The sequence below is a fragment of the Humulus lupulus genome, chromosome 4, assembly GCF_963169125.1.
Source record: "Humulus lupulus chromosome 4, drHumLupu1.1, whole genome shotgun sequence".
In the NCBI taxonomy this organism is placed as follows: Eukaryota; Viridiplantae; Streptophyta; class Magnoliopsida; order Rosales; family Cannabaceae; genus Humulus; species Humulus lupulus.
Window position 1 is genome coordinate 55,724,330 of NC_084796.1, and position 72,089 is coordinate 55,796,418.

Below are 72,089 nucleotides of genomic sequence, written 5' to 3' on the forward strand. Positions count from 1 at the left end.
TGCTTCCTTAATCCTCTCAAGGAGCGTTGACTGGAGAGTAATGTTGGCTAACCTACCAACCACTAACTCTATACCTGCTCTGGTCATCTCTCCTGCTAGTCTGTCAGATATCTGTCTCGAACTATACAGCTATCCTGGGCCCCTCCGGCTCAATGCATCAGCCACTACATTAGCCTTCCCAGGATGGTACAGGATATCACAATCGTAATCCTTTACCAGCTCTAGCCACCGTCTCTGGCGCATATTCAAGTCCTTCTGGGTAAATAAATACTTTAGACTTTTGTGATCAGTGTATATCTCCCATCTCTCTCCATACAGATAGTGTCTCCAAACCTTAAGTGTGAATACCACTGCAACTAACTCCAGGTCATGCGTGGGATATCTCTGCTCGTACTCCTTTAATTGCCTTAATGCATACGCTATCACTTTCCCAGCCTGCATCAACACGCATCCCAGACCCTGTCTAGAAGCATCACAGTAGACCACAAACTTCTCGTCATCTGTTGGCAGGCTCAGCACTGGTGCAGTAATCAACCGCCGCTTCAACTCTTTAAAGTTGTTCTCACATCGGTCTGTCCACACATACTTGGTCTTCTTCCTTGTCAATTCTGTCAATGGAGTAGCAATTCTGGAGAACCCCTCTACAAACCGCCGGTAGTAACCTGCTAGTCCAAGGAAACTTCTAACTTCAGGAACACTGCTGGGTCTAGGCCAATCTCTTACTGCCTCCGTCTTGCTTGGGTCGACCAGTAACCCATCCTTACTGATAATATGGCCTAGAAATGAAACTTGCGATAACCAGAACTCGCATTTGCTAAACTTAGCATATAACGTATGCTCTCTTAACCGCTGCAACACCAGGCGTAGATGATGCTCATGCTCTGTCTCTGACTGGGAGTATACTAGGATATCATCAATAAATACAATCACAAACTTATCCAGATAGTCCTTGAAAATTATGTTCATCAAATCCATAAATGCCGCTGGGGCATTGGTTAATCCAAAGGACATAACCAGAAATTCATAATGCCCATACCGTGTCCGAAAAGCAGTCTTTGGTACGTCCTCTTCTTTGATCCTCAACTGATAGTAGCCTGATCGGAGATCAATCTTCGAAAACACTGTACTCCCTTGAAACTGATCAAATAAATCGTCGATCCTAGGCAATGGATACTTGTTCTTGATGGTCAACTTGTTCAATTCCCTATAATCGATGCACATCCTGAGCGATCCATCCTTTTTCTTAACAAATAGTACTAGAGCACCCCATGGCGAGAAGCTCGATCTGAAAAACCCCAAATCCAGTAGTTCCTGCAACTGAATCTTCAATTCCTTTAATTCTGCCGGATCCATTCTGTAGGGTGCCTTGGACACTGGCTCTGCTCCCGGAACCAACTCTATGACGAACTCAATCTCCCGCTGTGGCGGCAATCCCGGCAGATCTGTTGGAAACAAGTCTGGAAACTCACAGACCACTTTGGTTTCATTCGGTCCCACTGCCGTCACCTTGGAGGAATCTATAATACTTGCTAGGAATCCTATGCAACCCTCCTGCATCAGGTCTCTAGCCTTTAGTGCTCAGATCGTAGGCACCCGCGGTCCATTCACCGTTCCCACAAACACAAAGGGTGCCTCGCCTTCTGGTTCAAAGGTCACCATTCGTCGCTTACAGTCAATTGTTGCTCCATACCGCGTTAACCAATCCATTCCTAGTATTATATCAAAATCATCCATATCTAGTTCAACCAGGTCAACAAACAATTCTCTACCGTCTATTACTACTGGTAATGCTCTAACCCACCTCCTAGAGACTACCAGTTCTTCTGTTGGAAATAAAGTCTAAAAACCCCTAGCATACAAAATACTAGGTCTACAAAGCTGATCAATCACCCTAGTAGACACAAATGAGTGCGTAGCACCAGAATCAATCAATGCAGTAAACAAGGATCCAGCTCTAAGAATCTGACCTGTGACCACTGAGGGACTGGCCTCTGCCTCAGTCTGGGTCAAAGTGAAAACCCTAGCAGGAGCGAGGCTGTCTCCCTGCCTTGGCTCCTCTTTCTTGGCCTGCGGGCAATCTTTCTTCAAGTGGCTGGTGCTCCCACACACAAAACATGCCCTGGTCCGGCACTCGCCCTGATGTCGTCGCCTGCATCAAGGACACATCAGAAAGTTCCTCCAGCTGTCATTTCCGCCCTGGCGGCCACCCATCGAACCGCGAACCCTCCTATCAGAACCATAAGGAGCAAATGAATCTGGTGCTCTCCTCTTCTGCTCACTGGGGTCGCTTCCCCGACTAGGCCCAGAAGAAGAAGGCACTGCCCTCCTGGTATCGCGCCTAGCAGCGCTATCCTTTCAGATCTGATCCTCAGCCCTCTCAGCAGTGAGGGCCTTGTCTACCACTTGCGCATATGTAGTCTCTGGAGCCAGTGTAATACTCACATCATGGGCGATCATTACGTTCAATCCCCGTATAAACCTGTCCCTTCTGGCCGCATCAGTCGGCACTAGCTCTGGCGCAAACTTCGCCAATCTGTAAAATACCAGGGTGTACTCGGTGACGGATAACCTGTTCTGCGTCAGATTGAAAAACTCATCAGCTTTCACGGCTTGAATTGCCACGCTGTAGTACTTCTCATTAAAAATGCTCTTGAACTCTTCCCAAGTCATAGCTGCAGTATCCCTTCGCTGCCTTACCACATCCCACCATATTCTTGCATCATTTCTAAGCATATAACTGGCACAATCAACCCTATCCTTTCCTTCAACCCTCATGAAGTCCAAGATTACAGAAATCGTACTCATCCATTGCTCAGCCTGCAGTGGGTCCGCTCCGCCCTCAAAGGTAGGAGGTTGCTGTTTTCTGAATCTTTCATACAGAGGTTCCAACCTGTTCTCAGTCACAGGTTTAACCGGAGCTGGTACCACACTCGGCTGTAGTGGTAACCCAGTGGCTGGTGGAGGAGCTGGTTGCCTCAACATACTAAGCTCTTCCTCTGTTCTCTTCAACCTAGCCTCCATTTCGGCTAAAATCTGCTGCCAGTTCTGAGGAGCAGGTGGAGGGTCTTGACCCTGGTTGTCATCTTCGGCCCGAATGCCACGGAGTCTCGATGATTGACGAGGCATTACCACTAAATGCCTGCAATCAGTGACACCGCTCATCAGGCATGATAACAAGGTCCAAATTTCCACCTCTCAATCTCCACAACAACCAAAATCAACAATCCAACATGACATATAGATATCATACAGCACACAACGCGCCTTGCCCTGGCATCATGCATATGTTATTTCACTCATCATGCTCAAAACAACCTAAGCAGGCACACAAAGCATTAACACATATTCAAATATATATTAATCGACCATACCAATCAACCCTGAGACAAGCTTTTCAATGGCAGCGTGCGTACATGTTCGGTCAATCTCCAGAACCAATAAACCTTGTCTCGCTCTGATACCAAGTTGTAACGCCCTACTACCTTAGAGCCGTTACATAGTGAGTTTAAAATAGAAATCGTGCTTTTGGATTGACTCTACGTGGTTTCTAAAACCAAAAGTGTGAATAAACCAGAATTTAAGGCTGTACTCTTTGAAAATGTTTAGTTTCATTGAAAGCATTAAGTATCAACATCTGGGATCCCAAAAATAAGGTTTACAAAATATTTACAACTCAAAAATAGATTTACACCAGGTTAACTATCAAAAGAATGAGTTAATACAGCCATATACAAAATGCCCCCAACCAAAGCAGTCGGGCAGGCCGAACATGTACGCGCCGCCCCCACGCTCTCCATACTCATGGCCGGTTGACTGACTCCTTGCTTTTACCTGCCACACAGAGCACCCGTGAGCCGAAGCCCAGCAAGAAAACCCAAATAGTACATAACATATGCATAGTATATAGCTGGCATAATCCACTGATAAATAGGAAAACCATCAGACTAAACAAGCACGGCCATGCCGCCCCAGAGGCCTTACCAAAGCCTGGGGTCTCGGTCCTCACCGTCAGGATAACTCATGTATCCCTTGGGTCCCACCCTGGCTATAAGCACCCCATGTGCTGAGTGTTACTTCCGGCCCCAAGGCCGTACCCGGCCTTTGCCGCTCTCGGCCCTAGCCGTTCATTTCATTATAATTGCACGCATAATACATTTCGAAATAATCATTCAAACATATAATAATTCATTCAAGGTCATACATTTTCAAGTAAAACAATCTAGGGCCATGCCCTGCAATAACACTGTGGGCCCATGCCTTAATCCCGGGTGTTACGGTTTCCTTACCTTTAAATTCGATGGCCTTGATCAACCTGACTCCTTGAGCACGTTCCTACTCAAGCCCTAGCGCTTACCTAAGAAAAATCCATAAGTCAAAGTCATTACCAAACCTCAAGTCCAAAACCTAGCCTCGGGACCAAACCCGAGCCCCCGGGAAGTCCTAGATCCCCAAAACAAAGTGGCGGAATCGAGCCCCGAACCCTAGGTCAAAATCCCTTCACAAAAGCCCAAAAATCCCCTCTATGAACAGTGCAGCGCTACAGCGCTCAAAAGAGGGTGCTGTAGTGCTACAAGCAGAACCACCCCATCAGAAAAAGGGGCTAGCACTACAGCGCCCCCTAACTAGCGCGAGTTGCAGACCAGCCAAACCCAAAAATCGCCTCTTGCGATTTTATTCTACCATTTCAACCCCAAACTTGCCCAAACCTTTTCCAAGCCCAAAAACAAACTTATCAACACTTCACACTCATCCCAAGCATCCCAAGAACTCATACCCTAAGCTCAAGCAACCCAAAACTCAAAATCTAACACAATGAACCCAAAAACCAGAAATTCACTCAAACAACAAAGATAAGGTCTTAGAAATCATACCGTGGGTGGAATTTCGACCTTGAGTTGAACCCTAGACCTCCTTAGCTTGCTCCTTTACAACCTTGACCTGATTTCCCCAAAAATCCTATCCATTTAGCTCAAAAACACAGTTCAAACCATTCAAGCCCTAAAACAGAAATCCCCAAGAACTTACCTCAAATTTCTGATGTGATCTTGCTAACCCCTTGCCAATCCTCAAGTCTAGCTTAGGATCCTTGATGCTCAGCCTACCCCAGCTCTCCACTGAGCTTGACTCCAAGAAAAATGAAGGAAAAAGGTTGGGAGAGCCACAAACCGAATCTTGGAACAAAAAAACCCTTCAGCTTTTCTCTCCTTTCCTTTCTCTTCCTTCTTTCTTTCTTTTCAGCCTATAACCCTTTTTCTACAAAATCCACTAAGTATAAAGCCCCCCTTTAATTCATCTCTTACAAGCCTAAAGACCAAAATGCCCTCCCTTAATAATTCTAAACCTTTATGTCCATAAAGGGGCATTTTAGTCATATTAACCAAATTCCCACTAATTCCTCAAGTGTTCCTAATAATTCCCGCTCGCTACCCAATACCTGATTAATCATCAAATATACATTCCTCATCAAGATTAGCCTCAATATATTTCCCAAATTCTCATTTAAACTCCCCAGGCTCAACCCAAGCCGGGTATAGATTCTCGCTTTGACTTTTCCGCTAACCCGCTCACTCTAGGATCGTCTCGAGTCACAGATCACAGATATCAACACAGTCATGCCCAACATGGCCAAATTACAAATATGCTCAATCAGGTCTACATGCATACTAATTCACATAGTCATGCATCACAAATAATCAAATAGTCATATAACGTGCATTAAATCATAATCATGCGTTAAACTCATTAAAGTCACACACAGAATCCCATTATGCCCTCCAGGCACACTACTCAAGGCCCTTAAGCCTTACTAGCGAATTTGGGTCGTTACACCATGAGCCTATAAATAAATGGCTCATGGCATCATTTGGGGAGCTGATTTTTTTGGGGCTAAGAAAACTCTCTTGTTTTGAGATTTTGGGGACTGTTACTTGGGGCATTCTTGGGGCATTTTCTGAGAGGTTGGAGAGATAAAGTTTGTATTCTCTAGAGAGAAACTCTATATTTTTCTACTTGTATTCTTGTAATTTGCACTGAAGAAACTCAGTTGACTCAGGTTCATCTGATCTTGAGTGCAGATCTATAATCACAACTCTAAGTGGATTAGGCTATTACCAACATATTGGGGCTGAACCACTATAAAAATCATATGTGTCGTTTATTTCTCTTGAAGGTTTTTGTCGTTTGGACATCTACATGTCGTTGGCCAAAAACGCGATCAATTTTGGTGGATAAAAGCACTATAATTCTCTCTCAGAATTCTAAAGTTCAAAAGTCCAAAAAGTAAAAAGTCCCCTCTCTTGAGCCCTTTGAATCATATTTATAGGCTCAAGGAGTTATACATGTGTCGATGGTCCTTAATTACATTTAATATATGTGTATCTAAATAATAATGGACATCACAATTATTACATAAATGCGAGATTACATATCTATAGGAAATATCTGAAATACTGTGACCAGACTGGTCGCTCATGAAATTTGTCATTTGCTGAGTGAACTCTCTTAAGGTCGATGGTCGAACAGAGCGTACTCAACTAAACGGTCACGTGTACCCCACATGCTTGTTAATTCTGCCACGTCATCAGGCAAATCTTTTTTGGGTAAACATTTGCCCCCCCCAAGTTTATTTTATTGCTACCATTGTATAATAAACTTAACCGACCAACTCTTCGTCTGACCTGTCATGTCTGTCAGCGCCTTTTCAAAAAAGTAAATAATTATGATTGCTGCAGTTTCCCAAAAGCATTTTGACGGCTACTACACTTCCTCATGCATCGAAAACATACCCCCATCATTACCTCTTTTACTGTGCCTCGATCAGTATAAATAAATCCCTTGCCTCATTTTTTTTACTTTTTACCAAACCTTCCTCTCTCAATAACTCTAAAGAAAAACCCTCAAGAGAAGCCCAGAAAATTTCGGTGATTCGAGGCGTGTCCGACCAACTTTGAGCATCAACACTCGTGACCTCTCTGCAATCTGCCATTCAAGTAAGTTTCTTGATTTCCTTTTCTCTGTTATACCGTGTAAAATAAATTTCACGAAGTTTCTGGTATTCAGATATGAGTTTTTGAATGTTCTTGAGAAAAAATTCCGGGGTGATCGGGTTCGTAGTCAGAAACATGATAGGATAGGATTTTCAAGTGGTAAAAACATTAAGTGAGGCTTAGAAATCGATGTGGGAATTTAGAATACTATTTTAGGGCCCAAAATCGAAGTAAAAATTCGATTTTTATGCTTTCAGAAAAATCTGGGTTTTTCACGCCTGTTTTTCAAAGAAGCAGTCTCCCCAGACTCCTGAAGAGGAAGATGCAATGAGAAAAGTTCCTTACGCATCTGCAGTTGGAAGTCTGATGTATGCCATGTTGTGTACTAGACCAGATATCTGATATGCAGTGGGAGTAGTGAGCAGGTATCAGTCAAACCCAGGATCGGAACATTGGATAGCAGTTAAGCATATCCTGAAGAATTTGAGACGGACTAGGGATTATATGTTAGTCTACAAGGGTGGTGTTCTGAACCCTGTAGGCTACACCGATTCAGATTTTCAGACTGATGTCGATGATAGAAAGTCTACTTTTGGAATGGTGTTTACTCTTGGGGGTGGAGCTGTGATTTGGAGAAGCGTAAAGTAGTCTGCAATCTCAGATTCCACCATGGAGGCTGAGTACATAGCTGCGTCAGAAGCAGCTAAGGAAATAGTCTGACTAAAGAAGTTCTATTCGGATCTTGGTGTTATTCAAGAAATGGATAAACTGCTTGTGTTGTTTTGTGACAATACAGGAGCGATAGCCAACTCAAAAGAACCTCGAAGTCACAAGAGGAGTAAGCATATAGAAAGGAAGTATCACATTATTCGAGAATATGTGGTCAGGGGAGATGTGAAGGTTATGAAGATTGCTACTGAAGACAATCTTGAGGATCCGTTTACAAAGACACTACCAGAAGCTACATTTGATAAGCATATCGAGGAAATGAGATTAGTAGAATTAAGGCATTAGTTTCAATTAGTGCAATTGGGAGTTTGTTGGGGTTTTATGCCCTAATTAAAACCCAAATTCTTTGTAATCTCATTTTATTATCAATAAAAGAATAGAAATCATTTTTTGACTTGGTCAATCACTTTGCTCACATGTTTTATTTTCATGATTATTTGTTTAATATAAACTTCTATTAAATCCCGAGCATATAGCTAATCTTATTTATAGTGACGTAATCACAGTGGAATATAAATATGATTATATGTTCAAAATAAGTTAGTCCTAAGATTAGTCAGTGCCCAAGATTTACACTGACTTGCCAATCTACGATATGATCTACTTACACATTACAGTGTTATGTTCTTTCTAGAACATTAGCAAAGTAGATAAGATCGGATGTATTTGTTACATCGGACTGGACCGATATTGACAGTTGATAAGATAAGTAAACATACCGTTATTATCTATTCTAGTCATATCATATAGTTGACCATAGGTCAATTCAATCTCAATTCTGAGTGGTTAGTATTCTAACTGATTGTATTATTTGAGTTCTTTGACTTGTTCGTTACCAGCTTACCCTATGGACTAGCCCATACTTACATCTTGGGAACTCGGTAGTATAATTGAGTGGGAGTGTTAATCATAGATATGAACATCTATAGCTTCTGATGAAGAAGTAAAACGATGGTTTCCTTTTAGTTTGGTTCAAGGTGTTAAATGATAGAGATCTCATTTCAGTAATTAAATTAGTTTACTGAAATATCATTTACAAGGAACTAAGTGTTTTGAGGATAAAATACAATGAGGGGTAAAACGGTATTTTAGTCCTATCTCATTGTAGACCGTCTATAGAGGATTGAGTGACAATTGCGGTTGTAACAATGGATAATTAATAGCGTATCTATATTTGTTATAGAGCGTTTTATGAATTCAAGAGTGCAATTCCAAGTCTATAGTGGAGTCACGAGGAATTAATAAGTTAGTAAATTTATTTGTTAGATTTATGATAACTTATTGGAGCTTGATTTCATAGGCCCATGGTCCCCATTGTACCTTGGATAAAATCATCTAGATAGTCTCAATTAATTGATTTAGTCATCAATTAGAATTATCAAAGTTGACCAGGTCAAGTTTGGATAGTTTCACAGAGTTGTGTAATTTTGAGAAGAAAAGAGAAATTATGGCAGATTTATTAATTAAGATAAATTGGTATCTAAATTAATAAATAAGTTTAAATCAAGGTTCAAATTATAAATAATTAATTTGATAAAGGAATTAAATAATTATTTAATTAATTAAATCAATAGAAAATAATACATGCCTTGATTTTAAGTCCAATGGGCTTATAATCAAATGGGAAATTTCACGGGCCTATAGCCCATGATAATTTCGACCTAGGGCTTCAAAATAGCTATTATTTTATTGATTTTTTAATTAAATTAAATGTCCTAATTGAGTCTATAAAAGGAGTGCTTAGAGAGAAGTCAAAACAGAAGTTTGACAAGTCACAAGTAAGATTTTCTTATAGTTTTAGATTCTCTCTAAACACAAGTCCTTTTCTAAGCCATTTTGTTATTTTCTCTTCTTCTCTCTATATCTATCTCGTGTGTTGAGAATTGCCCACACTAGTCTAGGTGGTTCTAAGGATACATTGGAAGATTGTGAAGAAAATAGAAGATCGGTTCAGTTTCTTTATAATACTCTGCGACAGAAAGGATACAAGAGTTAGAGAAACTGAAGGAAGGACTCTTAATTCCGCTGCGTATACTGTAAGTATTCTATTCTTTGTTTCTATTTGAATTCAATTTTAGAAACATGTTTTAGACTATCTCGTATTAATTTGTTAAATATTAGATATACATGAAAATAAATAAAGATCTTGTATAAGCTAATCCAACAACTGGCCTCAGAGTCTTTGGTAATCTTTATTTTCATGCATGAACATGTTTAAAATTGGATTATTTGATATGTTTGAATAATTGGATGGTTTTCATGTTTTTATGACCATATTGATTTTATGTGAATTTTAGCAATTTTTAGGTTATTTTGTTGTGTTTTCTATGCTATTAATTTTTATATATGCTTTATTTTGTGAAAAACATGTTAAAAATTAATTAGAAAATGGTTTTAGTTTGAAAAATTGCTCAAAAAAAATTTTTGAAAAAAATTTGGCCTGGCTGCCCATGCGCGCGCACGCCCACGCGCACCCGCGTGCACGCCCGCGCTCACCCGTGCGCACGCCAGCGCGTGCCCCACCTGTGCCCTACGTGCGCACCGCGCGCTCGCGCCTGCGCGCGTCCCTCCGTGCGCGCGCGCGACACCAGCCAAAGCACACGGGTGAACAGTACCCGGATACGGGTACTGTTCATCCAGAATATTTTTTTTATTTTTTATTTTTGAAAAATAAATAAAATTAAAATTGTGGAAATTTATTATTTATAATCAAAACCTATAATATCCTTTTTGTTTTATCATTTAAATTTTTTAAAATAAGATATTTTAGTTAGTTGAGATTTAAATAATTAGATATTTTCTACAAATATTCAAATTCAAATTTAAAATTAGACTAACAACTTAATTTTAAATATTTTAATATTTTAAAATATTAGAATTATTATATCAGATATTTAAGATATTTTCATTTAAATTTTTATTAAATCTTTATTTGAAAATATAAATATCTTTTTATTCTATAGTTTTTAATATTTAAATTATTCGAAATTTGAATATTGTTAGTTAGATATTTTTATGGATATTTGAATTTGTTTAACTATTTGAGATATTTTAGGGTTGTTATAATTATTTGTATTTTATTATTTTTAAATAGTTAAAATATTAGATAATAGTTGTAACAACACAAGATATTTTGGAAAATAGTTAAGGTATTGATTTTAAAATTGGTTAAATTTTGAAAAATATCTTTTCTTTTTCAGCCAATTAATAAAATATTTTTTTTAATAAATGGGATTTATATTAACTTTGGTTAATTGTTGATAAATCCTATTTAAATTAAATTAATATTTTTTTTTCAAATTAACCTAAAACCAAGTTGATTGTTGATAAATGAAATTTAAATTAGCTATTGTTAATTGTTGATAAATTTCATTTAAATTAACTTATTTTTTGTAAAAAATTAATTAATTTGAATTTTTTTGATAAATTCTAGATAATTAATTGTGGTATTTTTGCAAATGAAATAAATTGTGGTATTTTTGCATAAATTCATAGAATTGCTCATATAGTAACATGATTAGGCTCATCCAATTATAACATGTCTGTTTGCACTATATGTGGTATTTTTGCAATTGGGCTTAGATGCATATAGTGACCCATATGTTTGTTAGATATATGGTATTTTGCCAAATAAAATATTCATAAAATGATAGGTTTTATTTGGGCTCATTAGAAAATGTAAAGTTTAAATTCCTCTCTTGTGGGTGATTCCACTTGTGAAGGCCCATTTGCTTTGCATGACTATAGTGGGCCTAATCAATTAATAACAATTAATAAAATGAAGGTTTAAATTCCTGTCTTTTGGACCTTGTATGGAAGATAGGGGGCCTTTGTAGTGAGAACGACATACTGAACCCAGCCCTCCTCCATACAAGCCCAATTGTTAAGGCTCATTTACCTGAGTTGGACTTAATTGTATAGGTTCATTATGTTAGTTAAACCTAAATATTGATTAGCAACAAATTAATTCTAAATTAATTGAATTTGTTTCAATGTGACACTTTAGAATTAATACAAAATTATAGGACTTTGGTTTTAAAAAAATTTAATCTGTTTAATTTTTTTGGAAAACCATAGTCATTAATTTTCTAAAAATAAATAATAAAAATACTAATTTTGATTTTATAATGAGCTTATTTTAATAATTTGATTCGATCTCTACCGTTGATTTAACATAGTCAATAGCTTAATGGGGCCTCGAGGCGCTTTGATTCGTCCCCCTACGGAAGGTGTTCATTAGTTATTTTGACAAGGTTAGATCTTGAAAGATAGATAACTATAGGTCAAATTCTACTAGACTCACCCCTACGGTGACTACTAGGACTGAATCTATGATTATTGAAACCGTGGGTCTAGCTCATAAAATAAGAGATTTTGTTTTCTTATTTTGATCGAATAGTAGGTTGTTAATAATGGTGTCCATTATTAAATGAGTTTAAAACTCTATTTAACTAGTGGTATTTTTAACTCTCGCCAACCGGGACAAGGATATCATAGATTAGTTAAAAACCTAAAGAAATAAAGATATGATTGTTTTTGGTATTTTTTTCTCATATCTTACATATTTTTGGTATATGTTGTGCTATTTCTTGAAATTTGTGTGAATAGAAGTTTTATTGAGCAAATGTGATTGATTTCTATTTTATTGATACTTTGTAGTTTTAAGCTAAGTAGTGTCTATGTCTACTCCCAACTTTCGATGGAGAAACTCACTGGAGAAAACTTCCTTAATTGGAAGCAAAATATCAACATAGAGTTGATTGGTGACAACTTTGAATTCGTCATGATTGAGGAATCCCCAGAACGAGCACCGTGTCCGCACGTTAGTGATGGCACCGTCAATGCTCGTGATTGTACCGTAAATCTTTGGATAGCACCGTCTCTGCACGTTCGTGATTGCACCGTAAATTCTCGGATTGCACCGTGTCTGCATGTTCGTGCTCAACTCAACTATGGTCTGACACAGTTCATGAACGAGCTTCAGATTATTGAACCTGACATGGGTGGACCTAGTAAAGGAGGTGAAAATAAAACTACTAATGTTGCTGCTCATCTAGCTAACCAAGCTTCGTCTTCGAAAGCTGGAAACAAGAGGAAATGTGGACAAATAAACAACCGCCTAAGGGGAAGAACAAGAAAAACAAGAAAGGTAAAGATAAGTGCTTTCACTGCAAAGAGAAGGGGCATTGAAAACGAGATTGCCCTAAGTTTCTAGCAGCGAAAACACAAAGGTAATGATTATAGTTCATTTATCTTGGAAACATGTGTTTTAGAGAATGATAAATCCGTTTGGATTATTGATTCTGGAACTACTAACCATGTTTGTAACTCTTTACAGCTTCTTGAATCGTGGGAGGAAGTGAACAAAGGCGGCTTAAAGCTTAGAGGTTGAAACGGAGCGTTCGTTGCGGTCCAAGCTAGAGGAAGAGCTCGTCTGAAGTTTAGAAATATTTTTTTAATTTTAAAAGATGTATTTTTTATTCCGGATTTTAGTAGAAATTTAATTTCAATTTCCATGTTGCAATTAGAACGATTTGTTATGACTTTCACAAGTTTTAATATATCTATTTCTTTCAATGGATCACAATTGTGTATTGCATGTTTGGAAAACGGGCTTTATATTCTGCGATCTAACGAACCCCTCGCTCTTAACAATGATTTATTCAAAGTAGCTAAACCTAGGACCAATAAACGTCAAAAGACTGATAACAATAATATAGCGTATTTATGGCACTTGAGACTAGGTCACATTGGCTATGATAGGATTCAAAGACTTACAAATGATAGACTTTTGAGCGAACTCACCTTAGGTGAATTACCTGTCTATGAATCTTGTCTAGAAGGAAAACTGACCAAGCGTCCATTCTCTGCAAAGGGTGATAGGGCCAAAGAACCACTTGGTCTTGTGCATTCAGATGTTTGTGGACCTTTGAATATACAAGCCAGGGGTGGTTTTGAGTATTTCGTCACTTTCATTGACGATTACTCTAGATATTCATGTTTTTACCTAATGCATAGGAAATCAGAAACATTTTCAAAGTTTCAGGAATTCCTAGCAATGGCTCAGAACCAATTAGGTAAAAGGTTAAAGATCTTGCGATCTAATAGGGGTGGAGAATATTTGGATATGCAGTTCCAAGATCATTTAACTGAACTTGGGATTTTATCACAACTTACTGCCCCAGGTACTCCGCAACAAAATGGTGTAGCGGAACGCCGAAACAAAACTTTATTGGAAATGGTTAGATGCATGCTTAGTTACTCAACTCTACCAACTTCGTTCTGGGGACATACAATTGAAACCGCAAATGACATTCTCAATGTCGTGCCGTCAAAATCAATCCCCAAAGTCAATATTTGGATATGCAGTTCCAAGATCATTTAACTGAACTTAGGATTTTATCACAACTTACTGCCCCAGGTACTCCGCAACAAAATGGTGTAGCGGAACGCCGAAACAAAACTTTATTGGAAATGGTTAGATGCATGCTTAGTTACTCAACTCTACCAACTTCGTTCTGGGGACATGCAATTGAAACCACAAATGACATTCTCAATGTCGTGCCGTCAAAATCAATCCCCAAAACACCTTTAGAACGCTGGAATGGTCGTGAACCTAGTTTACGCCATTATAGAATCTGGGGGTGTCCCGCTCACGTCCTGAGGAAAAAGGAGGGAAAGCTAGAACCGCGAACTTAAGTTTGCATGTTTGTTGGCTATCCTAAAGGTACTCGGGGTGGACTTTTCTACAGTCACTCTAAAAAGAAAGTGTTTACTTCTACAAATGCAACTTTTCTGGAAAATGACTATGTCCAGAACTTTAAACCTCGCAGCAAAGTAGTTTTAGAGGAGATGGTTAAAGAATTGACTCCAACCAATGTTCCATCGTCATCAACGCGTGTTGATGATGAAATTCCCACTCTTCATGTACAACCGACGCAAGTCGATTTAAATGAAGAAAGTACCACTGTTCCTGAGCAAACAATCACGAAGCCTCGTCGTAGTGGGAGGGTTTCTAGAAACCCAGTTCGCTATGGTTTGGATGGTGAAACCAATATGGTTGTTGGTGACACTAGTGATGATGATCCATTGTCTTTCATACAGGCAATGGCTAGCCCTGAAAAAGAACTATGGCTCGAAGCCATGAAACAGGAAATGGAGTCTATGTACTCAAATTCCGTCTGGGATCTTGTGGAGGCACCTAGTGACTTTAGGGCCATTGGGTGCAAGTGGATCTACAAGAAGAAACGAGGTGTTGATGGAAATATCGAGACTTATAAAGCTCGATTAGTGGCAAAGGGTTATACCCAAAGAGAAGGCGTGGACTATGAGGAAACTTTTAGTCCAGTAGCCATGCTCAAATCCATTCGCATCCTCCTATCCATAGCAGCCGCTCTCGACTATGAGATTTGGCAAATGGACGTCAAGACAGCTTTTCTTAATGGAAAGCTTGACGAGGTCATTTATATGGATCAGCCAGAAGGATTTAAAGTATCTGGACAAGAAGGAAAAGTTTGTAAGTTAAATAGGTCCATCTATGGACTTAAGCAAGCTTCTCGTTCCTGGAATCTTAGGTTTGATGAAATAATCAAAACCTATGGCTTTGAACAAAATATTGATGAGCCTTGTGTTTACCAACTGAAGGCAAATCAAATAGTGGTATTCCTGGTTCTTTATGTAGATGATATCTTACTCATTGGAAACAATGTTAAGAAATTATCAGATGTGAAGAATTGGCTGAGCACTCAATTCCAGATGAAGGATTTGGGTGAAGCAAGTTATGTTCTAGGTATCCAGATCATCAGGGATAGAAAGAACAAACTTTTAGCTCTATCTCAAGCAGCTTACATTGATAAAGTGCTTGAACGTTTCTCAATGACAAATTCCAAGAAAGGGCGTCTACCGTCCCGCCATGGACTTCATCTTTCAAGGAAGCAGTCTCCCCAAACTCCTGAAGAGGAAGATGCAATGAGAAAAGTTCCTTACGCATCTGCAGTTGGACGTTTGATGTATGCCATGTTGTGTACTAGACCAGATATCTGCTATACAGTGGGAGTAATGAGCAGGTATCAGTCAAACCCAGGATCGGAACATTGGATAGCAGTTAAGCATATCCTGAAGTATTTGAGACGAACTAGGGATTATATGTTAGTCTACAAGGGTGGTGTTCTGAACCCTGTAGGCTACACCGATTCAGATTTTCAGACTGATGTTGATGACAGAAAGTCTACTTCTGGAATGGTGTTTACTCTTGGGGGTGGAGATGTGATTTGGAGAAGCGTAAAGCAGTCTGCAATCTCAGATTCCACCATGGAGGCTGAGTACATAGTTGCGTCAGAAGCAGCTAAGGAAATAGTCTCGCTAAAGAAGTTCTATTCGAATCTTGGTGTTATTCAAGAAATGGATAAACTGCTTGTGTTGTTTTGTGACACTACAGGAGTGATAGCCAACTCAAAAGAACCTCGAAGTCACAAGAGGAGTAAGCATATAGAAAGGAAGTATCACATTATTCGAGAATATGTGGTCAGGGGAGATGTGAAGGTTATGAAGATTGTTACTGAAGACAATCTTGCGGATCCGTTTACAAAGACACTACCAGAAGCTACATTTGATAAGCATATCGAGGAAATGGGATTAGTAGAATTAAGGCATTAGTTTCAATTAGTGCAATTGGGAGTTTGTTGGGGTTTTATGCCCTAATTAAAACCCAAATTCTTTGTAATCTCATTTTATTATCAATAAAAGAATAGAAATCATTTTTTGACTTGGTCAATCACTTTGCTCACATGTTTTATTTTCATGATTATTTGTTTAATATAAACTTCTATTAAATCCCGAGCATATAGCTAATCTTATTTATAGTGACGTAATCACAGTGGAATATAAATATGATTATATGTTCAAAATAAGTTAGTCCTAAGATTAGTCAGTGCCCAGGATTTACACTGACTTGCCAATCTACGATATGATCTACTTACACATTACAGTGTTATGTTCTTTCTAGAACATTAGCAAAGTAGATAAGATCGGATGTATTTGCTACATCGGACTAGACCAATATTGACAGTTGATAAGATAAGTAAACACACCGTTATTATCTATTCTAGTCATATCATATAGTTGACCATAGGTCAATTCAATCTCAATTCTGAGTGGTTAGTATTCTAACTGATTGTATTATTTGAGTTCTTTGACTTGTTCGTTACCAGCTTACCCTACGGACTAGCCCATACTTACATCTTGGGAACTCGGTAGTATAATTGAGTGGGAGTGTTAATCATAGACATGAACATCTATAGCTTCTGATGAAAAAGTGAAACGATGGTTTCCTTTTAGTTTGGTTTAAGGTGTTAAATGATAGAGATCTCATTTCAGTAATTAAATTAGTTTACTGAAATATCATTTACAAGGAACTAAGTGTTTTAAGGATAAAATACAATGAGGGGTAAAACGGTATTTTAGTCCTATCTCATTGTAGACCGTCTATAGAGGATTGAGTGACAATTGTGGTTGTAACAATGGATAATTAATAGCGTATCTATATTTGTTATAGAGCGTTTTATGAATTCAAGAGTGCAATTCCAAGTCTATAGTGGAGTCACGAGGAATTAATAAGTTAGTAAATTTATTTGTTAGATTTATGATAACTTATTGGAGCTTGATTTCATAGACCCATGGTCCCCATTGTACCTTGGATAAAATCATCTAGATAGTCTCAATTAATTGATTTAATCATCAATTAGAATTATCAAAGTTGACCAGGTCAATTTTGGATAGTTTCACAGAGTTGTGTAATTTTGAGAAGAAAAGAGAAATTATGGCAGATTTATTAATTAAGATAAATTGGTATCTAAATTAATAAATAAGTTTAAATCAAGGTTCAAATTATAAATAATTAATTTGATAAAGGAATTAAATAATTATTTAATTAATTAAATCAATAGAAAATAATACATGCCTTGATTTTAAGTCCAATGGGCTTATAATCAAATGGGAAATTTCACGGGCCTATAGCCCATGATAGATTCGACCTAGGGCTTCAAAATGGCTATTATTTTATTGATTTTTTAATTAAATTAAATGGCTTAATTGAGTCTATAAAAGGAGTGCTTAGAGAGAAGTCAAAACTGAAGTTTGACAAGTCACAAGTAAGATTTTCTGATAGTTTTAGATTCTCTCTAAACACAAGTCCTTTTCTAAGCCACTTTGTTATTTTCTCTTCTTCTCTCTATATCTATCTCATGTGTTGAGAATTGCCCACACTAGTCTAGGTGGTTCTAAGGATACATTGGAAGATTGTGAAGAAAATAGAAGATCGGTTCAGTTTCTTGGTAATACTCTGCGACAGAAAGGATACAAGAGTTAGAGAAACTGAAGGAAGGACTCTTAATTCCGCTGCGTATACTATAAGTATTCTATTCTTTATTTCTATTTGAATTCAATTTTAGAAACATGTTTTAGACTGTAATGCCCCGGATTTCCCAATTATGGTTAATGGCTGGATTAGTAGGCCGGGAGGACCATAACTGTTTAATTATGCCATTAAGTGTGTTTATGCATGTTTATGAGAATTATATTATCATATGATGTTAAATGCATGTTTGTGAGTCCACATTTGTTTACAGGGGTATTATGGTAATTTGGCCCGTTGAGGGTATAATTGAATATTTGTTGTATGTTAATGATATATTGTGAGACCACATTATAATGTGGATTGGTTCGAGAATTTCGACATGAGACGATCCTTAAACATGATTTGTCGGTTTGGTCATAACAGGTTTGAGCTCGGGGCTCGGGGTGAGTCTCGGGGTGATATTAAAGGTTATAGCGTTACCGGGGATTTTAGGGTAACGGGTTATGAAATATTGGTGTTTGAGGATATTGAGATTAGCGGGAATTGGGAAGTGTTAATTATAATTAACGGGTTTAGCGGAATGTACCAATTTTTCCCTTGGGGTGGCTTTGGAGACTTAAGATGACATGAGGGGCATTTTGGTCTTTTTAAGGAGGATATATGTTAAGCTTGGAAGGCTGTAGATTAACAGAGTAAAACAGAGGTAATTTCCTTCTCTTCCCGTACCTTCTTCTCCTTTATCTTCCTTGTGAGATTTTGTGAGCTTGTTGAGGATTTGAGCTTGGAAGCTAAGTCTTGATACCTTGGGAGAGTGTTCCATTGTTGAAGAGCACCATAACTTGAGCTTAAGGTAAGCTTTTAGCCACTGGTTTTTACATATGCTCTGTTTTCGTTTTAGCTTTTAAGTCATGAGTTTTGGTGTGGAAAGTGTGAATCAAAGGGGGTTTTTAGTGTTAGTTTGATTGGGGTTTGATGTGAGTAAGCTAAGGGTGTTGTTTGGGGGTTCAATTATATGTTTGGAAGGGGTTTTAAGATGGTTTGAGGGACTGGTTTGAGAGGAAAAACGCACAGGGAGAAAACTGGTTCGTGTGGCCGACTTAGCCATTCTGGGCTGAGCGCCGCGGCGCAGCAGGGGAGCGCCGCGGCCCTTGGCGCCTGGCAGATGGGGAGCTTCTCTGTCAGGGGGGCGCGTCGCGGCGCAGCAGAGGGGGCCGCGGCCCTTAGAGCCAATTTTGCTAAAATAAGGTTTTTAGCTTAGGGATTCAAACCATAGGCCTCGGGGTTGAACCTAGTACCCGGTTGGGTAGTATTTGAGGTCTCGGGGGCTGGGATTTGGTTTGGGAATCCTTAGTTATCATTTTTATTGATAAATCCTATATTTGGTTATGACCAGGTGACCGTCAAGGTTTTTAAAGGTTGATCGTTCTCAGGGGTCGTTCATATTATAATCCTCACTCGAACCAGAGGTAAGAAAACAGTGTATGAATACAGTTGCACCCTGTATAGAAATATGGCATGCGTGGTTTGATATTTGAGGCATGCTGGTTGATATATGTGGACATGGATTGCATATTAAATGCTATTGAACGCTGATTATCTGCTTAAGACACTGACTAGTCAGGGACCGACTCTAAAGCCGAGAATCATGCATTGAATGGCTCTATGGCATTAATGCTAGACCGACCCTAGGGTCGAGGAACTTATAAGCGCTTGCCTGGTCTACGACCAGATGATTATAGCCAAGGTATATGACCCCGGTGACCGTTTGTCACAAGGCTAAGGGACGTTGTCTATAGTTTCGACTCTAGAGTCGTGAGGAAGGTTATGTTGGTGACTAGTCACCTTGTACCTGTCCTAAACAAACTTATAAATGAAACACTTATCGATTAAGCCCTGGTGACCCTATCGTCACATGGCTAGAGGGAGTGATGCTCATTATTGTGACTTTTGGCTATTGTCACCTATTTGTTGGACTAATAGTCCTAAGGGAATAACTATGATAATTGTTGATATTATATCATGCTATATTGTGTTTTCTTGCTGGGCCTCGGCTCATGGGTGCTATGTGGTGCAGGTAAAGGAAAGGAAAAGCTTGGCCAGCCTTGAGTGGAGAGCTTGGGCGATGTAATGTACATATAAGGCCGCTTGACCGCCACGGTCAAGGAGTTCTCAGAGGGACTAGGGGTTTACCCTATTTTTGCCGCTTAGGCCGGCGGGGATTGTATATATGAACTATAGCAACTCTTTTGTAACATGAACTACTTGTAAACGTTTTAAAAAGGCTCATGAGCAGTGTGTTTACTTAATGAAAAGTGCCCTTTCCTTTTTACTGGTTTTATACCTTAACCTGTTAATGACACTTAGATCATGTTTTTAACCAAAGGACTCGGGTAGCGGGTCAAATTTCCGGTTCACCGTAACTATTCTGGGGTAACCAGGGCGTTACATAAACTATCTCGTATTAATTTGTTTAATATTAGATATACATGAAAATAAATAAAGATCCTGTATAAGCTAATCCAATAGAGTGCTACTGGAGAGGGAGTCCCAGAGCAGCAACAGGATGTGTCATAACCCCCAAGATGGCGGGTAACAAGATTGACCATCAGGGAACCCTCCAGCAACCCTCAGGCTACTAATGCCCCTGCCCAACATAGGAAGGGCAAGCAAAAACTCCCAGAGTACACCGATCCTGTACTCGAATCTTCCTACGAGAAAGGTACTGACTTCTCACTTTTAGATAACTTGCCCATTCCCTGTCATTTATTTGACAGGGATGGCAACTTTAGATTTACAATCAATAATTTAGGTTCAGACTTCTTCGAGGCAGAGAGTGAGTGTAGCAATAGCAATAGTTCTATAAATAATGTATCGACCAATAATAATTGCTCGGGTATATCACTTAGAATTTCCTTTCTCTTTATTTCCTTGTCTTTTTTTAATAACTCAAATTATATTGGCTGATCGTTTGCTTCCATCCTGCAGTCATGCCTTCCAGAGAAGCCTTCGATCATGCTGAGGATGATGCTCCCCCGAGCAGAAGGAGAGCAAGCACAAGGCATCCTTGGGAGGGAAGCAATGATCCTGCGAGGAAGAAGACTCGAATAGAGGATCCTCCAGCACCTCCTACTGCGCCCGCTCCTTCTAAGAATACGACGCCTCCTCCCCTTCCTCGTAATAGCCTTCCTTCTGAGCAGGCCAGGCAAGCTTCAACAAATGACATGTTGAGTGCTGCCAACGCCACTCAGGAGAAGATACAAAGGCTTTCACGGCATTGTCGTAGCTAGGAGGCCTTCTCACACCTCCCTCCACTACCACACAGCCAAATCATCAGTCGCAGACTATCTGAAGTTCTCAGCGTAAGTTTTCCTTCTATCTCTAATTAAACAACATTTTCTTTCATTGCCTCTGATTGACTAACTGTTCTTTTTCTGTTTGCATGGTATCCTCACTCTGGGGCATGGATATCACCAAGCTAAGGAGTTCAAGGCTAAATTTTCCGAGGAGGTCAAGGCTGTCGAGGCCAGATACACCGAGCAGCTGAAAGCTATTGAGGAGAAATATGTCGAGTGACTGAAAGCAGTTGAGGAGAAAGATGCTAAACTGGGTGAGGAGGTGAGGAAGCACCAAGTGGCATTGGTTAAAATCACCGAGGCCAAGGAGAAGTATAAGGAGGCTTTGGTGCTGAATTTTAAGGAGGCCTCCAAACTCTAGGACGACTTGGTGATTAGCAGGAAAGAAACTGCCGAGTAGGAGGAGCGTGCTAACCGGCTCGAGGAAGCCAATGCCCGCAACCTAGAGAAATATAAGGGAGCGACCTTCAAATGCTTCTATATGTTTTGGAAGAGCAACCCGGGGGCTAACTTTGACTACCTTCTAGAGCATATGAAGCAAGCTGAACTGGCCAAGTGTGCTGCTCGCCTGGAGGAAGAGGAGAAAGCTCAGGAATCTCCTGAGATCTCTTTGGCTACGGGCATTGAAGGCACCGAAGAGGATGCTGGGACTACTATCGACCAGCAACCTCAACAAGATCTTCTAGCTGCTCCTGCCGCTCCATAGTTTTATTTATTTATTTTTATTTGTAACTGGGACACACGAACTGCGGTTCGTGATGTCAAGACTTTTTTTTTGCTGCGTAAGGCGGCTTTCTTTTAATTACAACTTACATCCGAGCAGTAACTGCTCGCGGTGTAAAACATTTCATTTTGACATTATAATATGTGCTATTTATTATAACATCTGCTCGCTTGACCGAACTTAGCATAGCACTTTGTTTTAATTTTACAAAATCCAAAATTTTTGAAAAATACTCTAAGTGTCGTAGTATGCTTTCCTTTATTTTGCTCGTGTGTTTACATATGCCTGTTGATAAGCTTTGCTTGCTTAGTACCTCATATGCCCCCCAAGTGATTGAGGAGCTTAAGGTCCTCGGTCACATGCCATGACCAAGACCTGTTCGAACATTACTGCTCGTACTAAATACTCGTAAAAAAAATTATAATATAGCAAAACAACACTCGTAGTGAGCAAATACTTGTAATAAATACAATAATTGGCAAGAATAATTGGCTGCGCACAGTTCCTTTTATTTATCGTAATAAATGGACAAAATCGTGTATGTACGAGTGATCAAAAAATTGATCTTACACTTGTAAGCGACCAGTCATATAATGAACAGCCCTTATTCATAAACTTGTAAAAAGTGAAATTAATACAAGCCAGTTCTTTAAAAAGAACTGTTTATTGATAATACTTGTGCAGGTGTTCTCCATTTCAATAGCGAGGAATGAGATCTCCATTCAAGCGAGCAAGTTTATATGTGCCTGGTTGTAGGACTTCTTCAATTTGATACGGACCCTCCCAGTTAGGTCCAAGTACTCCGGCAACTTGATCACGTGTGTTAAGAAAGACTCGTCTAAGTACTAAATCTCCCACGTTAAACTTTCTCTCTCGTACTTTAGAATTAAAATATCGAGCCACCTATTACTGATAAGCTGCCACTCGAAGTTGAGCTTGCTCACGTCTTTCGTCGACCAAATCCAAAGACTCCATTATTAATTGATCGTTAGTATTTTGATCGTATGCCAACCTTCTATGCGATGGTGGGTCCAACTCAATAGGCAACATGGCTTCGTATTTATAAGCTAAGGAAAATGGAGTATGACCTGTCGCTATTCGATGGGACGTTCTATACGACCAAAGGACTTCTGGTAGTTGTTCTGGCCATGCCCCATTTTATTCTTCAAGGTGTCCTTTAGAGTCTTGTTGATAGCTTCAACCTGTCCGTTCGCTTGCGGATGAGCTATCGATGAAAAACTCTTAATAATCCCGTGTCTTTCGCAGAAATCGGTGAAAAGATCATAGTCGAATTGTGTGCCGTTATCTAAGAAAAATTTTCTTGGTAACCCATATCGACACATGATGTTCTTTACCACAAAGTCCAAAACCTTCTTGGTCGTTATAGTCGCAAGTGGCTCAACTTTGGCCCACTTCGTAAAGTAGTCAACAACAACTACTGCATACTTGACATTCCCTTTTCCTGTGGGCAAAGATCTGATCAGATCAATCCCCCATACTGCGAACACCCATGGGCTTTACATTTGTTTGAGCTCATTTGGGGTTGCTCGAGGTATTTTAGAGAACCTTTGGCACTTGTCACATTTCCGCAAAAAATCCATGGAGTCTTCATTCATGCTAAGCCAGAAGTATCCTTACCTTAGGATCTTCTTCGACAAACTTTGCCCTCCAGTGTGATCTCTGCAGAAACCTTGGCCTTCTTGCATTGATTCCTTGGCATTTTCCTTAGAAACACACCTCAATAGTGGCATCGAGTACCCTCTTCTATATAAAACTCCGTCGACCAGAATGAATCAAGCCGACTGTCTTTGGAAGGTCCTTGCTTTGTTTCTTTCTGCTGGTAATACTCCTTGCTCAAGGTATCTAATGAAGGGCGTCATCTAGGTGTCTGCCGCTTGGATCACCATTGAAGACTCTTCTGCTTGAATGCTTGATACTGAAAAATGTTCAACTGGTACTATGTTTAAGGTGTCAGCTTCCTTTGTACTTGCTAGCTTGGCCAAACCATCAACATTTGAGTTATGACTGCAAGGTATTTACTGGATGTTATACTTTTCAAATGGTGCCAATAAGTCCAACGCTTTGTTCAAATAAGCAACCATCTTGAGACCTCGGGCTTGGTACTCTCCAATAATTTGATTAACCACCAGCTGGTAGTCTCTGTAGATCTCAAGCGACTTTATATCCATGTCCTTGGCTAATCTTAATCCTACGAGCAGAGCTTCGTATTCGGCTTCGTTATTGGACATTGTAAATTCGAATCTGATTGCACAATGGAATCGATGTCCTTCTGGGGTAATCAAGATCACTCCTGCTCCAGAATTATGCTCGTTGGAAGAGCCATCTACGAAAAATTTCCATGCAGGAGTTGGACTTTGGAGTTCAGGCTCATCTATCGGCTCGGTATCCTGGATTCCAGTGAATTCCGTGACAATGTCTGCTAGAACCTATCCCTTCACAGCTGCTCGTGGAGAATAGGAGATATCAAATTGCCCAAGTTCGACTGCCCACTTTAATAATTGACCAGCGGCTTCTAGTTTCTGCAAGACTTGCCGTAATGGCTAGTCGGTAAGTACCACGATGGGGTGAGCTTGAAAGTACGGTCGTAGTTTTCTGGAGGCCAGAATCAAACAATAGGCTAATTTCTCGATGGGCGGATACTGCAACTCTACTCCTACCAGCCTCTTGCTTATATAATCACAGTTTTTTGGACATGGTCCTCTTCTCTGATCAAAACTGCGCTAGCAGCATATTCTGTGACTGCCAAGTAGATGAACAAAGTTTCTTTTTCGACCGATTTGGATAAGATCAGTGGTTGTGACAATGAGACTTTAGCGCCTGGAAAGCCTGCTTGTACTCTTTTTTCCACTCAAACTTCTTATTGCCCCTGAGTAGATTAAAAAATGGAACGCACTTGTCCATTGATTTAGAAATGAATCTACTCAAAGTGGTAATCCTTCCGGTTAGGCTTTGGACATCTTTAATTTTGGCAGGCGACTTCATCTCGATTAGGCCCTTGATCATTTCGGGATTAGCTTCGATACCTCGCGAGTTTACTATGAATCCCAAAAAAATTCCTGATCCAACACCGAATGAACATTTGAGGGGATTTAGCTTCATCTGATATTTGTTCAAGATGTTGAAGCATTCTTGCAGGTCCCTGATGTGCTCTTCTGCCCTCTTCGACTTGACTAGCATGTCATCAACATGTACCTCCATGTTAACGCTGATCAGCTCTTTGAACATATGGTTGACTAGTCACTGGTAAGTCGCACCAGCATTTTTCAAATCGAAAGGCATTACTTTGTAATAGTAAAGACTTGTATCTATTCGAAGGCTAGTGTAATCCTCATCAGGTGGATGTATACTAATCTGATTGTACCCAGAGTATGCGTCCATAAATGATAGAATTTCATTTTCTGATGTAGCATCGACCAGTTGGTCAATCCTTGGGAGTGGGAAACAATCCTTCGAGCAGGCTTTATTAAGGTCTGTGAAATCCACGCACGTCCTCCACTTGCCATTCGGCTTGGGAACCAGTACGAGATTAGAGACCCAAGATGGATAAAACGCTACCCTGATGAATCTGTTCTCCTTTAGCTTACATCATCCTTTAGCGCCTTTGATCTGTCTTTATCGGGAAGCCTTCTTTTTTGTTGCATTGGTGGAAAATTCTTGTCTATATTTAAGACATGACTGATAACTACTGGGTCAATCCCAACCATATCTTTATGCGACCAGGAAAACACCTCCTGGTTCTCTTTCAAAAATTCCACCAATTTCTTCTTTGTTGTTGTCTCTAAGTTTTTACCTAGTTTCACAACCCTGGTCGGATTTGCCTCTTCAAGTTGGACCTCCTCGAGGTCCTCCACGGGTCCTACATTCTCTTCAAAATCCCTAAAGCAAGGATCCAAGTCTCTATCCTCACTTTGGGCAACACCCTATTTGGTGACCTGTTTACCTGATTGGGCTTGTACTACATTCGCCAACAGCAACCTTTTTTTTTTACTTTTTCCCCCGATCCGCCCCTTTTTGCTTTGGTGATCTAGGAATTATAACATTCCCGCGCTTCTCGTTGGTTTCCCAATACGCATCCTACCCCTGCGTCGGTTGGAAACTTTATGGCCAGGTGCCAGATCAAGGTCACAGCTCGTAGGTTGACTAGGATAGGCCTTCCAATCAAAAAATTATATGCAGAAAGACAATCAAGTACTATAAAAGTAGTGAGTAATGTCTTGTTCACAGGTGCAGTTCCTGCTGTGATTGGAAGCCTGATCGACCCAGTTGGAGCAAGCCCTTCGCCGAAAAAACCATAAATGGTTTGGTTGCATGGCTCCAAATCTTACACTGACAACTTCATCCTCTCCAGTGAAGATTTGTACAAGATGTTGACTAAGCTTCATGTATCCACCAATACTCGCTCGACCATCATATTAGCGATCTGGACATCCACGACCAGTGGATCCAAATGGGGAAATCGAACATGCTGAGCGTCAAGCTCAGAGAAAGTTATCGGTTCTTCCTCTGTTCAATCTCTTTTGGGAGTTCGTTCCTCTACGTTCAACATTTCAATGTCCTGGTCGTGGCGTAAGGTTCAGGCGTACCTCTCCCTTGCCTTCCCACTATCTTCTGCCAGGTGTGGGCCACCACAAATGGTCAGCAATGTACCAACAACTGGAGCTGGCTATAAAGGGGGCGAGCGTTGGCGTACAGGTGCCTGCTCGTTGCCTCCTTGAGCCTCTCATTGAGACCCTCCAACCGCTCGCACATAACTCAATCTCATCCTTGAGCTGGTTGCATTCATTGGTGTCATGACCATAGTCGTTATGAGAAAGACAAAACTTGGTTGTATCTCTCTTGGAGATATCTTTCCTGATTGGGTTGGTCGCCTGAAGGGAACAATTGTGTGATTGGCCTGATACACTTCTGCTCTGCTGTCGACTAGGGTCGTGTAATTGGTGAACCTCGGCTCATATCTGTTACTTTTAGGGCGCTTGTTTTCATATGTTGAGGGTTCGTGGTTTGCCCTTTTACCTCCATTTTCCCATTACTTTTGTTGTTGCCATTGGGTTTCTCAGACCCATTGGCATCTTTGGTGGGATATTCTTTCAGACCCTTGTCGTTTGTGGCAACTTTCCTTCGTTGGCAATGGCCTCCTCGAGCTTGATGTACATGTCTGCTTGGTCCAGAAATTCTTGGGTGCTCTTTACTCCATTCTTCTACAAACTATTCCAGAGGGATGAATGGCGCCGTACTCCAGCAGTAAGAGCCATCATCTTTCCTTCGTCACCAACTGTCTTAGGCCCAACAGCGGCTCACATAAAACATTGGACATACCCCTTCAAGGTTTCTCCCTCCTTCTGGCATATCTTGACCAGTTGGTTGGCCTCGGTTGGATGTACTCGACCAGCATAAAACTGTCCGTAAAACTCCTTCATGAACATTTTCCAAGATACTATGCTAGCCGGAGGGAATTTGAAAAACCACTCCTGCGCAGTATCGGACAAGGTGGCCAGAAAGATTCTGCACCGAGCATCGTCTGACACCTTTTGGATATCCATTTGTATCTCGAATTTATTCACATGAGATACAGGGTCTTCTAATCCAGTGAAGTTCGGCAAGATTGCCATCTTAAATTTGCTTGGGGTCTCAGCCATTGCTATTCTTTGTACAAACGGAGTGCCTCTTCTCCAGTCGTATTCAATGTAGGATGTCCGGCTCTCCACTAGTTGCTGGACGACCTGGTTTAAAGCATCGAGCTGGGCCTGCACGGCGTCTGGCACTATTGGAGCGACTGGTGCTGGAGGTGCACACTTGTCGTGTCTCTCTCTTCTGTCATTAAGAACATCCCTCAAATCCTCATCCCTACGCCTTTGTTTGCTCGTGCCCATTCGATCAAAGACGTTGGGTTGTCTAGGCTGCGCCCCAGCATTCTGGCTCGTCAGCTGGTTCTCTCTTGGTGGGGGTTCTATTCTCCAGCCCTCTCTCCTTGTCACCGACCAGCATTTCCTCTGCCAGAATCCGCCTCATTATAGTCATGGTCATCCCTAAAGTGTGATCGACTACGGTGCGACCTGCTGTTCGCACTGTTTCCTCCTTTTGCTGGCATGTCCCAATCGACAGGTGGAGGCTTGTATTGGTCGATAGGTCTCCGGGCATTATTATGTCGTGGGGGACTCCCGACCGCAGAGCTTGAATCAACCTAACTTATGCTCGCAGAAGGACGTTGTCCCCTGCTCGGTGGCTTTGGCTCCTCAGCAGTTTGGCGTCTAGGACTTCGGGGAGGCTGTCTGGTCCTATTCTGCCTTCGTTGCTGGGGATTATCTCGACCAGAACGAGAAGGTGGCTGCTACTCAGGATCCTGAAACAGCCTATCCTATTGAGCAGCAGGGGGTTGCTCTGGCCTCTAAGGGTTTTCCGGTTGAGGCAGAGTGTGGTGATGTTGAGGATGATCTGAATGTGGACCTTGCTGCAGTGGCGTATCAGGTGGCTGATCCATTCAGGAAGCTGGTCCAGGCTGTCCTCGGGCCAACTGAATAGCTGCCTCCAGAGCGGCAGTGGTGTCCCTCTATCGGTGGTCCATGTCGCCCTGCCGTTCATTCAATTCTTGGTGTTGCCTATCAATCTCTCTCTGCTGCAACGCCATCGTTTCAGCCACATTTTCTTGATTAGCCCTCAGATTGGCTAACTCCTCCTGCAACACAATTAGAGTTGACCTCAAGGTCTCAGAATCCATTTCCTCCTCCTCCAAATCCACTTGTGGCTCATCTTCTGTAACGCCCTGGTTACCCCATAACAGTTACGGTGAACGGTGAACCCGAAATTTGACACATTTCCTGAGTCCTTTGGTTAAAAACGTGATCTAAGTGTTATTAACAGGTTAAGGTGAAAACCAGTAAAAAGGAAAGGATATGTTTTATTGATACATAAAACTGTTCATGGGCCCACAAGAACACTTACAAGTTATTTACAACTCAAAAAGGTCATTATTGTTCCAAAATTTCAAACCTCGCCGACCTAAGCGGAAAAAATAGGATAAACCCCCTAGTTCCTCTGAGAACTCCTTGGCCATGGTGGTCAAGCGGCCGCATATGTACACATCACCACCTAAGCTCTCCACTCAAGTCTGGGTGAGCTTCTCCTTTCCTTTACCTGCACCACATAGCACCCATGAGCCAAAGCCCAGTAAGAAAACATAACATTATATGTAAACATCATCAAATGATTATCATTATAATCACACAGAGCTCATAGCTTTCAAACAGATGAGTGAACATCACTTTGAGGTTCTGGTAAACCATACTGAGTGACTGACAAGCAGGTCACTAATTCATATGGAAGAGTGGCTGCTGGGTAAGCCACTAGCCTTCAACAAATGAGAGACTGATGGGTAAGTCTCACAAGCACTTATAATATTCATCGAACTTGAGGTCGGTCCGGCATTAATGCTCTTTGAGTCATCCAATGCAGAAAGTCGATTAGATCTAATCTTTATTGGCTTGCGTTGAACACGCTAAGGCCGTCCTGACTAATGAGTCGGCGTAGTGTGACCAGTGCCCAGTACCACTGCCGAACCTGACTAATGAGTCACAGCTTCACAGTTGATACTAGCACCTTTGCCAAATCTGACTAATGAGTCAGTACCATGCACAAGTGAGCAACATTTACTAAGTATTCCACAATCAATTCATGTCCACATTTATACAACCAACATACCTCATGAATAACCATGCATGTCACATTTGGGGTGCAGTTTTCTTACCTCTGATTCGAGCTAGAATGAACAAAAGAACGACCCTTGAGAACGGTTTAGCTTTTAGTCCTTTAGTGGTTACCTAATCATAACACATTATAGGATACCATCAATAACATGATAATCAAAGGTTCTCAAACCAATATCTAGCCTCCGAGAGATCAATCCAAACTAATCCAAGTAGTAGGGACACTCCCGAGGCCTAAAACTAGGTTCCCGGGGTCAAAACGAGCAAACAGGGCGAAAACTGGGCAAGGGTTACGGCCCTAGCACCTTGGGCCATGGCCCCCAGAGTTCCCTGAAGCAAGGGCCGCGGCGCTCAGCAAGTACACCTTCCCCCACCTGCTTCTTCAAGACAGGGCCGCGGCACCCCAAGAACAGGGCCGCGGCCCCCAACTCTGGGCCATTCCCAAACGTGTTTTTAACACTCCAAAGCCTCCAAAAACATACCTAAACATTCCCCAATCATCAAAACAAGATTCCCAAGCTTCCCAATGCACCAAAACCCTCAAAACCCAAGGTTCAAACGAATCGAAAACTCAACAATTCACAAAGTCCAATTCAAAGCTTAGAAACTCTAAAAACTCAAAACTTTAAACTTAGATTACCTTCGATTAGGTTGTTTTATGTCAAATCCTTCAGTCAAGAAGCTTCTAATCTTTCCTAGGATCACTATGCCTCGATCCTCACCTGATTCCGACTCCTAGAACTCAAGATTTCTCCAAATATGCTTCGGGTGGCAAAAATGAACTAACGAAGGAGAACAAGAGGTTTTCTAATCGTACGTTCTATCTGAAAGCTACTTAAAGCTTAAGTAACCTCAAATAAAACCTAATGCTCGGGGTCCCGAAAACACCCCCGGGGACATTATAGTCAAAACTTCCAAAATTTCACCATGATCTCAAATATTCTCAATTTATCATCAAATAAACATTTCTATTACCCCAAAATTGACCCCGTTATGACAAAACCGCTAATCCACTAAATATGACCGTCTCATGCCGAATAGCTCGAATATATCTCCATAATGATGGAATCTCATTCACAAATCACATCATGCACCCAAATACACAAATTTACCCTTAATGGGCCAAATTATCAAAACAACATAATATATCAAATGTGGACCCACATGCATGCATATAACATCATATCATAATATAATTCACATAAACATGCATGTATTCATTTAATGGTGTAATTAAACAATTACGGCCCTCCCGGTCAACTAAACCGCCACTAAACCACATCGGAGAATTCGGGGCATTACATCTTCAGCCACATTTTGTGGAGGAGGCTGGGTTGGTGCAGCATCAGAGGTTTGTCTAGTCTTTCTAGCTGTTTTCTCTATTCGATCTTCTTGGAGGTCTTGATTTCAGTCTCTCAATGAAAGCACCAAAATGTTGACCATCGATTTGGTCAACGACACGGAGTCAAGTAAAACGATAAAAACGAGGTGAAATCAAGATCAAAAATATAAATGACACCAACGATTTATACTAGTTCAGCCCCGGTGATGGTAATAGCCTACGTCCACTTAGTGTTCTTATTGATGTAGAATCCCAAAAACTGTGATCAATGAACTAAGGTTCACGAGTTTCACCAGCTTCAGGTTGAATACAATTTTTGTGGATAAAAACACTATAATTCTCTCTCAGAATTCTAAAGTTCAAAAGTCCAAAATGTAAAAAATCCCCTCTCTTGAGCCCTTTGAATCTTATTTATAGACTCAAGGAGTTCTACATGGGCCGATGAGCCTTAATTAGATTTAATATAAGCGTATATAAATAATAATGGACATCAAAATTATTACATAAATGTGAGATTACAAATCTATAGGAAATATCTGAAATATTGCGACCAGACTGGTCGCTCATGAAATATGTCGTTTGCTGAGTGAACTCTCTTCTGGTCGATGGTCGAACAAATTGTACTCAACTAAACGGTCACATGTACCCCACGTGCTTGTTAATTCTGCACGTCATCAGGCAAATCTTTTTTGGGTAACACTTTGGAAAATTGTAAAAATGTATTTTTAAACCCAAGTTATGAACTTTTTGGCATATTGATGTAAATCTGGAAAAATTTCTGGGTAGTGCATGCTGTCCAGATTGTTTTGACTTTTGAACGGGTTTTCCTTCTAAAAGCTATGAAAATTGGTGGGATTTTAATATATACTTGTATAAGGGTCACTGTAAAATTGTAGAGGAAAATGTGATATGGTTTAAGAGAAACAAATTTTTGAAATTTGCCCTAAAATCTGGAAACAAAACTTCTGGGCAGCAAGCACTGCCCATATTGCTTCAAATATTTGAATGAGTTTTATTACTCCAAAAATTATGAAAGTTTTCAGAAAACTAATTTAGACATGTATAAAGATTCCTGTAAAATTTCAGAAATAACTGGGCTACGGTGTAAGAGAAATAAATTTTCAAAGTTACCTTATAATATGGGAAAAACTTCTGGGCAGCAGGCACTGCCCAGATTACTTTAAATATTTGAATGGGTTCTGCCATCCCAAAAATTATGAAATTTTAAAGGGGATTATTTAAGATATTTATAAGGACCCCGTAAGATTGTAGAGAAAACTGTGTCACGATTAGAAATTATTTTTCTAAGTTTGCCCTCCAAAAAAATCGAAAAAGTTGCAATTTCGAACCTTAACGAAAAGTGATTTTTGGGAGGTTAGTTCTCTTGACCTAAAACAAGTTTTGACGTGAGGATTTTACCTAGTTCATGTCCTTATGACACATAATACGTGAACGATAATTTAGGTTTTTTGCCAAAAATTCAAAAGTGTGACTTTACTACTTTAAATTTAAATAGTGGAAGTAAAGTTTTAGAAATGAGAAGAAATAGTTCCTTGCAAAGGTAACTAAGGATTTTGATATTTAACCACTCCCCAAATCAGTTTAAGTTAATTAAAGTTAATTTTTACCATTTTATAAGTTAAGGGTCCAATTTCCCTTCTTTTAAAAAATAACATAAAATGAGATCCTTGATTATGGATAAAAATTGTAAAAATGAGAGTTTGAGTTTTGTAGAACCTTTAAGAGAAAGGAGTAACGTTGTCAGATATTGTAAGTTAAAGGGTCGGAGAGCGGTATTTCGGTAAACGATAGAAAATGGAAAAACTTTCGTAAGAGAGCGAAAAGTTGGTATTTTTCTAAAGATATGAGTTTACTAGAACTCCTTTTTCCTAAAAACCAAAATACTATATGATAAAAGAGTTCTTTATTTAAAGAATATTAAAATGCACAGCATGGAAAGCGCGTTGCGGTGAGGCTAATTTTCTTACGATACCGTAAAGACTAAAACAAAATCCGGCCTTATACACAAAGAGGCTATAGTATAGAGTCTCTAAGAATTTATTTCATGTAGCTATCGTAGAATATTAGCTATAAGAATATGTCATAGTTTAATATGAGTACACTGTATTAATTACAGTAACCACAAAAGGGAAAACGAATAGCGGTGTTAAAGATCTAGCTGGGAATTAAGGAATCCAAGTAAGTTAGCCTTTCTCTTTCCTGGCTACAACATGAATATACTAGTATGTGCTTGTATTAGTAGATTACACTAGTTTTGTTTAAGTCATTAAGACCATGGTATGCTTAATATCTACTCTTGCAATGCTTTTGCATTATGCGGCTAAATGGCAAGTAGGTTCGGGTTGGAGCCAGAACCTTAGCGTAATATAGTCCGGGTTGGAGCCAGCACATGGTAAGCTAAAGTACGGATCGGAGCCAGAACATGGTAAAAATATAGTTCGGGTTGGAGCCAGGACAATGGTAATATGGTCTGGGTTGGAGACAGGACGTGATAAAAAATATATAGTTCGGGTTGGAGCCAGGACAATGGTAATACAGTCCGGGTTGAAGCCAGGACATGATAAAAGTATATAGTCTGGGTTGGAGCCAGGACTTTAATGTTGGAACCGGGTTAAGGCCCGGATCCCTTCCTATTAATCTATTGATTAGTTATGATATGTGTTATATATCTTGAATATTCTAAGAATCTTCTAAGTGCAGGATATTACGATATGAGTGATATATTGTAAGTTCTGGGAATGTTCTGAGTGTAGGTTATTTATGTTATGCAACAAATTGGTTGTTGAGTGCAACTAAAGTGTTGATATTCTGTTATGTTTAGTACTTGCAAAATTGTATGGTAGGGTTGGGATTTGTCCCATACCCTAGTAATCGGTAGCGATATCTACCATAGGTCGACCTGTTACTGGGTTTAGTATGCTTGTGTTGTAAGTCTATTCTTACTAAGCGTTTTCGCTTACCAAGTTGTTTCATGTTGTAGGTAAGTGCAAAAGCAAAGTGCGCCAGAGTCAGCTTGCGAATATGTACATGTGGCCTGACCTGTGGAATATTTTGATGGAACACCACTTTGAAAAGAAAAACTGGGAGCTTGTTATTTCTTTTATGACATTTGTTTTGCTATAACTCTGTGGAAGAGTAGTTGTAATTCCATTTTCTGAATTAAAAGTGTGCGCACACAGTCTTTTCTTAAAAGTTTCTTTTATATGGATTTTCGGTACAATGATTCAAAGTAAAAGTTTAGATTTCCGCATGTGTTTTAAAATTGTATTTTGATGGTCATTACAGGGTTGAGGTCGAGGGAAGGATTGGATGAGGGGTTGCAAAAAGAACTCAAGAAGAGAGAGAAAGAGAGGCTCAGTAATGAGGAAGAAGAAGTTGGGCTAATAAATCGTGACTATTATTTGCGGCGAAAATTTTCGCCGCAAATAAAGGTTACTGATAATAAATTAGCAAAACGACGCTATTCCACTTAAACCCTAAATCCATAAACATTATTTGTGGCGAAATGTCGCCCCAAATATGAAACAAAAAAATACCCCCAAAAAAATTCCTACCAAACTTTTCACTCACGTTTTCATATCTGTTTAACTTTTTTACGGCAAAAATAATCGCCGCAAATAATTTGTTTGCCGCAAATAAATTTTTATTTACTTGTGCGAAACAGTGCATGCCTTATGTTTTTCGCGTCTTTTAATACCATTATTTGTGGCAAAAAATTCGCCGAAATATTTTTTTTTCACTGTAATATCCTACAATTCCCCATCAATTTTTGAAACAATTATTTGCGGCGAATTTAGATATTCGTGGAAAATAATGGGCTTATATGCGACAAAATACTTTCGCCACAAAAAATATATTTTCTTGTAGTGTTATATTTGTTTTTAGAGTTTATCAAATTTAATATATATTTATATAATTGAGAGTTTTGAGGAGATGATGTGTTGCCCTCTTCTTCTAATATTCTATTTTTATCTATTTTGTGGTTTTTTTTCTTTCTATTTTTTATTTAACATTTAGTGAAAGAAATAATTAATTATCAATTAAAAAAAATTATAGTCCCAAACTATTGTGGGTATTATACATTAAGTCTATAAATAAAGTATTATTGGATCACTTTGATTTATCCCAACATTTTTTTTTCTTATATGAGTGATTGATTTAACAGAATGTTGCTCAAATACCAAATAATTATTTTTTTTAGTTTATCAAATTTAATATATTATTTATATTTTACATATTTAATATTTGTAATATATTTTTAAGTCATTTAAATTTGTAAATTTTATATTATATATCTATATTCATATCATTATTTGATAGTTAATTCTATATTAGATCTTTGTATAATTATTATTATTTGATAGCTATTTCTTTCTATACATGTATATACATTTGTCTATTTCATAATTTCAATTCTATATAGATTTATGTTCTCAGTGACCAAGTTGTTTTTGGCCTTCTATCTTAATTAACAAGTAGTATTGTTAATTAAATTTTGCTCTAATCTTTTGTTTTTCTATTGTTGTGCGATTATGAATATCTGTCTTTTATTAATATCTTCGCTATAATATATTTCATACAAAATTTAAAATTAACACTTACAACAACTCTATTTTTCGTTTTTCCTTTTTATATGCTAATTAAAATGTTATGCTCATAAAGAGAAAGATGAAAATGGGAAAGTCCTTTAAGAGACAAACATTTTTCTTAAGAGAGCGTAACTTGGTGGGGACTTTAGAGAGAAAGACTCTCATTCTAAAGAGAGAGAAAAACAAGTATTATATGGTATTTGTCATTTCAAATTTTTTAAGAGTGAGAATTTCATTTTATTTTTAGGGGCAAGAGAAATGTAAGGAATGCTTTACCTTCCTTTTTCTTTTGTTTTTATATTCATTCATTTCTTCTAAAAAGATAGAAAATTAAACACAATACAAAATTTAATAAGAAAAATAAAGAATACCATAAATATATACTTAATTAATCATTTATTTTTATTATTTCAGTATTTGGATTGCTAAATCTCTAATTTAATTTAAAATTTAAAATTGAAAATAATATATATTTAAGTATTTTAAGTAGTATGATATATGTTGAACTAGCTAGAAGATAATATTGGAAAATTTAGACAGAAGAAATATTTAGGTTATTCTACAATTAAGCTGATACAATATTATAAAGAGATATTTTAAAAATAAATGTATTAAAATTATTATATATATTGAATTAATAAATTGATGAGCAAATCACTTAAGTGCTAATAAGAAAAGGAGTATTAATTATTTTTTCTATACCTATATATACTATGTCTTCTCAATTAACATCATTAAATAAAGATAAAAAAAAAATTAACTGCCAATAGTGCGACTTTGTAGCTTTTATAAGATAAAGTGGCTTTCTAGGATTTACTAATTCTACATGATCTAATTTCTTCTTTTTTTTTTAACCTATTTTTATTAAATTTTTTTAGTTTTAATCATACTCATTAATTTTATATGTTTACTTAGTTATAAGTATAGTCATCTCTTTGCATACTCTTAATTCGCAATAAAGAAGAGATCTTTCACCATTATTTAAATATATAATATTAAAAATAATAACAATAATATCTGAAAAGTAATCGGTTATGGTCATCAATTATAACATAAATATATTTTTCAAATAATATCTAAAATACTTTTAATACACAATAAAGAAGAGGTCCATTCACTATTCTTTAAATAGATAATATTAAAAATAATAATATCAATAATAATAATAATAATAATAGTAATAATGAGTTACAGGTATTTATATAACATTACTATATTTCTCTATTTATTATTTATACGTATATCCATAAAAAGAAAATACCATTTAGTGACAAACTTTTATTTACAATATAATTATTTAAGTCATAATTTATTATTTTTAATAATAAAGTTTAATGTAACTAAAAACACACTTAGTGATAAGCGTACAAAATATACGCTTATTTATAACATTTTCATATTGATTTCGTTGTTTTTCTCATTTGGTGAATTTGTACAGTATGTCGTTATAATTCTGATTTGTTCGAGAATTTGGATAAATATCTGTTTTAGTAGTCGAAATTGGTTAATATTTGGAGGTGTGGTACAGGCGATATATCGCCTGTCTTGGGCGATATATCGCTGCTTGAGGAAGTTCAAATTTCGGCTTAGCAGAAACGACATCAGAAGTTGTGTTTTTATCAAGTACATTCAGTAGGCGATATATCGCAGCATTATAGGCGATATATTGGCACAAGGGCATTTTTGGAAATTTTTATGGAAATTCGTAGGTTTTTGGATTTTTGTAAAAAGAATAAAAAGAAGATCGAAAGAGAGAGAAAGGGGGAAGCGTTCTGACGGCAGAGGAAAAGAAACAGAGAAGAATCCACTTTTAATTTGTTTGTTTTTCTTTATGCTTTTGAATTTTATATTGTGTGATGAAGTTTAATATTATGAACTAAATTCTTATTTAGAGTATTTTAATGTAGTCACTGGATATTCTATTCATCTTTAATGCAATTTCTATAAATCTTTGAATTTATGGTTATCTATTGTTCTTATGATTAATGCTTGTAATTGATTGGCCATCTTTTGCATGATTATTGGTTTTAATTCAATATCTGAAAAGTGAGAATTGGAATAGCTTTAGACAATAGACATAGATTTCAATTTAGAACGAAAGTATCAAATTGGTTTGTGTAGCACTTAGGTTTTTGTTCTTAATGCGGTTTATTTGTATAATTTATCACAGACATGTAGAAAATTCACAGGTAAACTGAATATTTTATATCTTGAGAAATAATAGAATTGTCAATAGTAAACCTGTTATAATCATAGATCAAAGAAACATATTAGTTGTATTATTGATTGAATAGAATTGAAGGTTGATGAAATTAGAATGCTCTAATCCTTCGCTTATATTAAATTTCGTTAATTAAATTATGTTTTCCTGGTTTATTGTTCATTGATAATTGTCATTAAATTTTCATTAGTCAAATAGAAATAAAAGTTTGCTATTGGTAATTATTGGATCAATTCCCTGACGGAACGATACTGTATTTCCACTACTATTACTTGTTTATTCGATTGCATATACTTGCGCAGTAAAAATATCACAACAAGTTTTTGGCGCCGTTGCGGGGGACTTGATATTCTATTAATATCAAAATAGTTAATTTTTATTCTAATTTGGCTGTTTTTATTATTTGAACTAATCCAAGTTGTCGCATTTTGTTTTAATAGGTGAATCTTTTGTATGCGACGTGAAGGATCTACAAATCTTTTGCCTGTTAATCCTGAAATCGAAAGATCTTGCAGACAAAACAGAAGGAAAAAGAGGTTGGAAGCATCAATGGCTGCCAACCAAAGAGACGGGGTTAACAATAATGATGGTCAAAATCACATCGCTCAGGACCAAAATGTGCGAGCATTAAGAGATTATGTGCTCCCTGCTGTCACAGGAGTGCACTCGTGCATTAGGCCGCCGACTGTTACTGCCAATAACTTTGAGATTAAGCCGGCGATGATACAAATGGTCCAGACTTCTGTCCAGTTTGGTGGTCTCCCCAATGAGGATCCTAACTTGCACATAGTGAACTTTCTTGAGCTATGTGCAACGTTTAAGTTTAATGGGGTAAGCGATGATGCACTAAGGTTGAGATTGTTCCCTTTTTCACTAAGGGACAGGGCAAAAAGTTGGCTTATTTCTCTACAGGCCAACTCAATCAATACATGGGAGGAACTAGCTCAGAAGTTTCTCTCAAAGTTCTTTCCTCCTGCAAAAGCTGCTAAGTTGAGGGGAGAAATTAATAACTTCTATCAGAATGAGGGAGAGTCATTATACGATGCTTGGGAAAGATTCAAAGACCTGCTCAGGAAATGCCCTCATCACGGTATAGAGAAGTGGATGTTAGTCCACAATTTTTATAATGGGCTTTGCGGTACTACTCGCACTATAATAGATGCAACAGCAGGTGGTGCTTTCATGAGTAAAGGGGCTGATGAGGCATATGAATTGTTAGAGGAGATGGCTATGAACAATTATCAGTGGCCTGCCGAACAAGACACTTCACAGAGAAAAGTAGCTGGGGTACATGAATTAGATGCTATCACTGCTTTAACTGCTCAGGTTGCTTCATTGACAAAGCAATTGCAACAAAACAAGATCTCAGCTCAAGCCCAGTCTATACAGATGCAAGCAGGGTGTGAATTATGTGGAGGGCCTTATTTGTATGAACAGTGTACAGCGGCCAACATGTATGGTAATATGCCAGTTAATCAGGCTCAGGTACAGGCAGTTGGTAATTTTCAGAGGCCTTATCAAAACCCACTCTCCAACACTTACAATCCTGGGTGGAGAAATCACCCAAATTTCTCATGGAGAAACAATCAGGGCTAACAGTCACAGTTTCAAGGACCATACCAACAACACATGTCACAATAGCCTATGAATCAAGCCTTATCGTCACACCAGCCTAGACCGCAAGATCAACCAGAAAAGCCTAATGACTTGCAAACAGCCTTGTTGACCCTCACTAATACTCAGACTCAATTCATGACTGAGACCAGATCCTCTATTCGAAACCTTAAGACACAAGTGGGTCAGTTGGCCAACATGCTTAATAACAGACCGCAAGGGAATTTTCCTAGTAATACTGTGGTAAATCCTAAAGAGAATTGTCAAGCAATTTCGTTGAGGAATGGTAAGCAAGTGGAGCAGCCCAGTGTACAAAAGTCAGTGGTTCAGAATGAAGAGTTGGGTGAGAAATCAGAAACAAATGCGAATGGGGTTACTGAAGACCACCAGGGTTCAAACAAGTGTCCTCCCTTTGTTGATAACCAGCCAGTTCAAGTTCCATATCCTCAGAGGCTTAGAAAAACTTACACTGGATAAACAGTTTTCTAAGTTTTTAGAGGTTTTTAAAAAGCTGCATATCAATATTCCTTTTGCTGAGGCATTAGAGCAGATGCCTAGCTATGTGAAATTTATGAAAGAGATTCTGTCAAAGAAAAGGAAGATGGAAGATTATGAGACGGTGGCGCTCACTGAAGAGTGCAGTGCGATATTGCAGAGGAAGTTGCCCCAAAAGTTGAGAGATCCGGGGAGCTTTACTATATCGTGTACAATTGGCAAATTTGAATGTAAGCACGCTTTATGTGATCTGGGGGTAAATATTAATCTGATGCCCTTAACTGTGTTCAGACGACTGGGTTTGGGTGAGGCAAGACCGACAACCGTCACTCTACAACTAGCAGATCGATCGGTGAAACATCCACGGGGAATTATTGAAGATGTTCTTGTGAAGGTGGATAAGTTTATTTTTCCTGCTGATTTTATCGTTTTGGATATGGAGGAGGATATGGATGTACCTATCATTCTGGGCAGGCCATTTTTAGCTACTGGGCAGGCTTTAATTGATGTTCAAAAAGGTGAATTGACACTTCGAGTCCAGGGTGAAGAAGTGGTATTCAACGTGTTTAAGGCCTTAAAGTTTGCAAATGTAAATGACAGTTGTTTCAGAGTTGACCTGGTAGAGAAAGCAGTAGCAGAAATTAATCTTACAGAGGATTCACTTCAGAAGAGTTTGACAATTGGGGATATAGATGTTGAATTAGACAGTGAGGTCCAAGAGTGTGTACAGTGGATGAATTCTAAAGGGCCAATTTATAATCGAAAATATGAAGATTTGGGCCAAGGACCTGAAAGACCATTACCATCAGTTCAGAAACCTCCAGAGTTGGAATTGAAATCATTGCCTGCACATCTTCGCTATGCTTTTCTGGGTGAGAATGAGACTTTACCAGTCATTGTGTCTTCTTCTCTTTCTAATGAGGAGATGGAAAAATTGTTACGGGTGTTGAGAACCCATAAGTTGGCAATTGGATGGACGTTGTCAGATATTCAGGGAATAAGTCCATCCACAGTTATGCACAAGATCTTGATGGAAGATGACAGTAAGCCCTCTATTGAAGCACAACGTCGATTGAATCCAGCAATGAAAGAGGTGGTAAGGAAGGAGATCTTGAAGTGGTTAGATGCTGGGGTGATCTATCCCATTTCAGATAGTAGTTGGGTAAGTCCAGTTCAGGTAGTCCCTAAGAAAGGAGGGATTACAGTGGTGAAGAATGACAATAACGAACTTATCCCAACACGTACCGTAACTAGTTGGAGGATTTGTATAGATTATCGTAAATTAAACAAAGCAACCAGAAAAGATCACTTTCCACTGCCTTTCCTTGATCAGATGTTAGATAGATTGGTTGGACACCAATATTACTGCTTTCTGGATGGCTATTCAGGGTACCATCAAATAGCCATTGCGCCTGAGGATCAAGAAAAGACGACTTTCACCTGTCCATATGGTACATTCGCATTCCGTCGTATGCCGTTTGGTCTGTGCAATGCCCCAGCCACTTTTCAACGGTGTATGATGGCTATTTTCTCTGATATGGTGGAACGAAGCATTGAGATCTTTATGGATGATTTCTCTGTTATGGGGTCTTCTTTTGATGATTGTCTAAGGAATTTGGAGGCTGTGCTGAGAAGATGTGAAGAGGCGAATTTAGTCTTGAATTGGGAAAAATGCCATTTCATGTAAATGAAGGCATAGTACTTGGGCACAAGGTGTCTAAGAATGGTATTGAGGTTGATAGGGCTAAGATTGCTACTATTGAGAATTTGCCACCTCCAGTTTCAGTGAAAGGGGTGAGAAGTTTCCTTGGTCATGTGGGGTTCTACAGAAGATTTATAAAGGACTTCTCCAAGATTTCTAAGCCACTCTCGGCATTGTTGATGAATGGGGTGCCATTTGAGTTCGATGAGAAGTGTCTTGAAGCTTTCAGGATACTAAAGCAGAAATTGGTGTCAGCACCTATAGTAATTTCACCGGATTGGGACCAGCCATTTGAGTTAATGTGCGATGCAAGTGATTTTGCAGTGGGTGAGGTTCTGGGGCAGCGTATTGACAAAGTATTTCGGACTATTTATTATGCCAGCAGAACACTAAATGGTGCTCAATTGAATTATGCCACCACTGAGAAAGAGCTTCTTGCCATTGTATATGTATTCGATAAATTCAGGCCTTATTTGATGGGGAACAAAGTTATTGTGTATACTGATCACTCAGCAATCAGGCATCTTATTGCTAAGAAAGATGCTAAACCCAGACTTATTCGTTGGGTACTTCTTTTACAAGAGTTTGATATGGAGGTTCGGGATAAGAAGGGTACAGAGAATTTGGTGGCGGATCACTTATCAAGACTTGAGTTGGGGGATAGGTCAGAACTTGCTGCAGGGGAGATTAATGAGAGTTTCCCAGATGAACAATTATTTGCAGTGGAAGATGAGTTGGTGCCATGGTTTTCCGATTATGTGAATTATTTGGCAGCCAATGTAGTGCCACCAGAAATTGTAGGGCAGAGATTGAAAAAGTTTTATCATGATGTGAAGCACTACTTGTTACGACCTCCAATCTTAACATACATATATATATATATATAGTGTAAAAACAAAGTTTAACCTGAATATAACAATACTGAAATTCTGAATTTACAAAAACTTTATTAAACAATACATAACTAATGTTCATAACCTCAAACCATACAATACTCACAACTAAATAAAAACTTTATCTTACATACAAATCTTAATACTTTTATAAATAATTTCCGTGACGTTACTACACCTTAACGTAGAGATGAAAGTGTATCCAATCGATAAATTGAAAAGCTTTATGTAAATTACAAAGTCCATGAAATACTTTTAAAGCTTTAAGTAAATGATAAAGTTCACAAAATACTTTTAATGAAATATAATAAAACCAAGTTTCTTGTTTATTTATAAAATAGCATAGCAGAACTCCACTCCCTTCAGGTCAGCCCCATATGTACAGTCATGTTGGCTCCACGTATACTCATCAACGATTTATATTTGGGGCCTCTTACCTACAATACAAAACATTAACTGATGAGCTAAAGCTCAGTAAGCAGAATAACTACCTCATATGCATTAGAATAAACATGCAACATGCTATGTATTTTCTTTCTTTCTTTCACTTTCCTTTCTTTTGGGCCCTAGAGGATGCTGCTGCCGGCATTACATAGGGAATCACATTCCCACCTGAACATAAACATGATAATAGAGAATTTCTCCCTCATAAACATTCATCATATATAGGGAAGTACATCTGCCTCACTTATTTGGGACTTAGGTCTCCCAAGCAGCACCTCTACTTTAACGCTTTCAATAACTTGTTTGTGAACATTAAGCGTGCTTATGCATAATAAATATAACATTCTTGAAAATAACTTATGCATAAGAACATGGCAGGATAACATATAAAGCATATAAATGCACATAAGACACATAAAAGACTTGTATTGTAGATGAGGATTCTACTTACCTTGCGTCTTGATAAAACAACCGAAATTGTTAGCTTCCTGATAAAAACACAAACTATTAACTTACATAAAATCTACATGATGTAATTTTAGTTTATAATTGTTGTTATTCTATTTTTCTTTTCTTCTTATTGTTTATTTTATGTCCAGGCGTATGGTCATTCTATATTTGTCCATGGGTTGGTCCTGGTCTAAAAGTCGTGGTCATGGTCATGGTCATACGGAAATGTCCAGGTCATAGTATCAATCCATAATAATAGGGAATAAGGTCATATAATAAAAGTCCAAATAGTCCAAAGTGTGACCATAGCCTATATAAGTTTAGTATTATAACGATACATAAAAAAAATAGTTTATATTTCAATTTTGGCATTTGTAAAATATGACGGCATGGTAAAATAATCCATATATAAATTTTAGCATTTTAATGGCATAGTAAAGTAATCTATATAAATTTTGGCATTATAATGGCATGGTAACATAATCCATATATAAATTTTGGCATTATAGTAAAATAATCTATATATAAATTATTGGTATTATAACGGCATAGTAAAATAATCTATATATAACTTTTGGCATTATAATGGCATAGTAAATTAATCTATATATAACTTTTGGCATTATAACGGCATAGTAAATTAATCTATATATAAATTTGGCATTATAACGGCATAGTAAAACAATCTATATATAACTTTTGGCATTATAACGGCATAGTAAAATAATCTATATATAACTTTTGGCATTATAACGGCATAGTAAAATAATCTATACATATATAATAACTAAATAACTGAAAAGAAAGGCTCGGGAAAGAGCTTACCTAAAAGGTTTTCGTAGGCTAGCGTTACGGACAGAACTTCGCCTAAATCTTCGAGGTTTAGAACTTTAGAAGGGTGTTAAGAATATTTTTGGGTAGAGTAAGAGAAAGGAAATGAGGTTTTTTTGTGATTTCAAGATGAGTTTTGGAATGACTATTTATAGGAAAAACTTGGGATACTATTCTAATAAAATATTAAAAATAATAAGCATAGTGGAATAATAACATATTCAAAATATCAAGCATAGTAATTTGCTTAAGTCATCACTGTGTCACTGCTGCATCAACATGTGGGACCCATGGGGTGGACCCCGCTGTGGGACCCATGTGGACCCTACTGTGGGACCCTCTATGAATAGTACCCGGTGAATAGTAAAAAAATGAAAATTTCTCAATCTTCTTATATTACTTAGTCCAGCATTTTTGACTCACAAACTTTTTCTGAAAAAGTTTCTCTAACACCCATAAATTAATTATTCCCACCTATTGGTTACTTCAACTACTTAGAATTGTTAAAATCTCATAATAGAAAACAACTATACCCCCAACGGTCATGAACACTATTCACCAACGGTCATAAACGGCTAGATTTTGTCCTATAAATACTTGTTCCTTCAACCATTTATTTGCACAACTTCTTCATCTCTTAACCTTCTAGAAGAAATTCATCATCAAAACATGAATTTCTCTTTATTTTTCATAACTTTAGTGATTGTTTGCTTGTATTTAGCATCATTCTATGGGTATTATAATAATGAAATGCCCATGAATGTTATAGTTGCATATTCATTAGTTATTCTTCCACTTTACTTAATAGCTCTAACATTCGGTTAGCATTGTAATGCACTCAAAAATGAATAAAAATATTTTCTCTTATTTCTCATAATTGTTTATAATGTATTTGTAAAAAGAAATGGGAGTTACACTACTACTGGGATGATCCTTTCTTATTCAAACAAAGTCCGGATTTGATTATCAGAAGATGTGTGCCTGAAAGAGAAATGAAGGACATCTTGTTTCATTGTCATGCATCACCTACTGGTGGACATTTTGGGGGAGCAAGGACTGCTGCAAAGGTCCTTGAATGTGGATTTTATTGGCCTACTCTGTATAGAGACAGCTATGACTATGTGAAACGATGTGATCGTTGTCAAATGGTAGGTAATATCTCAAGACGTCATGAAATGCCTCTCACTAATATATTGGAGGTTGAATTATTTGATATTTGGGGTATTGACTTTATGGGACCCTATCCACCGTCGTTCGGTAATTTGTATATTTTGTTGGCGGTGGATTATGTAAGTAAGTGGGTTGAAACAGTTGCTACTTCAACTAATGATGCTCAGGTGGTAGTCAAGTTTCTGAAAAAGAATATTTTCTCTCGTTTTGGCACACCTCGAGCTATTATAAGTGATGAAGGGACTCATTTCGCCAATAAGATTTTTGATTCCTTAATGGAGAAGTATGGAATTAAACACAAGATGGCATTGGGATATCATCCGCAGTCAAATGGGCAAGCGGAGGTGTCAAATCGTGAGATTAAGCTGATTTTAGAGAAGACAGTGCAAGTTAATAGAAAGGATTGGTCAAATAAGCTCGATGATGCGTTATGGGCTTATCGGACAGCTTTTAAAATGCCAATTGGTACGTCTCCCTATCGCCTTGTATATGGTAAAGCTTGTCACTTGCCATTTGAACTGGAGCATAGGGCCCAGTGGGCGTTAAAGAAGTTGAATTTCAATCCGGTCGCTTCGAAAGCATTAAGGCTAGCTCAACTGAATGAGCTAGATGAATTGCGCCATGATTCCTACGAGAATGCAAGAATCTACAAAGAGAAGACAAAAAAATGGCATGATAATAATATTGTCAATCGGACTTTTCAAGTGGGCGATAAGGTGCTGTTATTCAATTCTCGTCTCAAGTTATTTCCGGGAAAATTAAAGTCTCGATGGTCGGGGCCATTCATTGTTACAAAAGTGTTTCCATACGAGGCTTTGGAGATTCAACAAGGTGATTCTTCGCTGTTTAAAGTTAATGGACAGCGGGTGAAGCATTACTATGGAGGCGAAATTGAATAGAAGGTCAATATTACACTGGTGGATTCTTGAAGGCAAGAAAAGCAGCGTCCGGCTAAATGACGTTAACGACAGCGCTTTTGAGAGGCATCTCATTATTTTTACTTTTCGGTTGTTTTCAGTTTTAAAATTTATGAACAATTCGTAGTTAGTTTACATTTCATTTTTGTTTTCATTTGACATTATATTTTTATTTCTTTTAATGTAATAGAACCGTGAAAAACGTGAAGAAAAAAAAGAAAAAAAAGAAAAAGAAAAAAGATGATTTTGAACTGCGTTTAGGCGATATATCGCCTGGACAACAGATTTGGATGGGTTTTTTTTTTCCAATTTGGCATTATTTTCAGGTGCCCAGGAGATATATCGCCTACCAATGGCGATATATCGGCTAGAGTAAAAGGGACTGCGCATATCGGGGGTGCAAGAGGCAACATATCGCCATGAAAGTCAGAGACGCCGATTTGGTGTACTGCATGTTGCGATATATCGCCTGTTCGAAATTTTTTTTAAAAAAAGGGGCACGTGGGGAGCACATGATCACTTCCTATCAGTTATTTTTCACAAAACATAACCCCAATTCGACCCCTATTACAAAACCGAAACACTCCAAATATTCCCTTCTTCTCAAATTTTTCCTCTCAAGCCAATCATTCTCTCAAGCATCTCATCATCTTCATCAAGCATCAAAGGGCCGAATCTTGCTGTGATTGAAGACCATTTTCTTCATCCTCTTCAAGCTTTTCAAGGTACATTGTTAAGTTTTGGTGTGTTTGATGATATATTGAGCAAATTTGAAGAACTTGATTTTCTTTTGGGCATTGGACGGATTTTTGGGAATTATTGTGAGATTGGTTTGTGTTTATTGTTTTTATCATCTTGGGAGATTATCATATATAGTTGGGAAAGATTGTGGGGTTGTTTGAGTATTTTTGGACACTTTTTCACGATTGCACACCAAGTGTTCGATAAAAGTACTCAGTGAACGGTTTTGCCATATTTTGGAGATTATTGGGTGTTTCTGAGTTGATTTGGGGTTGTTAGTGTGTTCAGCGTCTGTTACTTGTGTTTTTGCGATTGAACTACTCCATGGCACCTAAGAAAGCAAAGACCATGTCCACAGTCCAACGAGCCAATGTCACTATTCCTCATACTTTTGTTAACCCCACTGCTCAAAACAAATTTGAGGAATGGATTGTTAAAAATAAAACAGTGATTGTGGGGTCTCACTTTCGGCCAAGTGAATTGGATGGCATTCTCCCACAGATGATTATTAATAGAAATTGGCAGCAGTTGTGTGAGCCCAAACTTTTAGCCAATATCAGTTTGGTCAGGGAATTTTATGCCAATGCTTTTGTGGAGAGGGATGATCATACAGTCTTAGTTCGGGGTAAAAATGTTAGTTATTCTCCTCAAGTAATAAACAGGTTCTATGGCCTCAGGAGCCGATGAAAAGGATTATGATTTGCTCTTAAAGGAAATGACTAAGACCGACTCTACATACAAAATGGAGAGTGACATGGTTACTCCACGATCAATCAAGGCCACATGTTTGAGTCCGATTGGGAGGCTTTGGAACAGGTTCGATATTAGTACTCTTATGCCTTCCACTCAACAAATGGAGGTAACTATTGAACGTCTATACTTGCTACATTGTATTTGTTTGGGTAAGTCAATCAATGTTGGGAGGCTTATCGCAGAGAGTATTAGTTATATTGCGCGAGGGGCCACATCTGGCGGTCATGGACATGCTTCGCTAATTACAAGTTTATGTAAGGATCAAGGAGTGCCCATGAACATTAATGAAGTCTGTGAACAATCTCCAATAATTAGTCATCAGTCAGTGTTGCATCAAGATGAGAATTATGGGGGTGTTCCTCGACCCACTGGTTTGGGATACGAGCCTGTAGACCCAAGTCTGCTGCCATTGCCACCTACCGATGAACAACCTGAGTCCACTCGGCCAAAGAGAAAGGGTAGAAAACCATCCACTTCTAGAGCTACTGAAGGCTCTAGTTCTCGGCAATATAGCACCATGCAACAAGATATTGAAGATTTGAAGAGACAACAATAGCTGTTGTTGCATGGTCAGGCGGATATTAGAGATCGTCAGTTCCACATGACGAACTACATGGCTGATTTTTGTGGGGCATTTGCGCGCTACACAGGATTTAATGATTTTCCACAATGTCCTCCAGAATTGCGCCAACCATATTAGCCGCCTCCAGATTCTGAAGACGACGAGTAATTGTTCTGTTGTCAGGTTTTTTTTAGTTTATTTTATTTTTCTTTTCTTTTAGTTAAGTTCCTTTGGATTTCATGCAACAGTGAGGGCACTGTTTATTTTAAGTTTAGGGGACTATTTATTTTTCTTTTGATTTTTTTTTATTTCTATTTTTAATGTTGGATGACTGTACGAAACTATTATTGACTAAGACAGGTGGGGCTTCAATGATGAATTATTCTAATTCTTTGATATTGTTAGACTGATGCTTTGGATATGTAGACTGTGTGCTTAACCTGTTGATAATTGATCTTAGTATCGTCATTTGTGTATTATATGTGTTTTATTTAATTTATGCTTTACATTATATAAGTTTATAAGTATTGTGGGAATTGGTATGTTTGGTGGATATGGAAATCAGCTAGAACTTGCTCAGTTAATTTGTTGAGACGAAATGCTAAATGAAATATTCAGTAGAGATGATTTAGGCAATTTTCTTTGGTAAACATTTGAGCCTTTCCAGCTAACCCATAAAAAAGAATTATCCTTAGTTACCATTTTTGAGCCTAAAACTTTGGGTTTTGTTCTTGATTATACTATTTGAGCATAAATTTCCTAACTTCATTATTTTTCCTTTTCCTTTGTTATCATAAGCATATAATTTGTGGGAAAGAAGAATGGAAAATAGTGAGGTATTGGTATGATTTGAATGTAGTATGATTGTACAAAAAGAAGAGAGAGAGAGAAGTTTTTGAGATTATAAAAAAAAAAATCACTTTGTCACACTCCTTGATTATATATATATATATGGAAAATATTAAGTTTGGGGGAGTGTGACTTGAAAAAAAAAAGTGATAAGTCTTGAAAAAAAAATGATACAAAAAGAAAAGAATAAAATAATGAAAGTGTTGTAATCTCTCTCTCTAATTGTATAAAATGGTGATTTTTGGTGTGTGAAGAGAAATTTGGATGGTTTCGAGGTTTATATGCTTATGGTAATTTTGAGCCTAAATGACTATTTATCTACCTTTACCTAAGCCTAATGTTATGAGCCTATCAAAGTCCTTTTGATCTACTTGATACAGATTTTATATTAGTGGAGACAAGTTAACTGAGCAAGCTTATGGTGAATTTTGATGGGTTTGTGGTATGAATGAATGTTGATACTTGTAAAATTATGATTTGTACGGTATTTGTTAAATGAAGTGTGTATTTGCATGAATGACAGTATTTGGAGAAATTATTGATATGTTGAAATTCTAGTCACATGATCTGAAGCATTGGTTGAGCGATTGAAGAAGAATTGGAATTTTTTAGAAAATGTTTGCCCCTAGTCTAAGTTTAAATTTTTTCTGTAAAGTTAAGTCATCCAATAGTTTTTTTTTTTTTTAGTTTTGGATTGTTTCTTTGTTCTTTCTTTTGTTTGCTTGAGGACAAGCAACCCGTCAAGTTTGGGGATGTGATAAGCGTACAAAATATACGCTTATTTATAACCTTTTCAGATTGATTTGGTTGTTTTTCTCAAGAGAAAGTTTCTATTTAATCTGTTTGGTGAACTTGTGCAGTGTGTCGTTATAATTCTGATTTGTTCGAGAATTTGGATAAATATTTGTTTTAGTAGTCGAAATTGGTTAATATTTGGAGGTTTGGTACAGGCGATATATCGCCTGTCTTGGGCGATATATCGCTGCTTGAGGAAGTTCAAATTTCGGCTTAGCAGAAACGATATTAGAAGTTGCGTTTTTATCGAGTACATTCATTAGGCGATATATCGCAACATTATAGGCGATATATCGGCACAACGGCATTTTTGGAAATTTTTATGGAAATTCGTAGGTTTTTGGATTTTTGTAAAAAGAATAAAAAGAAGATCGAAAGAGAGAGAAAGGGGGAAGCGTTCTGACGGCAGAGGAAAAGAAACATAGAAGAATCCACTTTTAATTTGTTTGTTTTTCTTTATGCTTTTGAATTTTATATTGTGTGATGAAGTTTAATATTATGAACTAAATTCTTATTTAGAGTATTTTAATGTAGTCACTGTATATTCTATTCATCTTTAATGCAATTTCTATGAATCTTTGAATTTATGGTTATCTATTGTTCTTATGATTAATGCTTGTAATTGATTGGCCATCTTTTGCATGATTATTAGTTTTAATTCAATATCTGAAAAGTGAGAATTGGAATAGCTTTAGACAATAGACATAGATTTCAATTTAGAACGAAAGTATCAAATTGGTTTATGTAGCACTTAGGTTTTTGTTCTTAATGTGGTTTATGTGTAGAATTTATCACAGACATGTAGAAAATTCACAGGTAAACTGAATATTTTATATCTTGAGAAAGAATAGAATTGTCAATAGTAAACCTGCTATAATCATAGATCAAAGAAACATATTAGTTGTATTATTGATTGAATAGAATTGAAGGTTGATGAAATTAGAATGCTCTAATCCTTCACTTATATTAAATTTCGTTAATTAAATTTTGCTTTCCTGGTTTATTGTTCATTGATAATTGTCATTAAATTTTCATTAGTCAAATAGAAATAAAAGTTTGCTATTGGTAATTATTGGATCAATTCCCTGACGGAACGATACTGTATTTCCACTACTATTACTTGTGTTATTCGATTGTGTATACTTGTGTTGACGGTGAAATCTCGTCAACGAAATTAGGTCGGAAAACTCAAAGATAAATGCGGCGATGTTTAGATAAGAACTTAGAATTAACTTATGGAGGGATAAACACAGATGAACAATGGAGTGAAAGATGTATATTGCTTAATAGCTTCTGCATACAATGAATTTTTCCAACCCCCTTTCTGGAGGGGTCATCATCTATTTATATTGGAGCTCAAATGGCTCATTTGTACATAGTGGTCCCTCAGGACAAAATAGTACATGAGTACACTGTCAGGATAGCAGTACAGGTGGTAGTGGTGTTGGAAGAGTGGTAGTCTACTCTAGTACGTGTCAGGGGCCTGCAAAAGTGCTCTTGTCTTGGTACCATATTATGCCTCCACTACTTGTTGGGTACTGGCCTCATAAGCGTGCTGGGAGAATCCTGACCATGTACCATTCTTGTACTGCCACTACCCATCTGGCGCGGACACTGTATCTGTACTCCAACTCCTCTTGGTCTGTTGGCTCATTTCGTATCTCTCCTAACTTCATGTCAAATCATTGTGAGGCCTCTGCTGACCTTCCTCGACTGCATGTCCGAGGGACCCTCGACTCCCCATCTCATGTGACTCATAGGGGGAGTAGTGCCCCGTGGTGGCCCTTACCTCAGGAAGAGAGGTAAGGCCTAACGCGTGTGTGATGAGACATGACACCTATGAATGAGATTAGGATCTCATCTTGCGAGACCATCATTTTGCAGCCCCCGCATCGCGAGGCCCTTGGTATGTGGCCAAGGAGTGCTTAGTGGAGGCTGTGCCTTGCCAGGCCCTTAAGGACGCGGCTGGCGCGCGAGGCGAGGCCACTAGGCCCTTAGCATGGCTGGTGCATGAGGCAGAACTTGGGCGAGGCTGGGGCCGTGGCTGCGCGAGACGTCCCCCAGGCGAGGCAGGGGTCGCGGCTGCGTGGGGAGCGAGGCCTGCTGGAGCACCTCTGCGAGGCGTCACCCACGCGAGGCCCCTAGGCGCGCGAGGCGGAACCTGTGCGAGGCTGGGACCGTGGCTGCGCGAGACGTCCCCCAGGCGAGGCAGGGGTCGCGGCTGCGTGGGGCGCGAGGCCCGTTGGAGCACCTCCGCAAGGCGTTACCCACGCGAGGCCCCTAGGCGCGGCTGTGTGGGGCGCGGTTGTATAGAGGCCGCGGCTGTGTAGGGCGCGAGGCCGTGGGCGCGCCTGCGTGAGATGGCACCCACGCGAGGCCAGTAGGTCCGTGGGCGGCTTCGCGAGACGGCTCCACAAGGTGGAGGTTATAGCTGCATGGGGCACGAGGCCATGGGGCTGCCTATACAAGACGCACCTGGGCGAGGCCACGAGGACGCCCACGCGAGACGACTTCGCGAGACGCACCTAGGCGAGGCCCTTGGGCGCGCGAGACGCCCCCACGAGGCATGGTGCAACATGTGCATATGTGCGAGATGGGCATGTCTGGGATGTAGCCAATATCGTGAGGATCGAAGGTTCCATCATTTGACCCGTGGCCTCTTAGGACTACATCAGGGGTCATTTTGCACAATGCGACTTATCCTCATTCTAGGCCTTAGGCTCTAGGCTAGCCCGATCTCTAAAACTCAGCTTGCGCTGCTCGTTGGGTCACTTCTTTCATCTTCGCAGACCCTTACTCATCTCAACGCGGGATTGTGTGTTTACTTGTTATTATTTTTTTTTCTTGGTGGATTTTTTGTATCCACAACTTGCGCAGTAAAAATATCGCAACACTTAGTCACAACAAATTATAATATTTGTGACTAATACTTTTAGTCAATAATTTTTTTAATAACAAGACAAACAAATTCATATTTTTTTTATGTGATTAAAAACTATATATAATTATATATATATATTTCAAAGGAAATGTACGGTTACAAGTTTATATTTATTTTTTCATAGATTTTGATTTATTATTTTATTTCAATTTCTATATTAAAAATAATAATTCTATTTAATTATAATAAAAATTAAATATAGATTAATCAGAAACTGTCACATACATACTTATCAAGTACTTAGCGGCTAGGTACCTACATCAGCAAATAATTGTTAATAGAATGCATTCATGACGTAAAAAAAATTGAGTATTTAAGTGCTACAAACGAAAAAATTTAAATATTTTTGCCGCTCATTACTCTAAAATTAACTAATAATATAATGGTTTCTTAAAAAACATTTTAGGGTATTGATATTATTTACTTCATTTTATTTTTGTTACATTTGATCTATAAAAATAATTTCAAATTTCAAATTTTTTTATTAGGCCTACTTTTTTCATTTATATAAAAAGAAAAACCAAAAAACAAATCTACACAACCCGCTGGAAGAGCTGTTGGTTTCCTAGTATAAATATAATGTTGAGTTTGTTTTAAAATTTTAGTACGCATATTTTGTTTGCTTGACAATCTCAAATTTTTTTTTGCAATTAATTTTTTTTTTTAACTAACAATCAAGTATTGACTTCTATAAATAAATATATACAATACACCTCATTTTAAAAATAAAAATAAAAGAAGGGTTGACACAATTTAATTAATTATTAAACCAAAAGTTGACACATGTTGTATGATATTTCATTTCATGCTTACCATTAATCTATTAATATTTATTTATTTTTGTTGTCTATTTAAGCATAAGATTTTTAATGGATTAGGACTAACAAAAAGTACATATCATCAAAAAGGTTTCATCATTAATGAAATGGAGGAAAATGCTTCAGAAAGTCGGATAGATTAAGTATCACAATGACAGAACTACATAAGACAATAGATATCAACATCTGGACAGAGGAAAAATGCGTACGCGCAGTTATTTCCTTTCACATTTCTTTTTTAAATTTAAGAAAAATACCAAAAGTATTTGCCAGAATCATTACATATGGGACCCCGGATAATCTTATATTTCTGGATAACTTTACTTACTTCGATAGAATATCTTCAATAGTGCTAAAAATATGTGGTGATTTATTATATTTACCATCTTTTAATAAAAGAATAACTCCAATAATGATTTATAAACTTTGTCAAATTTGGTCTATATTAAAAATTGTGCTAATATAAAATATAATATAAGTCAAATTTTGTCTAATAATAAATATTATTTTTTATTTACTATATTGCCAATAATTAATGACTAACCATATTATTTTTTTTATTCACTTTTTCTATAATAAAAAATATATTTTTTGTATATTATAATTAAATATTAAATAAATTATTAATTTTTTTTTATTAATTTGCATTTTGTTATAAATATTAACTCATTTTTTTGAGCTAAATTTATCATAAAATTTATACATTGTATTCGAAATGTTCTTATTTTCAATTCTTTTTCTATATTTTTCAATTTATAAAAAATATTTTCATAATAAAAAAAATTCAAAGAAAAACGTACCAACAATTTGGATAAGCCACTATGTTCCTCTGCGCTCCAATACCCACCTTCCATCCTCCTAAAAATATTAGAAAGTAATAATAATAAAAAAAAAATGACACTCACACTCGTCCCGACCTCGACCGCCTCCTCGGCCATCTTCTTCCTATCTCCATCGTCCCCCAAGCCTAGACCCGTCCGCATCAGATTCAAGCCCCATGCATCGTCCTCCTCTATTCCCGCGCAGACACGTGTCCGTTCGTCACCGTCGTCACACGACACCGGCGTCATCATCGTTGGAGCAGGCCTTGCCGGACTCGCTGCGGCGACTCGACTCTGCTCCGAAAACGTCCCGTTCCTTTTACTAGAAGCTTCAGACGAGGTCGGCGGCCGAGTCCGGTCCGATATCATCGGAGAATTCATCCTCGACCGCGGGTTTCAAATCTTCATCACCTCATATCCTGAAGCCAAGAAGCTTCTCGATTACGAAGCGTTAAATCTCCAGAAATTCTACTCCGGAGCCAGGGTTTACTACAACGGCGAATTCCACACTGTCGCGGACCCCATTCGTCACTTCGTGGACTCCCTCCAGTCCCTGACGAACCCTATCGGTTCAATTCTGGACAAATTGCTCATTGCGTCGACGAGACTTGGGGTCCTGACGAAACCAGACGAAGAAATCTTGACAGCAAATGAGGTATCCACGATGGAGCTTCTGAGAAGCATCGGATTTTCTGATTCGATAATCGGGAGATTCTTCCGGCCATTCTTTGGAGGAATTTTCTTCGATAGCGATCTCGAAACCACTTCCAGGTTGTTCGATTTCATCTTCAAGAGCCTAGCTCTTGGCGATAACACAATTCCGGCTAAAGGCATAGGAGAAATTCCCAAACAATTAGCCGAGAAATTGCCTTCCGACTCGATTCTCTTCAATTCCAGAGCCATCGCCATCGATTCCGACGGCTTCGATTCGCCGGCGGTCAGATTACAAACGGGAGAAATCTTGAGAAGTGAGCTGGGAGTTATAGTGGCGGTAGACAAACCCGAAGCGGATAAGCTTTTGCGACAAAATGGGCCCAACCCGGCCCAAAATAAACCGAGTCGGAGCACGATATGTTTGTATTTCACAGCGGATCGGGGAGAAATCCCGGTTCGGGACCCGGTCCTCTTCATAAACGGGTCGGGCGAAGGCATCGTGAATAACATGTTCTTCGCCACCAACGTGGCACCATCCTATGGCCCACCAGACAAAGCTTTAGTCTCCGTATCACTCATCGGCACCTTTGATGGAGTCTCCGATGAGGATCTGACGGCTGAGGTTACCCGAGAGCTCTCCAAGTGGTTCAAGGGATTGTCATCAACGGTGAGGAATTGGAAGCACTTGAGGACTTACAGGATTAAATATGCTCAGCCCAATCAGAGCCCTCCAACTAATCTAATGAAAGATCCCAAGGTTGGGCCCGGCTTGTATATATGTGGTGACCACTTAACGAGTGCCACGTTTGATGGTGCTTTGGTCTCCGGTCGAAGAGCAGTGGAGGCTTTGCTTAGAGACCGGGCCGTCATTAGAGTTTAAGACAAAATAAAATATATAATATTATTTGACTTTTTTTTAATTAATTTATTTTGTTCCTTAATTTTGTAAGTATTTGGTGTGAAAATGAATGAGAGTGAAGCATTAATAACGTTAATAAAATTTGTTTTGGAAATTAATTATATTTTGTTATTAAAAGTAGTTGAATGCCATGAAATTGAGACAGGTTGGAAGCGTTTGACTGAATCTTTTTAAGAACCAAAATAAAATCATTAATGATTGTTATCGAAATTCGATTTTTTTTTTTTGACAAATAATTGTTTTCGAAACTTTAGTATGATACTCATAAGTAAATTGTGAAAAAAAATAAGAAGACAATTAAGTATAGAAATTTATTATTCATTTTTCTTATTAAAAAAAGCATTATTTTATTTTATTTTTTCTTTAAAAGTGTGAATTGGAATGGGGAAACCGTAAAGATTAATTCGGAAAAAATAATGCGTTAATTGACAATTACAAGATAGTTTATTACTGTAGAAAGATATTGATATGTCGACAGAAGATTGCTTACTGTAATATACCAAAAAGGAGTCGTTTTGTTATAAAAGTTAACGGCAAATCATTTAATTTATTATTTTTTAATAAAAAAAAATATACTGACGGAGATGTATATATAGACAATATAGAGAGAGAGAAAGAGAAGGGGAAATAGAGAGAGGGAGAGAGGAGAAGAAAGAAATGGGGGTTGATTACTATAACATACTGAAGGTGAATCGGAACGCGAGCGAGGATGACCTGAAAAAGGCGTACAAGAGATTGGCCATGATATGGCACCCAGACAAGAATCCGGCGACGAAGCGGTCGGAGGCGGAGGCAAAGTTCAAGCGAATCTCAGAAGCTTACGACGTCCTCAGCGACCCTCTCAAGCGCCAGATCTACGATCTTTACGGCGAGGAGGCTCTCAAGTCCGGCCAATTCCCGCCGCCGCCACCTCCTTCTTCTTCCAACTCTTTTACATCTTCGTCTTCTTCACGCGCCTCCCATTTCCGGCAGAACAACCATAATCACCCCAGCTCCTCCTTCAGATTCAACCCCCGAGACGCTGAGGATATATACGCTGAGATCTTTGGATCGGAGTCGGCGAGCTCGGGTTCCGGGAGGAGTTCGAGTAGGGGGAGGGGCTACAGGGATGGGTTCTTTAGGGCCACCAATGGTACTGCAGATTTTTCCGGTCATAGCGGTGGTGCGTCTGGGGCTCAGCGGAAGGCCAATGCGGTGGAGAATCAGTTGCCTTGTAGTTTGGAGGACCTTTATAAAGGTATCAAGAAGAAGATGAAGATTTCCAGAAACGTCTACGATTCATTTGGGTAACGTCTAAATTCGCCCCTTCCTTGATTCTCTTGCTTTCTTTGTTGATATTGGAGCTAATAAATTTGGGCAACGTCTAAATTTCTTTGTTGGTACCAAGTACAATTTTGCATACTAATTGGTAATTACATATATATATTTTATGTCATTTCTATGTGCACTATTATTGGTCTATATTAGATTAGTGTACCTCTCCTTGAAGCACTTTTCGTCCTGGTATTTTGGACTTTCTTTTTATATTGTTAGAATTTAGATCAATGCATAGCTAAACTTAGGCTGTTTTCTGAAAATGTAACAATATTTCACTCTTGAAGTATGAAAGGTAGTCTTGATTTTGTTGGTGCTACTAATGCTTATGTCATGATGAACAGAACATTAGTTTTCGTAGACCTTAGTTGGCCAGTGTTGGTAGTGGTAATGACTAGTATAGAAGGTTTAAAGAATTCCATGCCAAGTTCTTGACTTCAGTCAGGACTTTTTAGCCCAGCGTCTCCTTTTTCAAGGAAAACATGAGAAGATTGAGTATTTTTTTTAGAGATTCATCAACGGTTTGTTGTAGCAAATAGTAAGAGAAATTCTGTAGAGGGTCTACTGAAATTTCCTTAACGATCTTTCTTCGCTCATTTATATTTAAAAGGTTTATCGGAATGTTGGGAAGCTGAATTTGGAGTATTAAATCATGAGAGTTTATTTAGCTGGGTTGACCATATTAGACAATCTGCACACTGTTATCTACTCTCTGTGGACTGGATTATATAATATGGTAACTTGTCCTTCTACTGGGGGCAGTTTAGGTTGTGGAACCAAATTTTCGATAGGTTCTGAATGCTGAGTAATTTTTGCTCCTACAACCACATGTGAAATGCTGTCACCAAATGCTAAGCTCGTCCCAAAGAATTTTAAAACTGCATTGCCAAGGCTCGTCCAAGTATTTATTAATATATATATAGAGAGAGGGTGAGAGAGAGAGAGAGAGAGAGAGAGAGAGAGAGAGAGAATAGAGATGGCTATGATGGCTAAGCTTCCCTTTGAAAGTGCCAAATCAAGGCAAATGATGTTTTTCAACCTTATAATACAGGAAATGGATAGGTTTTCTTAATTTTTTTTTAATCATTGTAAGCTGAATAATATTGGCTATCCTTTATCCTCTATACCCCTTCCTTCTCACTTAAGTTGAAAGTTGATTTCACTACTCTTCTCTAACAGGAAGTGTTTGATGTTCGATGCTAAGGCCACTAGTTTTTCATTGCTGCTCATCTGTTTGAGAAATTATTTAAGCCCAATTCAATGTCCAGAGATATTAAATGTTTCCTTGTTAGGTCATGTTCAGCTTTGCTACTTATTGCTAATGTTATTTTTTCTAGTTTGTAAGATTAGAAACTGACTAAGTTTGCTGTCAGGTGACTCATATTTAAACATTGACATGTTTGTTTGAAGTGTTTTTATTCTGTTTTAAATCTGTTTTTCCATACTTGATGGTCAGAGCATTTGCTGTTATTTTTCTTAGCATTTCTAACTCGAAGTAACAGTCAGTCAACATATATGACATTTGGTGTTCTTATATTTAAACTAAATTAGGCCTGCCTTTTGTCATGGAAAAGACTCGCTGCATTTTACTCTAACTTGCCAGTTTTCTGGCTTGCAGCCCATGTTAAAGAAGGCAAGAAAACAGGAGAGGGCTTGTTTATAACTTTCTTTTATTTTTAATTTGTTCATTTTTCAATACTGGGTAAATCATTGTTTGCCCTACTTGTACTGGATTGCTGAATGATTCTGTAATGTTTCATCACTTTCCCTTTCAAAATTTATTTACTCTGGCTTGATGTGCAAGAAACTAACTTGCAGTAAGTCTCGCACGGTGGAGGAGATACTGACAATTGAAATAAAGCCTGGATGGAAGAAAGGCACAAAGATAACTTTCCCTGATAAGGGTAACCAGGAACCCGGAGTCATTCCTGCAGATTTAATTTTTGTGGTGGATGAAAAACCGCATGCTGTGTACAAAAGGGATGGTAATGATCTGGTGCTCAATCAGGAGATAACTCTTTTGGAGGCCCTGACAGGAAAATCCCTTGACCTCACCACCCTGGACGGAAGAAATCTTATGATCCCATTGACCGAAATCATCAAGCCAGGTGCTGAAATGGTTGTCCAAAATGAGGGAATGCCAATCTCAAAAGAACCGGGAAAGAAAGGCAACTTGAGAATCAAATTTGATGTCAAATATCCTTCAAGACTTACAGTCGAACAGAAAGCTGATCTGAGAAGAGTTCTGGGAGGAATTCTATGATGGTTACTAATTATTAACCTCTCCATGGTTTGCCATGGTGTAAATAACCACGTCTATTTTATTGAAGAATGTGAATACTAGGAAACTTTGCAGGGCTGAAAGGAATTTTGGAAACAGCTTTGGAAGGTCCTTCCAATCTACAATTAGATACTTTTTTGATAGGATCAAGATCAATCTTTTGTTGTTAATAGTATTAGAAGGGTCTTGGCTTACTAGAAAAGATGGATAGGTTATTTGTGTTTTAGCTTCTGCATTTTTGGTTGGTCATTTTTTTTTGCTATTGATTTCTGGTCTATATACTTGGAAAATAGTTTTGGATTTTTTCATGACAGAACTGGTTTAGTTATTTTTAGGAAATGCAAGTGTTACACTTATTATCTATTTTATAATTTTTTTTTTGTATTGGTTTATTTAACTTTATGGGTTTGTCTTCTTTTGCTACTAGCATAGCCATCGACTATATGTATTGTTCTATCACCGAGTTAAATAATATAATATGCATTCTTCCTAGCACATTAGATTTTGTTTTTGTTTTTTGCTTTATCTTAATTAGATTTTTTAGGTTCTGTTAATAATATTGTATCTTCGGCAACCAAAATGTCTGCGTGCTTTTCTTAGTTCTAAAATGATGTTAGTAGAGCTTGATACGTTGCCTTTAAAAGAGTAATGGCATTATGGTCGGGAATTTCTATGGTACGCTATTGGGGGATTCACGGGACAAATCTAATGGCTTGGGAAAATTTCAATTTTGAGAAGAAAACAAAATTAAGAATAGTTCACTATGAACAGCAACCATAGAGATTATTTGGTCCTTTGTTATGCTCGCCGTGACCACATAGAATATCTAATGATAAAATTAAGTTACAAAAATATGAATAAAAAAATAAATGAATAGTTGAAAGAGAAAAGCGAAAATACTATTACGTAGTCAAATAATAATCAATCCAAACAAAAGAAAGATTGGAGAAAAAAATGCAAGTAAATTATGGGAGGTAGGACATAGTAGCAAGCTAGGTAGGTATAGACAAATTAATGTTTTGTAGGTTCATCACATTGCAGCGCAGCGTGAAGGTCGGGACTATTGGTCAGTAGTACTCTTAACTTAAGCTAGAGTTTCTTCTTTTCCATGAATGGATGGATCGAGTAGTCTATTACAACAGAAAGACAGAGAACAGTACTAGTACTACTGCTATGCATTTCGAATCCAGGGATGTTCTGCAATAATGAATTAAAATAGGGAAAAAAAGAATTTAATTAGAAATAAGAAACAAAAAAAAAAAAATATTTATAGACTATAGCAGTAGTACGTAGTATTAGTAATACTTACCAAGCACATGTTGAGCAGTTAAACACTTCTTTAGATCATGCTCTAGCATCTGCCTAACAAGGGATTTAGCATTCTCGGAAATCTGAGGCCATGGCCAACTTTCAAAGTCTAAGTCTCCCTTTAAAATTGTACAAGTTATCTCACTTGTATCTTCTGTTGCTGACCAAAATGGGAAACGCTCACACAACAAGAGATAAAGAGTTACTCATGCGCTCCATATATCCACTTCTGCTCCATGACGTCTTCGTTTATTCAACACCTCCAGGGCTGCGTAGTACAGAGTCCCCGCCTTTTCTGAAAACCTCTGCCCTATAAATAAAAAATAAGAAACAATTATTTATTTAAAATAATATTCTGTAAATAAAAAAGAAGATTTATATTATAATTAGATTCTTTTTTTTTTATATATATACCAGGCTTGAAGAAGACTGAAAACCCAAAATCAATGAGCTTGAGAGGAGAGTGTTCTTGGTTGTTAAGGAACAAGAGATTTTCAGGCTTCAAGTCTCTATGGATGATCCCAACGGCATGGCATATCCTGACCACCTTGGCTATGTATGGTCTTGGTCACCACAGCCGCCTCTCAAATATAATTACCTTTAAACCTAATTCCTAGTTTATTTTAGAAAATACTTTTAAAAATAAAAATCAAATATAAGTACCATATTTTAAACTATTTGTCAAATTACTTAGGATTTATATCTGTTTATTAAATAATTTAAAGGAAAAGTTGAGACGGTAGAATTTATTTTCGAGTTTGTTTTTATTTAATAAAACGGCAAAAGTATTTTTACGAAATTTTAACGGTAGAATCTAAAAACAAATATATTATTACCATTATATCAGATTATTTAATTTAAAATGAAAGATATATATACACACACGTAATAATAAACCAAGTTGATTTTTAAAAAATTAATTAAAAGGAATATATACACGTAATAGTACATTTATACTTTGATTTTAAAAAAATAAATAGTAATAGGGTTGTTATTAGTTCCATTGTCCTTCAGTTTTTTTTTTTTTTTGACAACATTTTCCTTCAGTTATTAACTAGGCGAGATTACTTAATTTAAAAATAAAAATAAAATATAAACACCATATTTTAAACTATTAGTAAAATTATTTAACTAGGATTTATATTATATTTGCACCCAAATATTCGATTAAGACACCCCACTTTATTCAAAATTAATATATAATATAATTTTCTTCAACTTATGCTCACATTATTTAATTTTTTTTCTTTTTCATATTTTAAAAATACAGATAAATAATATATATTTTAAATATTTACATAAAATAACAATCAAAACAAAAAAATATAACAACTTGTTAAAGTAAGAGTTTTTTCTTTCTAAAAAAATATACATTATTTTAAAAAAATTATGAAAATAAGATATAATAAAATTATTGAAATCGACGGAAAAGAAATTAAATAATGTAAAAAAAAATATTGATAGAAAAAGTGTTAAAAATATTTTTGTTAATTAATGGGTGCCTATATATTTTTTGGTGCAAATTTAATAGCCCGTTTATTAAATAATTTAAAAGAAAAGTTGAACGGTAGAATTTAAACAAATCTTCATAAAATCTAAGAAAAAGAACCTAGACAAAAAAACATTGTGAAAAAAAAACCATAATAAGATTTAATTTAATAATGGTCTTTTCTCTTTCTTTATTAATTTTTTTTAGTTTAATAGAAAATAAATTTCAAAATTGCATCATTAACTTTCTAATTTTCAATTTTTCTCTCTTTTATATTATGTGAGATTATATTAATTATTAATGGAGATTTTAAAAATATATCTCTTCTGTGTATTTAACAATTTTTTTTTTTAAATTTTAACGAAATATTACAAATATTTAGTGGAATATAGTTTTAAAACCAATTAAAAAATATTATAAAATAAATATTTAGTAATTATATTAATATAAATTTAAATATTATAATGTTGACGTAGATTTTCGTCAACTAAAAAACAAGAGCAATTAAGCTAATATTTTTGAGAAAATATGAGATGAATACAGAGATTTTACGTGATTCAATAGTTAAATCTACCTAGTTCACGAGCTACTTTTATTGATTGTTCTAAGTTAAAGCTTGGAAAGCAGTTTTAGTAAAGAGTTCGTGCATAAAAAATAAATGAATATAATACAACCTATTTATAGGAATGATATCAGATTCTCTTCCCACAATTTTAGGGGGAGTTATAAAATATCTCATTTTTGAATTTCAAATATACAAGCAGTTACATCATTATAAATATCTATTATTTCCAATCCTTCTGACGCACTTTCGAACTGACTTGGTTGTCATTCAAGCTGAAATCGTGATGTGCTTTGTCTTCGAGCTGAAATAACAACTATCTTTTGAGCTGATTCTTTTACTTCTGCTCGAAAATCCTTTTGTTGTTTTCTCGAGTTTTGATGCATCATTAATTAAATGATGGACATTAACCTGGTCTTCGAGCTTTTATCCTTCTTTCTGAGCTAATAATATATACCTCGAAATATGGGTGTAACATTTGCCCCCTCAGAAGTGTCTGCTTGGTGTCCTGAAAGAGAGCATCTCCATCTGTTGACCACTCATTGGTGTCTTCTTCGGCTACTGCAGCTGTATCACTCTTTGTCTTTTGATCAAGTTTATGCTTTTGATTATTCTTTGGATTATGCTGTGACTTGAAGCTTGCTTGCTGTTCTTTATACTTGACACATAATCTCTGAATGTGTCCTGGTCTTCCATAGAAATAACACTTTCTGTCTCCTTTTGCCCGAGATCTTGATCTGGAATGAGAATGATGTTGATTCTTGGAATAGATCCTCTTTGGGGTCCTTCCTCTTTCCAAGTATACTTCATCTTTCTTAGCTTCTCTTTCCAGCTGCAACTCAAAGTCCTTGGACTTCAAAGCACCAAGAACTTCCTTTAATGTTATCACATCACATCTCTGCCATATTTAATGGCAGCCTTCACTTCTTGATAGGCGATTGGTAAGGACCTCAGAAGAATGATGGCTTGGTTCTCTTCATCTACTTTGTGTTCAATATTGGCAAGACCTACAATAATTTCATTAAATTTGTCAATATTTTCATCTAAAGATAAAGTAGATATCATTCTGAAGCCATAGAGTCTTTCAAGCAAGTTTATATTGCTGGAAATTGAAGGTTTCATATAGACTTCTTCCAGCTTATCACAGATTCCTTTGGCTGTCTTTTGATCAATCAGCTTTCTTCGAACATTGTTGGACAAGTGCATGATTATTGTGTAGTATGCCATCTCAGCAATCTCTTCAGGTTTCTTCTCAGTCAAGAGTTTGATGTCACCAAGAACCTTTGCCACTTTTTGATGCACACGAATTCCTTTGAGGCTTTCCCTCCATAGAGCAAAATCGCCTGCTCCATCAAATTTTTCCAATTCGAACTTGGCCATTGCTAATGTGAGTTCTTGAACAGTTTCTTGATCAATCTTGCAGTGGATATGTCAAGATCTTGAGTTGTTCTTCTTGATCGCAAACCTGGCTCTGATTTTGTTGTAAAATCTGTATGAACTCAAGATCAAAAACCAGATTGTTGTAATATTTAAGAACTTATCACTGAATCAATGGCACTTATAAGACAACTTTTGTTGTGAACAAAATAGAGTTGTAAAGTCAGAAGAGAATCAATCTGAACATATAAACTAAACAAAATTATAAGTAAAGAAATAAACCCAACACAGAACAATTATACCAGTTCAAGACCAAAGATCAATGTGATCTTTGACTCTACATCCAGTTTGAACACTATCCCTTTATTGAATAAATCTGTAGCAAAGAGTACAACACAGTTGAGAAGTGGATCTTCAACTAAAGAGTCATCAATGGAGAATAATCTCAAACACTCAGCCCCACCCTTGAGCCTAACACTTTCGTACAGTAGTGTTGGCTCAACTACAAAACCCTTTGATCTCACACTCTCTTTCTCTCTCTCTCTTTCTTCTTGATTCAGAATATTACTCTTTCTCACACCATCTTTTTCTTCTCCTTATATAGCCAGCTAATTGTACTGAAGGTCTTCTAACTGAAAACTGTTAAATTAGTTATGATTTGGAGGAATAAAATACCACATTACTCTTTCGAGAAGAATTGGTGGAGGTCCTCAGCTCATGCCATTCCCCACTCTACATATTCCCCTCGAGCAAAATCGATCTCCTTTCTCTCGTAACCAGAGGCTCATTCAAGAATTCTTTGATACACTTTGTTTGTTTGCTTTGTTGTATCAAAGAAAAGAATAAAAACTCACATTAAAACTCAAATTTGAGAACTGCAATGTAAATAGATTTTGAACACCAGCTACAAGCATGTCAGCCATTTTTTCTTACATTTTTCAAATCTAAATTTATGACAGAAGTATTGTATTTACCCGTTCTTCCAACATCAATTACTAAAGTCTGAAATAGAATCTCTAATAGCAAAGAAACTCAAATTAACGAATTTCATTGTTAATAGCCACGAAATGATACTTGATATATATATTAGAAAAATAATAACTAAGAGAGGTAGAAACGTGTCTAGAAATCATACTAAAAAAAAGAGGTCATAATTACTTTATTATTTATCTTTCATACTTAATAATACATCCAATATTCTATTTCATTTTCTGTACAAATAGATTAACCACATCAAAAATGAAAAATTCACACTACAAGAAATAAGGCTTTTGCCGGCGCAATTCAAAAAACTTTTACCGGCGCATTTAGTGAATCACGCCGGCAAAAACAAGCACTTTTGCTGGCGCAATTCGAGGTTGCGCTGGCAAAGATCTATCAATTTTTTTTAAAAAAAATACCATACACTTTTGCCGGCGCAATGTCACCTAACGCGCCGACAAAAATCAAAACGTGCATTTTAAATTTGTGCACGTTTTCAACAAAGTAGGTGGCTAGACTTTTGCCGGCGCGTTTCATTGCGCCGAAAAAATTCTATTTTTGCGTTGGTAAAAGTCGGACTAATTAAAGTGGCGATGTTCTCCTAGGGTTTTATTAAAGACTTTTGCCAGTGCAACGAAACGCGCCGACAAAAGTCATAGCGATTTTAGTGCAGCCGTGAGCCCTTCTTCCCCATTTTCAAAGTTTTTTCTCAACTTCTTCTCTCTTCTCTCTGGTTTGATGTCCGACCATCCCATGCCATAATCCCACCGTGGCTCAGCTCAGATAGTGAAACTCTTCTCTCTCAAGGTTAGTAAATCCAATAACAAAAATTTTAACATTTTTAGACTTTTTTCTCTATATCTCGTTTTGTAATTGTATTTTTTGTTGTTGTTCTCTCTCTATAAACAGGTCCACCAAAGTGTGTGTAGCTTCAATCTCTCGGTAGAACAACTCCAAGGGTTAGTTTATGTATATATGTATATATATTTATATGTCTGTTTATGTATATATGTTTATGTCTGTTTATATATATATATTTATATGTCCGTTTATGTATATATGTATATTTATATTTATATGTGTGTCTTATGTATATATGTATATATGTTTGTTTTCAGTTAGAACAGCTCCAAGGAATGTGTATGTATATATGTTTATTTAATGTTAATTAAATATGTGAATGTGTGTGTACATATGTTTATTTAATGTTAATTTTTTTAAAAAAATTGATTAATTAATTGTGAACTATTAATATATATGTACGTGTGTGATATTTGGTATTATAGTTATATTTTTGTGTTAAAAAAATAAATAAATTTGTGTAGTTTTAGAAAAATGAGATTAATAATGAAAAAGAAAAAAAGAAATATGGTTTTAGTATTTATTAAAAAAAACTGATTTGAGTATGTATATTTTTTAATTTTAATGCTTTATATATATTAAAAAAATAGATTAGATTATTATATTATATTGTATATTTGCATTATACTTTATTTTTTTATATTAAAGATTATTTGTTTATAAATATTTACTAAATAAATTGTTTTGATGTTACTGATATAAAAAGATTTGATATATGTTATTGATATTGGTTTATATTGTGCATGCTCTGAGAATATTCTGTATATTGCTCTGGGAATATTCTATATATTGTGTGTAGTTTGCAGGTTTTATAAAATTTTGGGATAGTTTAAAATATAGCTGTTATGCTGGCCAAATTTCGTTAGTCTTAGGAAAATTAACATTAATTACAAAAAATATAGCCGTTAACATTAATTTTTATTTTAATGCTTTATATGTATTTGTTTCTCTTAATAACAACTATTTTAAAGTTATTTTTATAATATATGTTTTTTGTATTTATTAATTTTTTTTGTAAAATTAAAAAAACAGATTTGAATATGTACTTTTTTATTTTAATGCTTTATCTGTATTTGTTTATTTTTGCTTGTTAATATTTATTATATTGTATTTTGTGATATATATTTTAGTTAAAGTATGAACTTAAAAAAAAAAATCAGATTAATAATGTATGTTTATATTTTTAAATTGTTTTATATTAAATGTGATATGTTTGTAAATATGTATTTAATAAATTTTTTTGTATTAATAAAAAAACCAATTTTGGTATATGTTTTTTTGTGGTTAAATATTTGTATATATATAAATTGATGTATTTGTTAATGTATATATATGTTTTGTATGATCTAGGAATATTCTGGTTATATATGTGTTTCATTTGTAGGTTTTAAAATTTTTGAGATAGTTTGAAATATAGTTGTTATGCTGCCCAAATCCTGTTAGGGTTAGTTAAATTAATAAACGTTTAATAATTAATTAAATAAAAGTTTAAGTATAATTAAAAAAATACATCAAAACATTAATTTTTAACTATAATTTAAATAAAGTAAAATTACCAATCATAATAATTAACAATTAATTTTAACATTAATATTAAATGTTTTGTAATTGAAAAAATTTAAAAATATAAATGATTTAATAAAATATAATTAAGTAAAATATAAATATAATAAAATTGTTATTAATTAAGCAAATAATCAAATACAAATTGAAGAATTTAATAAAAAATTACAAAATTAAATTAATGTATAATTAAATTAATTTTAAAATAAAAGTAACAAACAAGTAAATGATTTAAAAAATTGTAATAATTAATAATTAGTTATATTTTCTTTGGTAAATATAAATAATAATTTTTCCCAGAGAGAGGATATTATTATCACTTAGTGATAATAAGGGAGACAAACGGTCATGAAATATTTTAATTATCATTTCCTTTATTTTAAGACAATTATTAATATTTTCTGTATTATTTCGCTTGAAGATGGCGAGCGACAGAAGCTGGATGAGTGCGAGGAATCGTTGGTCTCTGGAGTATAGAAATGGTGTTAAGGAGTTTTTCGAGATCGCTAAAAATCAGGTGAACGATCGGGGTTTGGTTCGTTGTCCGTGCAAGAAATGTGGGAATGTTAAGTTCCAGCCTTTAAATGCAATTTCGATGCATTTATTCAACAATGGCATCATACAGTCCTACAAAGTGTGGCATTACCATGGAGAGGCGTTGCCACCGCCACCAGATGTGGTACGAGATCAGGATAGAGATGAGATAGCAGATATCCTGGAGGATGTTTACACTGAAGATGACGGTCCTGCTGGAAACTATAATGATCCTCCCCAAGATGATGTTCAACATCGCGAAAAGTATGACAATTTATTTAAGGAGATGTCAAGTGAACTGTACCCGGGTTGCCGAAAGTATTCTGCGTTGAACTTCTTGGTGAAGCTGATGCATCTGAAAGTTATTAACAAGTGCAACAATCATTACTTTGATGGTTTGCTAGAATTGTTAGTCGACGCTATGCCTGACGGAACAATTTTACCTAAGTCTAACTATGAGGCGAAGGCAAAGTTGCGGAGTATTGGATTGGGATATGGGTCCATCGATGCTTGCAAGCATGACTGTGCACTATTTTGGAAGGAGAATGAGAGTTTGGAATTCTGTCCGGTTTGTGGTGAGTGTCGCTGGCAAGATAATCGTGGGAACGGGAAGAAAGTGGCTCATAAGGTCATGCGGTACATTCCGTTGACGCTGAGATTGAAAATGTTGTATAGTTCAAGATATACTGCAGAGGATATGAGATAGCATTATTCTAAAAGGCCAAAGGAAGATGGTGTGATGAGGCACCCCGCTGACAGTAAGGCGTGGAAGCACCTTGATGAGTTGTACCCATCTTTCGCAGTCGAATCTCGAAATGTTAGGCTTGGGTTGGCTACAGATGGTTTCAATCCTTTTGGGAACATGAGCAACTCTTACAGCATGTGGCCTGTGATACTTGTCCCATACAACTTTCCACCGTGGAAGTGCATGAAACCACAGTCATTAATGTTGTCTATTCTAATTCCAGGTCCTTCTTCACCTGGAAAAGATATCAATGTCTATATGAGACCTTTGCTTGATGAGTTAAAGGAGTTATGGGTGAATGGTGTTGAGACACGAGATGCATACAATAGTATCTTGTTCAATATGCGTGCAACAATCTTGTCGACCATTAACGACTACCCAGCTTATGCTATGATGTCTGGGTGGAGCACAAAAGGGTACAAGGCGTGCCCCACATACAATGAAGAAACTCCCTTTGAAGGGATTAGAAGTAAAATTGCATACATTGGCCATAGAAGGCTTCTTGATATGGATCATGAATGGAGGAGTAAACGAGCACTATTCGACGGTAGCAAGGAACTCAGGCCACCACCGAAAGATTACTCTGGTGATGATGTGTTGAAGCAATTAGAGAATTTACAGATTAGACAATCTGGGAAACACAAAGAATTTGGTGGTGTGAAACGCAAAAGGGCTCCGATTGAACTTAATTGGTCGAAGAAGGGAATATATTTCGAGCTTGATTATTGGAAGGAATTATTGCTGAGGCATAACTTGGACGTAATGCACATTGAGAAGAATGTTTGCGACAGTGTCTTGAGAACTTTGTTGAACTTAGAGGGAAAATCTAAAGACACTGACAAGGCAAGACTTGATCTAGCAGACATGAAAATTAGGGAAAAACTCCACCTCTGCAAAGAGGGAAACAAGTGGAAGAAATCGCACGCCAGCTACACCCTTAGTGTCCTGGAGCATCGAGTTTTCTGTGAATTTGTGAAGTTAGTTGAATTCCCGGACGATTTTGCTGCAAACCTTTCGAAGAATGTCAATGTCAATGATGGCAAGATAACTGGCTGAAATCACACGATTGCCACGTGTTGTTTCAGCAGCTGTTGCCCGTCGCAATTAGGTCGTTTTTGGTTCCTGAAGTTCGGAAGCCAGTTATTGAGTTGTGCGATTTTTTCAAAAAACTTTGTTCACGGACATTGAATATGAAAGACCTTGAGAAGATGGAGACAGACATTATCACAATTTTATGCAAGTTGGAAATCATATTTTCTCTAGCATTTTTCGACATTATGGTGCATTTGGTTTTGCATCTTCCGAAAGAGGCAATTCTTGGCGGTTCCATGCACTTTAGGTGGATGTATCCCATTGAACGTTCAATGGCAGTTTATAAACAATATGTAAGAAATCGTGCACGTCCGGAAGGTTCAATTGCAGAAGCTTACGTGGTCAACGAGGCCTTAACCTTTTGCTCAATGTACCTCTGGGGGGTTGAGACTCGATTCAATCGACCCGAGAGGAATGACGATCGCGTTGAATCCCAACCAAATCGTGAATATTCTATTTATAAGGCTGTTGGTCGTCCATTTGGTAAGAAATCAAGTATGTTCCTCAATCCGCAGTTAAAGCAAAAGGCTGAGTGGTATATCTTGAACAATTGTGCCGAAATTAAGGAGTACCGTAGGTGTGTTTTCTAGTCTTTTTCAATAAATTTGTTTGGTTTATATACCGAGTAAAGGCAAAAATCATAACATTGTTGTCCGTTTGTAGTGAGCATATGGATGAATTAAGAGGACGGGGGGCTCAAATCTTGAAGTTCAACAAGAAGCTGATTTTCCTCAGTGGTTCAAAGAACAAGTATGTATATTAGTCAATTCTTTTCTGAAACCCCACTTAATCAATCCAAAACTAACTTTCAATGTTAATGTTGATAGGTGAACGGTTTGCATGAGTCAACACCTACTAAAGTGAATAATGAATTGTATGCTCTCGCAAACAAATCAAGCGACACCGTGTTCTCATATCCAGGGATGATAGTGAATGGTGTGAAATTTGTGATTCATGGTCATGATATGAAGCTTAAAACACAAAATTGCGGTGTAATGGTGCCAAGTGAGGAAGGAGTGAACTACTATGGAGTTCTGGATGAAGTAATTGAATTGTCCTACTTGATGGGTTACAATGTTCTCCTATTCAAGTGTAGATGGTTCAATACAAGTAGAATTAAAGTGGAATCCAATTTTACGAGCAATATGTGAAGGAAGAATGTTATAAAGATGATCCTTTCATTCTTGCATCTCAAGCGAAGTTGGTGTATTATCTTCGAGATGTGAAAAATGGGGATGATTGGAGGCTCGTTAATGAATACATTTCGAGGAATGTATGGGATTTCTCAAATTCCGATGTTGATGATACTGAGACCACAAATGATATACTAATATTGCAAGAAGTTAATTCTTCTTCATTTCAGTTGTGGGTAGAACTTCCAATTTTTGATAATCTTCAATATGATCGGGTTGATGTCAATCCCACTGAAGTGTACAACATCGATGCTTTGGTTGGCGAAGGTTCAGATGAATTTGTTGTCGATGATGAAGCTGAATTTGAAGACGACACGTTGGTCGAGTATGAAGACGATGAGGATGACGACAATGTTCTAGTCGATAGTGATAGTGATAGT

General features: G+C 37.2%; 3 protein-coding genes and 1 non-coding gene across 4 annotated transcripts; 3 read left to right on the forward strand and 1 right to left on the reverse strand.

The window, feature by feature from the left end:
* Positions 1-38,493: 38,493 nt before the first annotated feature.
* LOC133832195 (uncharacterized) lies at positions 38,494-39,636 on the forward strand. Its single transcript, XM_062262570.1, has one exon. It carries the CDS (start codon positions 38,494-38,496, stop codon positions 39,634-39,636), a length of 1,143 nt encoding a protein of 380 aa, XP_062118554.1.
* LOC133833230 (small nucleolar RNA R71) lies at positions 39,028-39,134 on the reverse strand. Its single transcript, XR_009892624.1, has one exon. It is a non-coding gene; the product is annotated as a small nucleolar RNA R71 (small nucleolar RNA).
* A 15,168-nt stretch (positions 39,637-54,804) lies between the features above and the next one.
* Positions 54,805-56,507, forward strand: LOC133830448 (uncharacterized). The gene has a single exon (XM_062260421.1). The coding sequence runs from the start codon at positions 54,910-54,912 to the stop codon at positions 56,368-56,370; it is 1,461 nt and encodes a 486-aa protein (XP_062116405.1). The 5' UTR covers positions 54,805-54,909; the 3' UTR covers positions 56,371-56,507.
* A 482-nt stretch (positions 56,508-56,989) lies between these two features.
* On the forward strand, positions 56,990-60,499 carry LOC133830450 (uncharacterized). Its single transcript, XM_062260422.1, has 2 exons — positions 56,990-57,695; positions 59,542-60,499. Exons 1-2 carry the CDS (start codon positions 57,067-57,069, stop codon positions 59,984-59,986), a joined length of 1,074 nt encoding a protein of 357 aa, XP_062116406.1. The 5' UTR covers positions 56,990-57,066; the 3' UTR covers positions 59,987-60,499.
* Positions 60,500-72,089: the final 11,590 nt, after the last annotated feature.

Coding starts and splice junctions, on each gene's coding strand:
- LOC133832195 (XM_062262570.1), top strand. CDS start 38,494: ATGCGACGTGAAGGATCTACAAATCTTTTGCCTGTTAATCCTGAAATC.
- LOC133830448 (XM_062260421.1), top strand. CDS start 54,910: ATGACACTCACACTCGTCCCGACCTCGACCGCCTCCTCGGCCATCTTC.
- LOC133830450 (XM_062260422.1), top strand. CDS start 57,067: ATGGGGGTTGATTACTATAACATACTGAAGGTGAATCGGAACGCGAGC. Junction 57,696..59,541: donor AACGTCTACGATTCATTTGG/GTAACGTCTAAA, acceptor ACTAACTTGCAG/TAAGTCTCGCACGGTGGAGG.